This window comes from Ursus maritimus, unplaced genomic scaffold (assembly GCF_017311325.1).
Source record: "Ursus maritimus isolate PB19 unplaced genomic scaffold, ASM1731132v1 scaffold_9, whole genome shotgun sequence".
NCBI classification, from domain to species: domain Eukaryota; kingdom Metazoa; phylum Chordata; class Mammalia; order Carnivora; family Ursidae; genus Ursus; species Ursus maritimus.
Window position 1 is genome coordinate 29,419,384 of NW_024427107.1, and position 72,089 is coordinate 29,491,472.

The 72,089-nt window shown below is 40.0% G+C and overlaps 1 protein-coding gene and 1 long non-coding RNA gene across 2 annotated transcripts in view; both read right to left on the minus strand.

The window, feature by feature from the left end:
- Positions 1 to 13,052, minus strand: part of PAG1 (phosphoprotein membrane anchor with glycosphingolipid microdomains 1) — a 136,394-nt gene extending 123,342 nt beyond the window's left edge. Inside the window, exon 1 of the mRNA XM_008689086.2 lies at positions 12,922 to 13,052. The gene's annotated coding sequence lies outside the window, so the exon portion shown is untranslated. The remainder of the gene's footprint in view (positions 1 to 12,921) is intronic.
- A 34,021-nt stretch (positions 13,053 to 47,073) lies between these two features.
- On the minus strand, positions 47,074 to 53,290 carry LOC103661374. The gene is made up of 2 exons (XR_568053.2): positions 53,237 to 53,290; positions 47,074 to 47,592 (listed from the first exon to the last, which is right to left on the minus strand). It is a non-coding gene; the product is annotated as an uncharacterized LOC103661374 (long non-coding RNA).
- Between the last annotated feature and the right edge of the window lie 18,799 nt (positions 53,291 to 72,089).

Below are 72,089 nucleotides of genomic sequence, written 5' to 3' on the forward strand. Positions count from 1 at the left end.
TACCAAATGAATTTACTCCAAAACTGACCTGAACTGACATCAAATTATTTGGTCATCCTCTGTTCTCTTAAATGTGAATATTCATCCACTTTGCTACAGAAATTACGGTTTCCTGGGATCACAAGGAACTATTACATAACATACAGTACATAAACTATATTACCCTTCTAAATCTGAACTCTGAAAGACACATGGCCCCAAAGGGATTGCTGACCCCCTACACAACTCTCCAGATAGGTGAATTCTCTGGATTTAATCCTTTTGTAGTTTCCCCACATCATGCAGTATTCATCTGACCTCAGTCAGCTTATCAATGATTTCAATGACATTATTTTAGTAGACTGAATCACAGGGAACAAAACTGGGCAAAGCTGAAAAACAGGCATACCCCGGACTCTTTGATGTAGCACATACGCTGCATTTAACATACGTGCTTATCTTCTCCTTTGCCACGTTTCTCACCTGGTTAATCTGAGAATTCTGATAACAAAGTATACTCAAACCTGCACTGTAGCAGGGTGTGGCAACGGTAATAAGAAAAATATAAACATGATAACCTTCAAAAAGAAGTCAACAAACTACATTTTTCCTTGTAAAAATTAAGATCCCAAACGAAATGTCCAGAGATATCCTAAAAGGCAAATCTATAGAGACAGTGAGAAAAGAGAAAGAGACAGAAAGATCAGCACTGGTGGCCTGGGGTTGACCGTGGGAATACAGTGACCACAACAGGCACAAGGGATCTTTTTGGGGTGATGGAAAAGCCCTAAAATTGGAATGTGATGGTAGTTCCAAAGTTCTGTACATTTACTAAAGCCCAGTGACTTGTACACTTAAAACAGGAGACTTTCATGGCATGCAAATTATAACTCAAAGAAGATGTTAAAAAAGTTAAAAAGTTAAAAAGATGTCAATACCACCTCTTCTTTCCTGATATTTCAAATTAATATCAGTTGAAATGAAGAGAAAGGCAAAAAAGGGGACCTATTCCTCACTATCAAGGGAAAATGAGAAATTTTACCCACAAGTGACTGATTTTACATCTAGCCAGAGAACATAAATTTCTTCTGGATAGTCCCTTATATTTAGCAACTAAAATCAAAATTATTTTTTAATGTATCATATATTCCTCTAAGTACAGCGTACATCACACTGAATAATAGTATTTTATTTGCCAGTCATATTCAAACAGAGTATAAATTCCTGAGGGCTGGGACAATGTCACGGTTTGCCCTGTATTTTCAGGACCTTTAATGCTCAATAAATGATTATATTGATTGCAACGATTTCTTTCCAAGTACCGTCTATCACATTTCCATTTGCTTGAACAATAGAAAAAAAAAGTAAACAGACATTCCCTACTTTCTAGTTCAAGGTTTCTCAGCTTCAGCACTATTGACATTTTGGGTCAAAGACTTTTTCCCCGAAGCGGGCTGTTTTGTGCACTGCAGAATGTAGGATGGCGTCCCTGGTCTCTACCCGCTCATGCCAGTAGTGTCCCTCTCCCCAGTCATGACAACCAAAACTGTCTCCAGACATGGTCAAATGTCTCCTGCAGGACAAAGCCGCCCCCAGCTGAGAACCACAGCTCTCATTAGAAAGAGAGTAAGACAGATCAACCCAAACTAAACGCAGTCACATTTCAACAACACCTTTTGTGTTATCATTTTCTGCAGTTAGTGAGAACATCAAGAAAGAAAAAGCGTATGACTAGGAAATGATGATTTTCTGACCACAAGCCTTGGCATATTATAGGGAGAAGAAAAGGAGAACATTCTTTTTATTCTTCCTGTAACTGTGGAGATGAGAAAGGCTTATTCTAATCCAAGGCTGACAGTTTTCAGGATATGTGGAGCTGTGAAAATACATAAGAGAAGGGTCCAAATGCCAAATGGCCCGTGGCTATAAAACAGTATAAAAGAAGCATGTTCATTGCCAGCACTGGGCTGTTTATTATGAATTGTATCTAGGAGAACAATTTTGAGAATGCTATTGAATATTTATTAAAAGATCTATAATAATTCGGGTCCTGACATGCCACTATTAGCAAATCACTCAGCCAGTGGGAAAGGTTAAGAGCCTTGGTGGCAGAAGCCATTAAAGTAAGTGTAAGTTTAACACTTTGGTGTTTTATTTTATTTTTCTCAACAACCATAGTGTTTAGTAATCCTGTTCTAAATATCCCAGGACAAAACCTGAAAAGCTATTATCCATACTGTATGCTTTTTTTTTTTTTTTTTAAGATTTTATTTGAGAGAGGGAGAGAGGGCAACTGAAAGCGAGCAGGGGCACAGGGAGGGGCAGAAGAGAAAGCAGGCTCCCTGCTGAGCAGGGAGCCCCACATGGAGCTTGATCCTAGGACCCTGAGATCATGACCTGCGCCCAAGGCAGCCGCTTAACCGACTGAGCCACCCAGGTGCCCCCATACTGTATGCTTTTAATGAGACTCCAAAGTTTTGGCGGTCTTTTTGTTTTGTTTTTTAGTTTTAATCCTATTTTGGAGATACTGAGCATTTCACATTGATGTTAAAGTTTAAGACACACATTTTGGGCAAAGTGACTATTACATAATGAAGGAAAGGGAAAATATTCTTAACATCATCCGAATATGTTTAAACATTTATGAAGATTCTTAATACTTCACTTGAAAGCATCTTTATTTTTTACTGAGAAAAATAAAGGCATACGCTTCTGACATCAACACCAACAATCTGGGCACTACATACGACACTCTTCTAGTTTTCAACCACTCCTGCATTTATCAATCTCTTATATACAAGAAAAAGCTACAGTAGCCAGTTACCTGTCAATTCCTAACCTTTGAAAAGGAAGCATATCTTTTAAATTCTGTTTGTAATAATGTTTTTATTTTTCTCTGTGTGCCTATTGGTAAACATAAGCAGGTTTAGGACTTTGAATAGTAAACATATAATTCCTAAATCCATGAAGAGAAAGAATATACATGATATGCAAAAACACTCTATTCAATCAAGCCCTAACTATACACATAATTATGGTATTCAAATTAGATTACTAATTTAGACATGTTCTATCATGTCAAAGTGTACACTAGCATAAAAATGTCTGAACAAAATTCAGTAGGAAGTAAAAAGAGGTAAAGAAAATTCAATTATTCTTTTCAGCAAATGAAAACTCCTGGTACATAACATTAAAATATAGACTCATGGGAAGATTAGCAGGAAATGCAGCTTAATTATTTATCTTGGTAGTGGGTAATAAATACAGTAGTGTCAAATCACCTCAACAGAATACTAACATTGTGCCCTGGATTATCATATTTGCCTTTGGGTGAAATTGGGATACATGAGGCATGAAATGGCCAAATTAATTTTCATTTTCCTTCATCTGCATTTCCTCACATATTTTTATAAATATAAAATGCAATAAAATCTTATATAAAATACCATATCACTTTACATTATTATCTAAATTTTCATATGCCTCTTACATAGCTTCTCAACTACACTGCACTAAAGCCACGAGAATACACCAAGCGTAACGGTAATTACTAGAAATAAGAGGTGCCAAACATTTTCATAAAACTTTTTAAAATTTATAAATGTACGGTTATTTTTAAAAATCAGCACCATTAACAAAAGATTAACCCGCCAAATGTCACAAAAGCTTAAGCCCCCTTGGATTCTACTTTTCCTACTGAAGCTAAAACGTAAAATTGGCACCGTGAAGCTTGAAATTGAGATTTAAGGATAAGCACGGGTACCAGCATTTTGCTACTTGCTAGAAATTGCTTTCATCTGGAAACTGCCGGTTAGCAAGGTTCATAGATATTTTTTTGTGAAATAAAAAAAAATACAGCACCATAAACTTTTCAAACTGTCACAAAATTTCACGTTCTCATGATTCTACTGTTCCTGTATGTTAATTGCTACTATCCGATTTAAAGTAGCGAAATTAGGTAAATCATAATTTTAGAATATGAGGAGCCAAAACAGAAGTTGTAAAAGTAAAATAAACCCTTTAGATGTATCCTGCATCATTTTACACCGCTCAACTGTAAAATGCTCAAGACAAATGTTTTACTACTCTGGCATTAGACGGGTAACATCATAGCTGCTTTGGCAAGATTAAGCAAGCTACATCATTTAATGCATTTGGAATATACAAGAATAATATTATAAAAGGAAAACCAATAGCTTAAACTTAATTTGGGTTTTGTTTCACATGCACACACACGTACGCACAGAACACTTTCCACATACGACAACCATTGCGACAACTGAACTGAATTTGTTGCAACAACAAATTTGCATTGCACCACAAGTACCAGGTTTAACTATGATAATTTTGCAGTTTAAAATACTCAATCTTTTTATTTTATAACTTCTTTTATGCTTCTTTTTAAGCTTTTAAGATAATGAAAGAAAATGATGCTCATTTTGTGAAGAAAGATTTTCCCCCAGTCCACCTTAATTACATGCATTTGCATAAATAACCTCTGGCCCATCAAATACAGACCATAGCCAACGCAGTTTCTACTGTTGGTGCTTTGAGCAGATTAATAAAAACAATCTCTGAAATGTTCCACCCTCTAATTTTTCTTTAGTACCTATTCACGAAGACACAGGCAAGAACCTGGAATGTGAAGTCAGAACGCCTGGGTTTGGGTCCTAGGGGCTGTGCCATTTATTAGCTGTGTTACCGCCACCCATTATCTGAACCCTGCATCTCAGTTCTTTCATCTCTATAATTGGAGTAATTCTGCCTTTAGGTCAAAATTAAAGCCAAAACGGGTGAGGACTAACATGTATGATATAAACTAAAATACACGGTCATTGTTTCCATCATCCCCAAATACTCTAGTTTGTCTATAATATAACGAGGCCTGTTTTTATGACAAGTGAAAATTAGAGGAAACTATACTCAACATATCTCAAATACACCAATGAGCCAAAAGATTCATTTATAACTATAAAAGGATTGGTTCAAAGTCCAAACCCTCTTAAGATGTTATGACCACAATAAAAGCTTAGTTCTGTAAACTGCCGAATAATATGCCATTTATCACTTTTCCTCCCAGCGTGTTCATAGATACAACGAGACATGTCTGTTAGAAGAACCAAGCACTTCAGCTACCGAGAGAGTGACTCTTTCTTCCTTCCCACTTTCCCAAGTGCCCATGACCTGCTGTCAATGAAGGAGATAAATGAATGGAAAAGAAACATAAGAAAGGCAATTCTATGCCCTATGCAGCTTCAGATCCAGGATCATGTTTTTTCATGATTTTAAGTCTTCACCCTTATCTGTTGCACCCACTTTCCAGATGGTAGGCCCTCACGTTTATCGACAAAAGAGAAAGCTGTATGAGAAACAGCCACCATCATCTGCATAGATACAAGCAAGTGAACAGGCAGACCATTCCCTCTGCTCGCTGCTTTCTTCTATTTCATTCCTTTTGTTACACAGCCCCCATTCCATCACGCACCTCATTTTGCTTTGCCTCGGGCTTCTGCCACTTTGTGTCCAAGCACTTGTCGAAAACTTCCCTCACTGAATCTCACTAGCCCATCTTTTCTTCCACCTGCCACTTAGGCCCTCATTTGTTTTTGTTTTTTTTCTCCCCACTCCACGCGTTCTCCCAGGCAGATCACCACCACCTCAACAACAATGTGAAACACACAGAAGATGTGCAAGCTTTTATTTTCAGCTCGGCCTCTGTCTTGAATTCCAGAACCACAGGCCGGTACAATGGTCAATTAAATCTCGAGCCCTGAATGAGCCTCTGGCACCTCACATGACATAAACTCACCAATCAGTTCGTCAGCTTCCCCTGCAGTCTGCACCATCCTCTGTATTCCCGATCATGACCAATGGCACCTCTTTCCATTCAGTCACCCAAGCCAGAGACCTGGGGAGTCATCCTCCAAGTCACCATCCCCTCCCTGCTTCTCATCCCTCCACCTTTCCCCACTCTTATCGGTATGAGTTCAGACCTTAAACCTGCACTAGGATTCATTCAACATTTTGTTTTTGTTTTTGTTTTTTATGGGGCTTCTGTGTCTGCCCCCCACCCTACACTCCCCATTCTTTACAAAACACCCAGAGTAATCATTCTAAAAGAACCACCTAGGGTGTCCAAATTCATCTGGACCAAGCATGGTCCCCATGACCCTTCCTTAACTGGCCCTGGTCTCCACTCCCCATCTCTGGCCTCATCCACAGCCCTCGATGTGCACCAGCCACATGGCACATAGAACCAGCTGTGCTATAGACATGCCACCTGCTCTCTTTGGTACTTGCACTGCACTGTTCTCTCTGGGCCCTCCGTTCAGAACAATTTCTGTCAGCCCACCCCCATCCTCAGCTGCCTGTCCCCCTCTGACTTGCCTGCCAGACTCAGATTCAGCCCCTTGGAGTCAGGTATGCCTGACAGAGCCCAGCATCTTTTATGCTTCATACAGCTGCATCTTTTTCCCATCATTCTGCTGAGATTCTGGAGGGCAGTGCAAGGATTCTTCTGTTTGAGATTTCAACATCCAACAACACGCCTGGTATCCTGTCAATATATATCTGGTAAATGCATTAATGAGTAAATATCATTCCAACTCAGTCTGACTCAAACAAGGCCAAGCTGCTAGTGATTGATTATGTGTGAATTAGAGGTTCACAGCTCTCCTTAGAAGGTGTCAGGGAAAAAATAATAAGGCCACAGTGGTTGCAACTCCCCAGTGCTGAATGCAGAGGTTGCAGTATTCTTGTGTACAACTGTGTTACAGCTTGGCTTTTTTTAATTTAAAAAGAAATCATTGTGTTGTGTGGTTTTATTGCCTCTAACTTATAACATGAGTGGCCTCAACATTAAAGTTTCCCCATTGCTTCAGCATGTTCAACCCTAATGGGAATGACAAAGGAATGGGTACGGTCGGGGGTGAAGGGCCGGAGTGAGCAGAAGCAATATTAACAGTAATGATCGAGTCACAAATGCAGTGAGACTAGATGTCCAAAGACCTACCTGATTACCTTTCATTACTTAGAGAATAAATCCACAGAAAGACTTACATATGCAACACTGGGAGCCCTCTGAAGACTAGAATGACAGATGACAACAATGTTGACTTAGTCACACCTTCTGGGACTTTTACAAAATCAACTGAAGCTGATCACTTGCAAATGAATACGGGATAAGGTATGTAGATATTGGGTCCTATGAAATTGTAGAGAAAGGTATAAAGCTGCTGGTCAATTTCATTTTTTTTTTTTTTTTTACTTGCCTACTCCATAAGGTTCATAGGGCTTCCAGTGCTCTGTAATTTAAGTAAAGGCCCTCCAGTCAGGCCAAAATTCCCTATCCTTTGCAATAGTGTCTATATTTAGAAAACTGATTTTTCATAAGTTTTTAGTCACTCACAGGTTTAAAAATTGTACAATCCTATAAAATCAAGGAAGGGGGAGCAGATGAAACATCAACACAATATGTCAAAATGTTATAACAACAACAAAATAATAACTCAAAACCCAAGGAATATGAAGAACTTATTGAACAAATGCTGACTCCGATGTGAAATCAAGAAAAAATGGAGAAAGTAAGGTTCAGAGGAAGGGTTTTAAAAATACTACAAGTTGGTCATAAATTCTGTCTTTGTATTGTACATTTGGGCTGGAATTAGATTTTAATACAGGTATAGAAGATTTGATGCACTGTTCCTATTCTGAGACAACACACTTGATCCTTACTTGCTAGACACATGTATTCATTTAATTTACAAGCCATAGTCTCACTGTGAATAGCATATGACACTGTTGCAGTGATCGTCATTACTGATACTTTTTTATAAACTTTTTTTTTAATCACCAGAGAAAATCTCAGGTTTCTGTACTTCCCCTTTCTTTAATGAGAGTGACACAAGTATGTGACCCGAACACAAATAAAGTTAATGTGCCTCTCCACTGGGTCCCATCATCGGTGGAAGGCTTTACACTTCCTATTGCACAATGCTAACATGTGGTTTTCTTTTCTAAGCTTGTTGTATGAACTAAGCTTAAGTTCTTCCTCCACAAACACATGGAGAGGATACTACCTATGTAGTCAATGCCAGATGCTGGTTATGGGCAAGAAGGTGGGCAATGGGCCTTCCCACCATCTCTTTAGCTCTATCCCACGGTCATTGTGGGAACCAAGTGAGATAGTATGGGGTTATTTTGAGAAGCACAATATAGGACACCTATGCAGCACAGCTGAACGATCATGAAGGCTCCAAAATTAGATGCAGAATATACTGTATGGAACCCAGGCCTTGTCAGACAACCGAGGGTTCCATTCTTGGCTCCAAAACTCACTAATGCGACCCTGGGCAGATGCCCTGACCTTTCTACGCCTCAGTTTCCACTTCTGAAAAACAGTATAATAAAGTAACTACCATATAAGGTCACCATGAGGATTAAAGTAAATACTGCATGTAAACTTCTTAGCATGGCAGCTGGCACATGGGAAGTGACGTGTGTTAACTATTCACTCCAATTCTTATCCAGAAGGCATGACTAATAAGGACTAGAAATGTGGCAGATAAATCATTCTGAGAGCTGTCCCCCCCCATCTCTGCCCCTAGTCCTCAAATTCAGTAATGCCCCAGCCTTGAGGGGCTGTCTCAGCCATGTTGAATATGAACTGCTTGCTTGTATAACCAGAAACTTGTATAATTCCCTGACACATCTCTCATGGCTGTATGAAGCAAGGGCTCTAGAAACAGAATCAGCTCCCAACTCCCCAAGCCAGAAGTGAAGATAAGTCAAAACAGTAGATATGACTAGGGAGAGGAAATGATCTTCATTCACTTTATCCATATTAAAATTACCTTGTGTTTCCTGTACATATATATTCTGACAGCGGGAGAAAGCTGAAGTCAGAGAAGTTATTTGGAGATCTATAGGTGACTACAGATAAGCCAATAAATAGTTCACACAGATGAGAAATAAAACAGAGCTATATAAATTCTGAAGAATTAGTTAAAACTAAATTACGGACCCAGCTTAAGTCACGAAAGTGATCAAGGAAGACTTCAATTATAGAATAACCCAGAACAGAGGAGCATTTGAAATATAGATTCAGTAGAAGGGAATATCTGTACTCTGACAAGGAGGGTTAAAATTGAACGAGAAGGGGGCGCCTGGGTGGCTCAGTAAGTTGAGCATCTGCTTTCAGCTCAGGTCATGATCCCAGGGTCCTGGGATTGAGCCCCGCATCAGGCTCCTTACTCAGTAGGGAGCCTGTTTCTCCTTCTCCCTCTGCCTGCTGCTCCCCCTGCTTGTGCTTTCTTTCTGTCAAATAAGTAAATAAATATTTTAAAAAATGAAAAAAACTAAAGAAAAATAAAATTGAAGTAGAAGATATTTCAAAGATGTGAAGAGGCTGTTGATGGCAAGGGCTCTTTTTGGCACACTATATCTGTGGGATTGTGTCCCGAGGCATACTGAGGCACTCTCCTGAAAGCTCATTCTTAGAAAGTTTTGATTTTTTTTAAATTGACATATAACTGACATACATAATTACATTAGTTTCAGGTGTACAACTTAATGATTTGATATATGCATACTGCAAAATGATTTCAGTAAGTCTAGTTAGCATCTGTCACCACACAGTTATATCTTGTGATGAGAACTTTTGAGATCTACTCTCTTAGCAACTATCAAATATGCAATATGGTATTATTAACTATGGTCACCATGCTGTACAGAGTCTTGATTTTTAAAAAAAGAAAGCCAACTTAGAACATCTGTCCCAAAGTACTTTCAGCGGTAGAATACATTAGCTAAGAGGTTACATCGGTCTACAAGCAGTCTGTGCCTTATATAGCAATTAGGTCTTAACAACCAGAAAATAGAATAAATATTTACCAGAGCCAGAACACTATGTAGTATCTGGATGATAACCTAGGAAAGATACACACACACACACACACACACACACACACACACACACGGCATCTCAATCATTCCCAACCTCTGAAGTCAAGTGAGAAGTTCAACAGGCTCTGGACCAGACTTTTAACAAAGTACTGCTCACCAAGCACCCTGGAAACCACTTCCCGTGACACTGGCATTAAGGCCTTAGAAGAAGCATGCTTATTTAATGTAAAATATAAATGATTTCCATTTCTGAATATACAGTAAAATGTGCGGGAAAGTACAAGGCCTTTCTCTTTCTCTCTCTGCCCCACGGTTATTCTCCATCTGGGACTGAATTCATGCTCACGTATGATGCTCTTTGTGGACAGATGACAGCTGCCCATGCTGGTTTTCTAGGGTGTGTGTATCACTGCAACCACATCTGCAGGCAGAAACAAACCAGAGAGCACCATCCTCCGGTGTGAACTGTCACATACCATTTTCCCCCCAATGATTCTCTGAATATATGCATGGGGAAGTAAAAAGCAATGGACTCCGCTTGAAAGTGAAGGAGAAAACATACTTTACCAGCTGGCGCACCTACCCTGTGCTAGGCTAAGCAAGTTATTTAATAATAATTATGGTAATAATAATAACTCCCAGTCTTGGAGAACTATGTTGTGAGTGCTGTTAAGCACTTTGTATACTTTAATGCTTAACTTGCATTTCCTCATCTGTAAACTGAAGATAATAATGCACCTATTTTATTTTATTATTATGAGGATTAAAGGAGAATAGACAGAAAAAGCACTTTGCAAGTTGAGGCAGTAAGGTCAAGGGAACAGGATTTGAAAGAAACAGACATGGGTTAAAATCCCAACTCTGATTTGATCTCGCTGAGCTTCAGCTTCCTCATCTCCCAGGTGAAGAAGAAATGGCCCACCTCAGTGAGGAATTGAGGGAGACAGTAAATTAAACCCCAGCTGGTCTGTATCACTAGAAAGTGTTTAATAAATGTTTATATCCTCTCTCCTGTTACACATATGAGCTGCTTTCATTAGCCTCCATCAGCAGCCATTCAATGTCCCTGGTATTCAAAGATGGGTTTCCTTTCATTGCAATAATAATTTTACCATTTTAATAGCTCAAAGGCTTTCATCTATGAACTCATTTAATTCTCATCATAACCCTGTGAAGTGGGTCCTACTCTCATCCCCAGTTTACAGATGAAGGCACTGAGGCACAGAGTTTAGGTAACTTGCCCAGATCCAAACAGATGGTACGAGAGCCAGGAGCTCAGCTGCCTAGTCTATCCTCCTAACCACAATGCAACAGTGCTGATGGGGGGGTGAGTCTGTTTGAGGGCCCATGCTTGTATGTATTCTCTTCTAGACATAAGCAATGGATGCTCTCACAAACAACGTGTTGCCTAACTTTTCAACTTCTGAAATAACATTTTTGTATTTTCCTAGGATTCTTTAAAAACCTATGATATGCTTTTAAATGTGGTGCCTATAACTAGCTCGTCTTGTTCTATGTGTTGGAATACCATAAATAAAATCACTTCTCTTTCTAAAGGTTGCCTAGATAAATCTTACATTGAAACATACCCATGACTTTTGGTTTAAATATTTATTACAAGTCCAAATTTAAATATATATATATATATATGTGAATATGTGAGTGTATGTATGTGTGTGTATATATATATATATATACACATGAAGTCTTAATGCTGTTATGTTAAGCTAATGACTTTGATACCAAATAATCTGAAAATTCTCCTAGTTTCTTACACTCAGTCTTAACAGTCATAGCAGTACCATATGTATTTCAAAGTATTCCTTTTACAAATTTAATTGACTCAAATATTAAACATCAATGATGACAATCTATTGCTCTACTTAAAAGGAATCTCTAGGGGACAGATGAAAAAGAAAGGTTATAGAATCCTATCCTTCAAAGTAGGACAGGACAGCTACCTATATAAATCACGCTCTTTATTAAGATAATTAAGCCCATCAGTACACTTAACTTTCAGACTCAACAAATGTCTGGGATGAACAATTTCCACTTTTTCTAAAACAAAGGGGATGTGTTCAAAAAGGGTCCTCTGCAAGCTCTCTGCACAATGCATGCTATTTTAAAACATGATTTATGTGTCTAATTCCTGGAGCCGCCTTGAAAAATATACTGGGTTTTTCCTCACATGCTACCTATTAGGAGAAGACACTCCAATCTGAAGAGTGCACTCTGTTTCCAACTACAGGATGCTATATCATGTCAGCATTTTCATTAAATACTGTTCAAGCTGGACCTTAAACAAATGGAACGGAGAGCCACAGCTGCAGCCACTGCAGAGACTGTTATCCCGCCGGGAGGCTTATATAAGAGGCGCAGGACCGGCAGGGTGAAACCCAACTGTCATCATCTGAATCCTATTTCTTTGAGACTTGCCCACATTCTTGAAATGTATGAAATCACATACAATGAACGGATTTCTCATTTTATTTGCCTTATGGCACAAAACGCCGTATTGACTTCCAAGTTGTTTTCTCCCTAAAGGACTGGGCTCCAATTAGGGAAACGTTGGCAACTTCTGCCTAGGGGAAGAGTAGAGTGGGATGCGCGGGAAGCCGAAGGGCTGGGAAGGAATGACTTAGCTCCCATCCCCAAAGACCTGTCGCATCCAGGAATATGACAGGAGTCACTCGCCGGAGGACTTGGAATAGAGGTAACAAGACCCTGTATGCACCCTCCACTGTCAAACACACAGTCAAGGAGCTCCGAACGTGCAATCAGCAGCAGGCGAAATGCCCTCGGAGCACCTGTCCTCTCACAGCACATTTCCAACTGGCACGTTAGTCAGAGGCTGCTGCCAGCCCGCCCTGGAATGCCTCTCCCCGCGTGCCGTGTCCGCTTTTTCGCACCCTGAACTCGCCAAGACGGAGCCCGGTTCCCAACAAGAGGGGCCACCCCCAGCTTCCCACATGAAGATAATAAAAACGCACCTCCCCTCCCCATGGCTCCCTCCAACTTCAGAAACTACAGTCAACTTACCGGGACGCCGGAGACAGGGAGGCTTCCGAGGGGACCTCGCTCCGCGGCGCTCAACCCTGCCGGCCCCGCACTGCCCGGGCGGCGGCGGGGGCAAGGCTAGGCGCTGTCGCTCTGCACCAGCCGCCTTGCTCCGCCGTGCCGGGGGCCGGGCACTCGCCAGGGCGTACCGCCCGGCGGCGGCGGCTGCAGCGGCGACTGAGGCTGCACCCGGCCGCGCGGACCGAGAGCTGCAGATGCCACCGACCCCGGAGTGCGGCGCTCCTAACCCCTGGTGCGTGTCTCCGGCTCCAAGGGAATGGCGACTCAACGAGGACCGCGGCAAGGGAAAAACCGAGTCGCTGTTACCCGCAGAGCCTCCAGCCGGCTGCCGGGCGGTCGGTCACATCGCGGGCGCGCCGGCGGGGGAGCTAGCGGGCCGACACCGCAGTCCGCACTCGCCGCCGCGCCGCGGAGAATGACAAGCGCTGAGGCGGAGCAGCCGTGCGGGGCGCGGGGCGCGAGTGCGCATGATCCCGGCCCGCTGCGGCACGTCACGGGAGAGGGAGGGGCGGGGAGGGGGCGAGCTGGGCGGGGCCGGGGTGGGGGCCCCCGGGGCGGACTCGGGCGCTGCGCCCCGCTCCCTCGCGGGAAGGTACAGGAAGTCTCCCGCCTCTGGTTTTGTGAACCTAAAGCTGCGTGGTTGAATTTGTCTCCAGAGTCCATTGTCCCTTAAAAACGACTGTTTACTCTAAGCGGTCCTTAGGGTGCTGGGCAAGCCCAGAAAAGCCAGTTTAACTCAGGTTATAGCTTAATCGTAAAGGACTGCGATTTAGGGGACAATGGTCCTCTACCTGGCTGTACATTAAAATAACTTGGGAAGCTTGTAAGAGTCCTTTGACCTGACCGCACCCCGGAATCCCGACTCAGTACACGAGAAACCCTGGGCGAGGCGCAGGTATCGGTAGGTTTGTAAAGCTTTCCGGATGATACCGACGCACAGCAGAGGTTTTCAAACCTTTAACGTGTGTCAGAATCTTCTGAGGATTGTGTTAAAATGCAGGTTTCTGATTCAGTAGGCCTAGGCGCTAAGGGAAGACTCATCGTTTCTAACAAGATCCCAGACGATGCCAGTGCTGTAAGGACCAGACCATCCTATCCTTACTACTCAAAGTGTAATGTAGAATCAGGACCAGCGCTTCTGAAACCTTGGGCTGTGTGAGAATCACCTGAGTAGTGTTTTTTTGTTTTTGTTTTAATTACAGAGCACTTTCCCAGGCCCTACCCATGTGGTTCAGCCTCTGAGGCTCTGCTAATTCCACTGGTAAGGAGCACTCCAGATAAGTCTGATTATGGGTGTTGTTTGAACCAAACTTCACTGTATTAGACCAGCAACCTGGAGTTGGGCATGCACTTTTGCAGTGAGAAGGGCCAAAATAGGTCTAGAACCCAGAACATCTGAGTCCAAGCCCAAATGGTACTTTATCTAACTAGTCCAAATTTTCTACAATTACTATACATTGCTGTACTTAGTAGGAAATATATATAAATCACATGAAACGCACATGCACACAACACATTCTGTATTCCTTACACATATTAAAGTGGCTTAAAGTTGGCTGAGGGTAAAGGCTCATTAGGAGGGGAGGGGTAGAATAAGGGATGTTAGAATGGCTGTACCATAGTGCACTGCAGAGGAAAGGGTATGTAGGAAGAAACAAACCTTACCTTCACGCTAGAGCCTGGACTGGCATCTTGGAGAAGATCCAGGAATCAGGCTTGGCCTTTGGTCTCAGAGCACAGGTTGAAACTCAGGTGTTCAAGAGCTTATGAATATATGGCATGTCACATATATGACATCTCACAAAGTCTGGTAAGTTGGCTAAAAAAGATAAAAGGCCCGTTTTATAGATAAAAAAGGATGCTCTGGACATTAGTTGACTTGCACAACCAGTGGAACTTGAACTAGAGTACATATCTATATAGGCATGGCTTCTATAATTCTAAGGAAAACAGTGATTCATATCTTACAAAGAACATGGTTCTATAATTCTAAGGAAAACAGTGATTCATATCTTACAAAGAAAATGGTCTCTATGTTAATATAATATATAATATTAATATATTATATATTAATATAATAATATATTATTATCCACATCCTTTAAAGGTGGTTCCTAAATTTTGAGTTAGAAAGCATTTCATTTTTACAGAGAGGAAATGCACTTTATATCTTCACTCCACTTTTGCAGCTCTACAAATTGGAATGCAAAATGTTCGGAGAGCATCCCAGTCCCCGGACATTGCAGTTACATAATGCAGGCTTCATCAGTTCAAAGAGCAACACTTATATTTTCTGGTGACAAGTGTAATTACCATCCTCATTTTATCCATGCCCAAAGAAGCCAAGTGATTTAGACAAAATCCAGGCAATCTAGTCTCTGTTTTATTCTGCTTTCCTTTTACCAAATGACATACTAAAGATTATTTATCATTTCCAAATTTTTCATACTAAGATTTACCATCATTAAATTAGAACCAAATGTATTTCAAAGCCACTCCTTGATACAGAACCAGAAGTATGAGGAACAATTCTTAAGCTTCTGGTAAATGCTATAGACCATATTCTCAGTCTATGTAAAGTTTTGGAGGGAAGTATGTGATACTTGCACACAATCTCGCAACTCACAGGTTTGCTTTGGAATCCTACCCACCTTTATCTTTGCTTCTTTTTTTTTTTTTTAATAAGATTTTATTTATTCACTTGAGAGAGAGACAGAGAGAGCACAAGCAGGGGGAGAGGCAGAAGCAGACTCCCTGCTGAGTTGGGAGCCCGACATGGGGCTCGATCCCAGGACCTGGAAATCATGACCTGAGCTGAAGGCAGACACTCAACCATCTGAGCCACCCAGGTGCCCCTATCTTTGCTTTCAATGTAAATTTTCCTTAGAGCTATTCTTCCGAGTGTTTACAAAAAAAAAAAAAAAAAAAAAAAAAGAAGGAATGGCTGATTAAAAGAGAATTCTCTGTAAATTAAGGAGCTGGTTGTAGAATTTTGTTAGTTCAGTTTTTAATAAGAAACTATTTTAAATGAATTTTTTAAAAAACCTAGAAGTGGTATACTAGTCTTATTGGGACCTTTAGAAGAACCCAGAGTTGTCATCCTGTTTTCTTAGGTGTTAGAAACTCCAATAAAAATATTTATCTGTATAGTATATGAATTCATTTGTATATTGACTTTAAGAAATCCAGAATTCAATTATATAAAAAGTTAATTAGTATGTCTCATTGCCATTGCATTTTGAGACACTATTATTGGCATTAAACACATGAAATGTGTGATATTGTCTTAATATTGACTGTCTTAGTACTGCCCATGTCTGATTTAGGATTTGCTTCTCATTAGCTGGTGTTGTCTGGCAGAAATAGCAGCTTCATTTTTTTTTTTTTTTTTCCCTCTGAGGTCTACATTCCTTATGGGTCAGCAAAGCCTGCTCTTTGGGTGAGAATTTCTTCAATTAATGCCTCTAAAAGTCCCAACAACAGTCCCCAGACTACAGTTACAAAGATGCTAGCAACTCTATTGAACCTATTCTCTGCTCATTAGAGAAACTGAACCTAGAATAGATTTTTATTAAACTCTTTTGGCTAAGAATCACAAGCCAAGCTGATAAGTTTGGGCCCCCAAATTTGTTAATTACATTTCTTCGTTCATTTCACTCAAAGGGATTCTTTGACATGAAGATCTTCCAGCCTCTGCCCACTTCAAACTTGTAGTATAGATAAGAGAACTACGGGGAGTCCAAGGTGACTGGCAAAGCTGAGACAGAAGTGGGAACATAGAATTAGATTTCACTAGGCAAAAACTAAGGTTACCGTAAAAATTAATACAAGTTGTGCTTGATTTTTGGACATGGCTTATTATGGTTTGCTTTGTTTGAACACATGCAGCTGCTAGTAACTTCATTGGAAACCATAACTGAATCCCTGGTGGGGTGTTGGGGGGGAGGTAATGGGGATAGGGAGATTAGCATTCTGTCTTTTTCTCCTGGGAAACTTTGGAAAACTATTGGAAAGCCCAATTCCTCTTGCTCTAACCTAGGAAATTTACCAAGTGCCTGAATTTTTACTTCTAAATTGTTTGTTCTAAATAATTTGTTTAGAACTTAGAACAGTCAATGTAATAAAATGATCTAGATTTTCAGACTAGCTCCAAAATGTTCTCTAAACCCACAAGAAAGTATAGAGTTCATTGTAACCCCAACTCTGAAAGGAAATAAGCCCTGGGTGAGGATTCTGGCCTAACAGTAAGACTAGGGTTTGGGACTGGGGAAGATAGAATTTGGGGACTGAAGAGAAAGACTGCCTATGGCCTCTGGTGGCTGAAGAGCCGAGTCTGGGGAAGACTGGATATCTATCAGCAGTCTCTGAGACCAAGTTGGCAGAAGTATGGACTTGTGACCAAGAAGAGAAATAGTGTCGACACTGTACCTGGAACTCTGTGCTTTTGTCTCTACTTAAAGATCGTAGGGGTCTCATGTTTGACTTAATCTACAGGAAAGAATGATCAGAGATTAACAAATAGATTACAAACCCCTTATAAATAGATAAAAACAGGTAAATGCTTTAAAGAACTACTACATTCAATTTTAATCTCTAAGAATTATACCTACACCTCCCTCCCAACCAAGTTACCCACCGACAGAAGAAAGTGGCTGGTGGAGAAGCCACATGCATACTTGGAACCAACCACACAGATCGTCTGGCTCCAGCTCCGGTCATATCCTTCTGTCCGCTGAAATCACATGGCGCTGAAATCAAATTACCTAACATGGAGTGGTGATAGCTTCAAGCACATAGTAGGTTCTTAGTAAAAGCTATTTGTTTTCTCTCCTAGAGTTAAAATCTGCAGCTGGCTGTCTCCTAATGTCCATTTTATCATTTTAATGTAAGCAGTGATTAACTGTAGATTTTAATGGAGTGCTTTCCTTTTCTGACAGAAGACTTAAGACTGACTCCAGGGCTCTTCTGAGAACAGGGGAATCATGGAGAAAAGGCTTTCAGGAGAGATCAAGACAAAGCCTGCTAATGTTACTCTGCGGCCTTACGCTGTACTGAAGGGGAAAATGCAGGGCTTAGGACTTGACATGTGTAGATCTTTCTACTGGGAGAAAGAAATGATGGTGGGAAGAGAGAGAGTACTTAACAGAAGTGAAAACAGAGCGTGCCTTAAGGAAATGCCTTTACATTATAAATTAAAGAATGGATATTCCCATCATTTTCTGGCATCTTGACCTTACGCATTCCTTAGATTTCTATCCCAACATCTTCACTCAAGATTTACGGCTATAAAACTAATGTGGATACTCATAATGTTGGCAGAGATTTCTTAGGTTCACTTTTTAATTCTCCTGCCTTTACTATCTCCATAGAATGTAATTCTCACAAACTTATATTTTAACTAGGCATCAGAGGAAACTGTGTTTTGTTAGTGATAAATCGTTTGCCAGTCAACAAATAACAGTTCAAGATTGAGAAAGGAAGTTGTGTAAAATTAGCAAGAGTTTTAATTCTAAGAGAAGCTAGTTGCACAGTCTCCAAAGTCCGAAAGATGTAAAAGGCATTTAGTGGCAAAAGCATCTCTCTCATTTCTTGCCCTGTTGTACATTTTCTTCCTCCATTCCCACCCTCTCAACACTTTTTCAGCAAATAGATTTTTCTGCTCTCAGACCCTGGAGTAGAGGCCATCTCTTGTTACAGAGGATAAAAGATGACAGGGAGAGGAAATTCAGCATACTGTGGCTTTCTCCTTGAGCCAGAAGCCCATTTAGAAATGCAGGAATGTGCACTGTTTACATGGGTTTCTTCCTCAGTCTACATAAGGCTCCTTATCTTGAAAATGAGGATAATAGTAGTGGCTATTATTAATCTCTGAGTCAGCCATTTACCTATTCCTACTTCCCCATGTAAAATGGGCATCCAGTTTCTGCTAAACTCTCTTCCCTTCCCTACTCCCAAAGGGGGAAAAAAACCCTTCTAGAAGAAATGATGGTCAATACTAGTGAATGCTAGGGAAAGTGAGGGCTCCCCAAAGTTTCTACATGCTTGGCAGTGGTCAAACCTACTATTGTTCTGAACAGGCGACAAAAACTCCTGGAATTTGAGATGTTACTTGTGTGGTTGGTGGTCAAACCCTCCGTGAAGCCTCAAACATATTCTTTGGGGAAATGAATAAAAACACAATTGCGTAGCCTGATGGGAAAGCAAGGGACCTTGGAGATTTCACAGCAAGTCCTACAGAGAGAAGAATTGCAGAGGAAAAACTCATAAAGTAAGCCATCACTCCAAGATGTCTTGTAAAAACAGCAGTTGGTTTTAGAAATATTTAACCCCAGATTCCACTGACGTTCACATGGTATTTCCTGTTTCTGGAAACGTAGAAAAAAATTAAGCTCTGTGTGAAAGCAAGCGAGCAGAGCCAGATGTTGGTGTTGGTAATGATCCGCAGAGCTGAGCACTCGTGCGGCGGCAGTCAGGAAAATGCATGACAGCTGTCTGAAGCCATAGGAGCCTAATTTCTCTTGGCCAGAAAAGAAACAAAGTGCAGAGTCTCTTTTGTTTATATGTACAAGAGGACAGCTGAACCCAAGAGACATTATTTTGGTTTATAGAGCCAGTAACAGCAATTTAAAATATTATTTATATTCCTTTGACATACTTTGTCCAAATCACTTATTCAAGGAGTGTTCTGTATCAGCCAACTACAGTGCCATTCTAAAATTTGTTGCTGTCATTGTATTGGGTTGTTTTGTTTTGTTTTGTTTTCTAGAAAATACTAGACTATCAAATTTTAAAACGAAGTATAGGCAATCTGATAGTGGTTTGTTTTGTCCATATGAATAATTTGAGTTTTTTTCTGAAAATACATGACTGAACTTCTTGATTAAAAGATCCTTGAGTAGGGGCACCTGGGTGGTGCAGTCAGTTAAGCATCTGACTCTTGGTTTCAGTTCAGGTTATGATCTCAGGGTCATGAGATTGAGCCCCGAGTCAGGCTCCATGCTCAGCATGGAATCTGCTTGCGATTCTCTCTCCCTCTCCCTCTCCTCTTCCCGCTCCTGTCCTCTCTCTCTCTCTCTCAAATAAATAAATTAATTCAAAAAGAAAAAGAGCCTTGGGTATACAGAAGTGATTACAGCCTACTTTATCTTTCACTATACCCCACCCTAAATCTTCTATTTTGATCTAACTGGTTTGCTCTTCACTGTTTCACTATCCTGCGTACTTTCTTGCTTTTGTGTTTCACTGTTGTTTTTTCCTGAAGTTCTACAGCTGCATCTCTGTCCATCAAATCCTAGCCATGCTCTAATACCTAATTCATGTCTCCCCACATTCATGAAGTTGACCTTGATCGTTCTAGCTCCCCGGCTGGAGAGGTCTCTCCTCTTGGGAGCTTCTAGAAGGCAGCTATGCTTTCCACTATACCACCATTGCTCCTAGGAGCTTCTGAAACCCCTACTGTCTATATCATCCACATAGCACTCCTCTTAAACTGTCCTGGTTCCTGGCACAGACCTTCAAAAACCCTCGGAATTTCTTGAGTGAGAGGAGTGTGTTATGATATGCATAATGAACCCCCATGGACCGTACTTGAGTTTTTGCTAATGAAATGTGGAGGGACATCAACCAAGCGCTTAGAAGGTTGGAGCCTTTAGCCTCACCTCCTGACCTCTGGGGGTGGGGAGGGAAGTTGGAGATTGGATTTAATCACGTGGCCAATGACTTAATCCATCATGCCCATGTAATGAAATCCCAATAAGAAACTCAGTACACCAAGCCTTGGGGAGCTTCCAGGTTGGTGAACATGTTGATGCTCTGGGAGGATGATGCACCCCGACTCCACAGAGACAGAGGCTCCTACCCGCAGCACTCTTCCAGACCTTGTGCTATGTGTTCCCTCATCAGGCTGTTCATTTGTATCCCTTATTACAAAGCAGTAACCTTTAAGTATAGTGCTTTTCTGAGTTCTGGGAGTCATTCTATTGAATTATTAAATCTGAAGGAGGGTTGTGTGAAGCTCTGAATTTGTAGCTAAGTCCGACAGAAGTGCCGGAAGCCTGGGGACCCCACTTGAAGCTAGCATGTGATGTAAGGGCAATCTTACTGGGTACCCTGCCCTTTTACTTGTGGGATCTGATGCTAACTCCAGTTAGTTAGTTTCAGAATTTAATTGGGGGCGCCTGGGTGGCTCAGTCGTTAAGCATCTGCCTTTGCCTCAGGTCATGATCCCAGCATTCTGGGATCGAGCCCCGCATTGGGCTTCCTGCTCAGTGGGAAGCCTGCTTCTCCTTCTCCCACTCCCCCTGCTTGTGTTCCCTCTCTCGCTGCCTCTCTCTCTGTCAAATAAATAAATAAAATCTTAAAAAAAAAAGAATTTAATTGAATTGTGGGACACCATTTGGTGTCAGAACACAATATTACATAGCACATTTAAAAACACACCATGTTTTTACATGGCCTTATTTATAGTTTTGATTAGCATACAGCAGAAATGACATCACCACCTCAAGATGAAGAAGAGAACAATTATATCAAGTGCTTATGTCTGTATAAGTCAAACTGCAATGCTGATTTATAGTCAGGGAAGTAATCGACAAATTTTAGTAGGTGCATCCCGTTCCTTCAGCTGGACTGAGGGCTTCTGGGAATCAGGTCCACATTTTCAGCATCTATGTATTCAAACCATGCCTACTGCATTGTCTTTAAAGTCCTAAGTAATGACCTGCTTTATGGTTTATATGATGATGTATGAATAGGTATTTATTAATTATAATACCTTGCATTATATGACTATTTAACAGTCTTCTCTCTGTAGACATTGCTTTAATACTCTTTTTTCTCTCCTTATTTCATAAACAGGAAACGCTAAGCCATAGATAAGCATCTTTCCTAAGATCTCGGAGTAAGCCAGGACCAGAATTGAAATTAAAAGTCCATCTCCCCTAGATTTCCAAGCCTATTACTTAGTTTATCACACCCTCCTTAAGTAGTGAGAGCTACTGGTCATTTTCAGTTCCAACCACTATATGGATAACGATAGACAGTGACGGAGCCATTGAAATTCAGAATCAGGTTTATTATGCACGGTGTGTTGTCTTCATTTTAGAAGAGTTCGTTTACCCTTACGTTTATGCTAATAATTAAGTCCATTGTCTTCTTGCCAAATTAGGTCAACGAATCATTTATAATGATAGAAAAGTTTAGGAATCTAACTCAATTTAACATGTACACTCTTAAAAAGGATGAGAAATACACTTAAGTGTTAACAAAAACAGAAACAAACATTTAAAAAAGAAATCTCGAGGGTATAAAAATAATTGTATGGCTTATCTAGCAGGTTGAAGTTTAATTAGCCCTATCGAGTCATAGCCGGACTCACTCTTTTTGAGTCTTCTTCACGTTATAAACCATAATGGGAACAGTAACTGCAGCAGCCAGAGTTTTTAACGGCTATGGGGAATACCAGCCAACAATTTATTTCAGACTGGAGAACAGAGAGAAAAATCTCGTTGTATTTTATCTGATTTAATGTTACTCTTCAGAAGTAATTATTTGCTTTTCTAACACATCAAGCTTTTACTTTATTACTAACAGAATCTCTGAAAATGATGGCTACTGGAGTTAGGAACTGTCATTACTGTAACATTGGCTTTGACAACATGCAATCATGTCCATTAAGAGCTTGAAGTTCTCAAACGTGTGGTAGGAAACTTCAAAGTTTATTTAACCCAGTGCTGAGTACACAACAAGCTCAATAATAAGCATGTGGTGATAGGCTGTATTTCAAACCACTTCCCTAGGAGCTTGATCTAAACGGCAAACTTTGACAGAAATAATTGTTTTCCACAGTCTTAAGTTTAGACACTCTTTGTGACACTTTCTCAGAGACAAAGCGGATCATTTCGGTGATCATTTTGTAGTTAAAGGAAAGGTTCATGGTCCTTCCCTTCTAGAATACTCCTGGATAAATAGCGATATGCTCCTGACCTTGGAGTCTGTTCCATGCAAGCTTTTGTATGCATCTGCTCTTGAATGGGAGACACCTGCATGCTGGGACTTTTCAAGAAAAGGCCTCAGAGTTGGCCTGATTTAATTATTTCAGCAGTATTTAATTCCAGGGGGGTCCAGATCAGTTTTCTTTTAAGATCCATCATTTAAGGTAATTTCAAACATTCTGAATTTCAGAGCAATGTCTCAACTAATCTAGACTCTTCTGAATTAGGGACGGTGAGGTCCACTACAGCCCCACCCTCCTGGGACCACAAGAGAATCAATGGGGGCTTGGTTAGGAAAAAGTGACTTTGGTTAGAGGTTTGTATCTGCTACAGTAGGGACCCCAAAACAGTTTTTCTTTTCTGTAGGAGAGAACTGATCATGAGATTTGGCCCCCAGCACAGTGGTTAGCAGCATGGGCTCTGCAGGAAGGTAACCCAGGTTTGCAGGCCGTCACTGACAGGTGCAGAGTCCCAGTCCAATTGCTTATTCTCTCCATGCCTCGAGAAGCCTCCTTTATAAAATGGAGCAACAGATTTTCTTATTTAATATTTAATAACAAGATACCAAACAAAACTAATGGTTTTTAAACATTTGGCACAGTCTCTGGAACCTACAAAGTATTCAAATAATAACCAATAGTGCTTACTCTGTGCCTGGGGAAGTCTGTGCATTACGTATATATAAGTCCTTTAAATTTCACAGTGTGAGATACCACATTCCCATTGGACAGATGAGGACACTGAGGCACAGGCAGGCTAAGGAGCTTGTCCAAGATTAGCTAAGTAGCAGATTGCCTCTGCACATTTTAACTCTGTCATGTGACTCCGAGTCCATGCCTTTAGCCACTATTTTCTGCCGCTTCTCTGATCAGTAAGTGTGATGTTTCATTATTGTTGTTTTCCTTTCTCTAAGTCTTTCCAACTTCACAGCACAGACATGACCTTTGTTCCCTCAGGTTTGTGTTCCAAGAGAAGCAACAGCTGCCTCCTTCTATTGCTAAGCCACCCATAATTCATGACAAGCCACTTATTACTTGCACGATTCCCATTGTGAAGGGGAAATGGTAGCAGGAAGAGCCAAAAGGCCATAGAAGGAGTTATATTCTTGTTTGGATTTTGACACTCTCCTAGCCATGTGAACTTAAAGATCTTCTCTGGGCCTTAATCTCCTAAATTATAAAAAGACAGATTCAAACTGGAATATTTTTACATATCTTCCATATCTAGGATTTCACAATAGTCTACTTACCTAAACTTAAATATTTACTAAATACCTACTAAATGAGAACATTGTGTTCTTTGCTAGGATGAAAAAAAAATAGTAGAAATAAAAATGATAGAAAACAAATGAATAAATTGAAGCCATGATCTCAACTACAAGTAATTTTTATCTAACAGGTTAGTCACCTGCATAAGTAAACAGGAAAGAGAGACTTTGTGAGTTGGGAAGACCTGGGCTCAAATACAATTTTTCTTTCCTTTTTTTTTTTTTTTTTAAAGATTTTATTTAGGGGAGACTGGGTGGTTCAGTCATTAAGCGTCTGCCTTCAGCTCAGGGCGTGATCCCAGAGTCCTGGGATCGAGCCCCACATCAGGCTCCTCCACTAGGAGCCTGCTTCTTCCTCTCCCACTTCCCCTGCTTGTGTTTCCTCTCTCGCTGCCTGTCTCTCTTTCTGTCAAATAAATAAAATCTTTTTTTAAAAGATTTTTTAAAATCTTTTTTTAAAAAAAGATTTTATTTATTTGTTTATTTATATATTTATTTGAGAGAGAGAGCACGAGCAGGGAGGTGGGGCATAGGGAGAAGCAGGCTCCCCGCTGAGCAAGGAGCCCAATGCCCATGAGGCCGGACTCCATTCCAGGACCCTGGGATCATGACCTGAGCCAAAGGCAGCCCCTTAACCAACTGAGCCACCCAGGTGCCCCACAATTTTTCTTTCCTCTCTGTGCTTAATTTTAACCAAGTTATCTATCTGGACCTTAATTTTCTCATTCACAAAATGGGCTTCAAAATACTTTCCTTGAAAGAGTTGGATCATTGTTGGTACTCGTAAGTGTAATTAAAAGCATTCAACAAATGCTTTGACTTAATATGTTATTAAAAAGAAAGAACATAGGGATGTCAGCAGGAAAAATATATGCTGTGGAAAAAAATTTTTTTTTTTAAATTTTATTTATTTGACAGACAGAGACACAGCAAGAGAGGGAACACAAGCAGGGGGAGTGGGAGAAGTAGAAGAGAAGCAGGCTTCCTGATGAGCAGGGAGCCCAAGGCAGGGCTCGATCCCAGAACCCTGGGATCATGACCTGAGCCGAAGGCAGACGCCTAATAACTGAGCCACCCAGGCACCCTATATGCTGTGGAAATTTTAGAAGTACGTATGGAATCATGGACTCACTTGATTTCCATCCTCTGTTTTCAAAATAGACTAAAAAAGGGGTTATATGCCCAAATTCATTATAAACTGGTTAAGAATTTAAGTCTAGATACCAGCACAATTTTACAACTAGAGTCTCTTCCAGCTCATGATCTCCAGAAACGCCCTCACTGTCCGCTTTGGTGCATGTGTTTGTGCTCACTTGTGGAGGGTGGGGTGCGGGTAGGGGGGTGGTGATGGAGAAGTGGGCATGGGTGTGGTATCTTCTCATGGAGGTAGCCTGAGTGAAAGGCAAATCCCTGTGAAAGGCAGCAACATGTGTACAATCAAAAAAATTAGGAGGGAAAACTGAATGAGAAGAAATCAGAGAGCGAGACAAACCATGAGAGACTCTGGACTCCAGGAAACAAACTGAGGGTTACAGAAGGTAGGGGGTGGGGGATGGGGCAACCAGGTGGTGGGTATTAAGGAGGGCACGTGTGGTGGTGAGCACCGGGTGTTACATGCAACTGATGAATCATTGAACACTACATCAAACACTAATGATGTACTATGTGCTGGCTAACTGAACATAGTTGTAAAAAAAATAAAGACATATTTTGTTAAAAAAAAATTGTCTTTCAATAGTGAACAGTGAGGGGGAAGCTGTTCCTTCCTATCCTGATATTTTCTTCCACGTAAAAGGGGTTCCATTAGCCTAAACTGTCTGGACTCCTTTCTCCCTGTTACTAGTTCCCCATCCAGGGAGGGAGAATGACTTATCTAACTGGTGAGGTTGAGAGAAGAAACAGGGTGTGCATAGCCCACTCCCTCCTCTTCTCTTTTAGATATGAGTTGCCAGGAGGAAGTGAGTGCTTTGCTCTGCTCTGCTCCTTCTCTTCTTTTTGTGTTACAGAGACTGATCTGTTCCCAAAGTCCAGCACCCACTGCAGCAGAATGGTTGGGTCTGCCGTGCTGAGATCCCTGCTTGCCCATGGATGTATAAGTCACATCCTCCAATAACATCTTTATTGGTAATAAATGCTATATTGTGACCTCCATCTCCCTAACTCTCTATGTCTTAGTTTATTTGGAATTCAAGTGAGGAAAACAACAGCATGAATTATTGAGTACTCTTGATCTCTGGCATTCAAGAAGTCGTTGCCCCACCCCCGGGCACCTCTGGTTTTCCTGCTAAAATAGATGCTTACACTGAGTCCTTTGCATTGCCTTCCTCTGTCACCCCTTGATGGTGCCTTGTACTTTTCAGGGTGATTGTGGACTGATGGAATAATTTCTCACATAGATTTTGAACACTTGAAACCTGTGTCAATTAGTGGGATGAATTTAATTTAATAATCATTTCATCCTCTGCATGTGAAATGTGCTATAAAAAGATGTCAATGAATACTCTCATAATTACAAACATAATATTAATATATTATTTTAATGCTAAAGGAACATGTTATTGTCAGACACTTGATAAGAATAAAGTGCGTATCAAAATGGGATACATCTATGAAACATGAGAAGCATGTCATTTAACCAATTTTTAAATAAAACATGAAGTGGAAAGAAATGAGTTCAAAGATATACTGCCCAATGGTGACCAAGCTGGGTACCGATGATGGTTTTGTGAATGTCCTGATTAAGCCCTGACTCGGTGTCCTACCTAAACATCATAGTGCAGAACTTACATATTGACTTTTAAATTCAGGGCTCCCACAATATTGTTATCTGTTCAGTTCAATCCAGCAAATATTTTTTTGACTCAAATTTTCTATATGTGCAGTTTTATGTTCTATTTGGGCAAATGAACCCAACAAAATGTGGTCTATGCCCTCATGGAAAATAATGGAGAGAACCTAACTGTACTTATTAATTAAATTTGTAATTATTAGCAAAGAAATACTTTTTTAAATAAAAATGCCATATTTTCAATATATGTACCATGATTTTTATTGCTTGGTTTCTTATAACAGGAAAAAATAAGGAAAAATATCCTGAGTGTCTATCAATAGAAGATGCCTTCATAAGTTATTGTACTGCCATTTTATGGAATTTTATGTACTTGTTAGGTAGAATGAGGTAAATCTGTATGAAGGGATTTAGGACAGCATAATGATTCATTCTTAAGAAAAAAGTTGGTCATGTGCACGATTTCATTTTTTAAAACAACAATAGCAGCAATGATATTTATAAGTATATGTTAGTTTCACAAAGGAACAAGTAAGGAAGGTGCATACCAAATTTTTCACAGTGATTTCATTAATTGGGAAAATTTTTGAACTGTAACAGAGGGAAGTAGTATCTTTAATTAAAGGATTGGAATAAATGCTTTACTGGTAAAAAATAATAATGTTAAGTAGAAAAAAATAGACTACATCTCAACTAAGAAAAACAAACAGGAGTATAGTGGAGATGAAAATGTCAAAATGTTGACAATATTTGCCTCAAGGTAGTATAATGATGATTATAAGTTAACTCTTTCTCTCCCTCTGGACACTTGCATGTACTTTCTGTATTTTCTACAGAAGCATGCATTAGTGTGACAATCAGAAAGAAAGAAAACTTACAACCAAGATGTTTGTGCCCTTTGACTTGTAATTCTACATTGAAGTTTCTTTCTGAAAATAGAACATACCAGAAGAATCCAAATGAGAATAATTTCTTTTAAAGTAATTATAAGGGAGCATATGTTGTTATTCCAGAAATAATTATTTAAAATCACTTTTGGATTTTCCAGCATATTCAGCAGAATCATTGGATGTTACACCCACTTCAGTTAAGCAGAAGTTTATCTTTGAGTTCATCTCTACGAGCTAATTGTGTTCCAGTCATTCTGGGTAAGATGCACTCCACTCTAATCTGAGGTATCATGATGTCCATTGATAGGAAAAAAAACACACTTCTCAGAAATTACACAAGACTTTCCCCTCTAGCTGTTAGCTATTTAAAAAGAGTCATCCTCTAACACCATCCAAAAAGAACAAATAGTAAATAGGATGCTTCTTTAAAAAAAAAAAAGGATTTATTTATTTATTTATTTTAGAGAGTGAGGGAATTTGCTTGCAAGTGAGTGGGGATAGGGGCAGAGGGAGAGAACCTTCAAGCAGACTCCTGCCTGAATGCGGAGTCCCACCCACGACCCATGAGATCATGACCTGAGCCAAAACCAAGAGTCAGGTGCTCAACCGACTGAGCCACCCAGGCACCCCAAGGATGCTTCTTATGTAGAAATTTATATTCTCAAACCCGAGGTTCTTAAAGCTTGAATAATTGCTTTTTTGTTTGAACATGTGAGGGTACAGCAGACAATCCATTTGACCAACACTATTGATTGCCCACCCTGGGTCATCTTGTCATCTTTGGGAAATGTAATGGCAGACATGAATAGAAATTACACCAGGTGTGGTTGAGTGCTACCCAGACCACTTTGGAGGCACTGGTGCTGGCACCAGGGAGTGAAATGGAGAGAGGGGAAATGCACAGGGAAGTGGAGGCTTCGTTTGTCCCTCGAAAATTGAGGTTGTTAAAACCTGCAGGAAGACCTGAGGTGGAGTTCTGTCACTGCCAAGTTTTTTGAACTTGAACATGTCAGCTAGTGCCTGAGCAATGAATCTCTGATTTGATCTGTGCTGAATTGAAAAAAAGCTGTAAAAAATATGCGAGTACTTTGCAAAGTTATTGTGAAGATTAAAGGAGATAATATATGCAAAAATGTATTTTAAAAGTGTGAAGTTCAATACATAAATTTGATACGTTAACAATCAAGGCCTTATTTATTTCATTGGGGACACAGAATACAGTGTCTTGTACTTGGTCAATGCCCATTAAATATTTATTAAATTTATTTGGGGAGACAGGACATATATTGGTGATAAAGTGAGCCAAGATTCCCTAGGTAAGGTAAAATTTAAAAGATAGTTATCACACTTTACATGGGCACAGAATACTTAACATCATGCAATTTTAGAACTGATAGGGGTACCATGTGGTTGCTTGACTCACTTTTCTATTGGTGGCTGGTGTTTTCTCACGTATTCTACCCTGGAGCACCAATTCACTGATTCAGTATGACTCATGAATTCAATTACTCAGCCAGGAAATACTACTTGAGAACTGACCATGTTTCAGACACGCTATTAAGAACTATTGATACAATAGCGAGGAAAGGTGTTCACATTCCCTATCCTTATGGAGGTGATGGCATCGTGTGTGAGGCAGATAATTATCAGACAATGACACAAGCCATTGTAACCATGACAATTGGTGGCAGGGAGAAATATGTAATTCCAGGTGCCTGGGTGGCTCAGTTGGTTAAGCGTCTGCCATCGGTTCAAGTCATGATTCCAGGGTCCTGGGATCCAGCCCCACATTGGGCTCCCTGCTCAGCAGAGTCTGCTTCTCCCTCTACCCCTTTCTCCTGCTCGTGATTTCTCTCTCTCAAATAAATAAATCAAATCTTGTTTTAAAAAGAGAGATATGTAATTCCACAGGAACCTATCATTTCTATGTTTGACTTAGTCGGAAAGGTCAAGAAAGATGTCTAGCCGTACTCAGAAGATGAAGATGGGAGAGAAGAACATTCCCGACAGAAGGAAAGGCTTGCACAAAAGTCCTGAGGCAACAGGGAGGCCAGCAGTATGAGCTAACAAAAGAAAGCCAGAGTTGCTGAATGCACAATTAGAGGCAAGTGGAGAACATGAGGTTGGAGAGGCTCAGGGAAGCTGAAAACCATGAAAGACTTGACTGCTATATTAAGGAGTTTTCCATGTTTCCAAAGAGTAATAGAAAACTAATTAAGGTGGTAAACAGGTGTATCTTGACCAGATCTGTGTTTGCGGGGGAAGAAATCACTCACATTGTCTTTGGAAGAATAGACCAGAGATGCGCCAGGATTAATGTATTAGTTTTCTATTGCTGACAAAATAAATTATCACAAATTAAGCAATTTAAAACAATATCACATTTTCCATGGGTCAGAGGTCTGGGCACAGCATGGCTTAGCTGCGTTCTCTGTCTACGATCTCAGGAGGTGGAAAACAACACGTTGGCTGGGGCTGAGGTTTGCATCTTAAGCTCCTCCGCTATTGGCAGAATTCATTTCCTTCTCTGGCTTTCCTTGTAGCCCCTCCCATCTTCAAGCCAGTACCGCTCTCATGTTTCTGGTCTCTCCAGCTTCTCCTTCTGCTGCCTCTGTCTTATTTCCTCTTCTACCTTCTGGCGGCAGACAGCTCTGCTTCTAAGGGTTCATGTGATGACATCGGGCTCACCTTGAGTATCCAGGACAATCTCTCTATTTTAAAGTCAAACTTACCAGTAATCTTTATTACATTTGCAAAGGCTCTTTTGTCATTAACATAAGTTATTCATAGGTGCGACATCAGAGGCAAAGGTCATGGAGCCAAACTTCGGCCTGTGCACTTGATATAGGGACACCAGTTAGAAAGTTATTCTAATAGTTCAAGCAGGAGAGGTTGGTTCCCTGGACAAGAGCTGTGTTAGTAGAGATGGGAAAAAAGTGGATGTATTAGAGGAATCTTGGGAAATGAGGGCCAGAAAGGTGTAAAGGCACACTCCCAGATTTCTAGCCTGCACAACTGGATGAATGGGAAGCTCACTACCTCACAACTCAACTTGTTCCATTTTGGGACTATTTCATTCATAATTCTTCTTTCCTGAACCTCTGTTTTCCTGCCTCATTTCCAGCCTCTCTCTATCCTGCATTTCAAACTGTTTCTGCATTTCTTCATCTTTGCCTAGAGACAGCACTCCTGCGGATACTCCTGGCCTCCTACCATTATTGAAAGCATATACCAGGGAAGATCTGCTTCTTCAGTGATTTGTTTCTGATTGTGAATACCATATATGTATGGCTTGTAGAAATCCATTAATACCAATATTCAAGTCCAAGAGAATAAAAGCCCCCAACCTTAGAACTAACCACTGTTAATAAGTTAGAATATCCATCTTGATTTTTTCCAATGAATATAAATATTTTTTATAGAAAAGGAATAAAGATATGTTCTTCTACAACTGGATTATTTTTCTTAGTGATGTATCTTGGCAATCCTTACATGTCACCATATGTGGATTTTTCTGGTTCTTTTTAAGAACGGCATAGTATCTTTTTAAATAGCTATGCCATAATTTATATAACCTATCTCATATTAGTGGCCTGTTTTTAATTTTTGCTGCTATAAGCAATGTTTGCATCAATATCTAGGTGCAGATGTCTTTGGCCACTTGTATAATATATCTCTGGGATAACTTTCTAGAATTGGAATTGCTGAATCAAAAGTTACATATATTTAAAATTTTATTTTTTTTATAATAAGCGTCCTTCAAAAAAGCTGTTGCAGTATATGTCTTTCACCTAGCCTGGTGGAGGGAGAATATAAGTTCATTTAAAACCAAAGGACACCCTCTCAAGGAAAATCTGGGCTAAGACTAAGCTTATCTCTTCAAGTAGTCTAGGAAATGCAGTTTTAGCGAAGATTAACACATCTCAGTGTTTCTGGTACTGTGTTAGGTTCTGGAAATAGTGTCATGGTACTGGGGTGATTCAAAGAACGGGAATTGAGTCTTTTCCTCAAGGGTCCCTTAGGCTAGGAGGTAATTGTAAGGCTGGTGAAAAGCATTAAAGAAGCACGAAGGAAACTTGGGAGGTGATGAGTTGGGGAGAGTTTGGGCTGAGTCGTTTTGGTGAGCAGAATTTTGGAGGGAAAGTATTTTTGTGCCCATTACGAAATAGCCCCGTGGGTGTGCAGAATAGAAGTGGATTTTGTAACTTGAGGAATAGTACACATAATGCGGCTGGAAAAGCAAGCGAACTCAGTCTGTTTCAGTTAAGACTGCTTTTTATTGTAAGTGACAAGAAGGGAATAGCAATGGCTTAAACAAATACAGTTTTCGTTTTTGTTTTTTTCTCAAAGTCTAAATGCAGGAGGCTAAGGAATGGGTTTGGTGACTAAATGGTGTTGAGGCCAGTGACTCTGTAGTTCTCTTAGCCTTTGTCCCATGGTGCCAAAATGGCCGGCTCCGTTTCTGATCTATCTGCGTTCAGGCCCCGAGGAGGAAGGAAAGGGTGGCACCAGCACAGCTGTCCCCCACCTCAGGAAAGCAAAAGCTTCTTCAGAAGCCCCCACAACAGATTTCTGTTGCTGTTTTACTGGCTTCCACTCACTGTGAGAGACGCTGACAGCGTGGAGAACAGACTGTCTGAATTTGCTTAGGCCAACTATGACCGCTGCTAGGAAATGGGCACACAGACTCCCAAGCCAAACTTCAGGCCCAGAAGAAGAGGGATATAGATGTCGGGAGATAATGAAAGCTATCCTTGTGGGTTAGATTTTGAAGGCCCTGTGCGCTCTGCTGGAATGTGAACTTCATGGTATGCCAAAGGCAATCAACCATTCAATTTTCCATATGGATTGTAAAGGTTTCTCTCCTGACTGTTCTTTCCCAAACAATTCAGAGATTCTGAACTTGGTGGAAAATTATTTCAGAGTGATAGCTACTGATCAAATGAATAACTCCCTTTATTTACTTTACAATATGAAAGGACAAGATTGTACTATCTCTTTCATCGGCAAAGCTTTCCTGACTTCAAACAGAATATTGTAAACAAAACACTTCACAGGATGTTGAGATGAAAACAAGTTATGAAACCAGTTTACGTGGCACAGTTTAGGAAGAACCATAAGACATAAACAAACACCCCTTTTGGGTTAAAAAAAGTTCCATATGTACACACACACATACAGTTTTTATCAAGTTATTATGAATTTTGAAACATCTTTAATTAGGTGGTCAAACAGCTCAAATGTGCCATTGTTTTTATGGTTCCACATAGTTTTTCTTAAATATAAAATAATTTTTCTTCTCATCAAACCAGAGTAGCTGAGAAGAGTTACTGAACATTAGGTTATCTATAAATTCATATTCTTTCACTATGATTGTTGATATGCTTATATTTAGTAGAGGAAAAAATGGGAACACAGAGAATGAGAATAGGAAATCTACTATGAATCCTACGTAAGTTAAATATTTAAAGTAATCTGTTAAAAACTTAAAGAGAATGTTTAGAAATTATCGAATTGGTCTATGTATTATAATTACTATTCTCTTGTTAAACACAAGAAGTATTTTGGGATAAGAGAGGAGAATAATTTTCTTAAATAAATTGTTGCCTTTTTAAACTAAACACTATTATAAAACTATAATTTCTTATGTGAAAATATTAGTAGAAAGATTACATGTCTAACTGTATTCTCCATAGATACTCTTCACAGTTATGCCCACAGCATATGGATAAATGGTTGTAGTATTCTTTAATTAGAAAATTTTGATCATATGAATTGTTATTTCATGTTATTGATATCCAATAAAAGACATAAATGTTTCAAACTTTCAACAACAAACACTTATTTGACCTGAGTTACTAGGTCAACTCCACACTAAGTTACTATAAACACAACTAAGGGATCCAAAAGGGAAAAAAACCCAAAAAACAAAAAACACAGGCAAAGACTCAGCAGTGACAAAAAGATCAATATTTATCCACCACCCCCCATAGGTGAAAAATACGTTGATAATTGAAAGATTTCAGAGTAGTAAGCACAATGCCCTCTCCCAGAAGGATGCTGGAGAGGATCGGACAAAACCTGTTCTTTTTGTCATAGAAAGTGTTCCCTTCCCCTTCGCTTCCCATACACTTCGCCCTTTTGCCCTGCTGGTGCTGACCAGTCTGTGGGACTCTGGAGAACACCCCTAACATGGGTCAGGGCTGCTCATCCTTCTCTCTTTACTACCGTGTCAGTCCAAGTTCTCTGGGAGGCTGATGGCAAGTGTGCAAGAGGCTAGTTTGGGTCATTGTCTGTGGGGAACACGGGGAGAGGGGGCACAAGGGGAGGCTTCAGACTGCCCTATGGACCTGACACCTGTGAGAGGAGAGAGGAGGAAGGACTGAGCACACAGAACCCACCCAGGGTTGAGACAGTCTTAGCCAGGCTAATGGGAAATACTCAAGGCAACGTTTCCTGTTGAAGAGGTTGCCTGCTGGTCAGGAAGAGTGGTGTTGGGGTATTCACCATTGGGGCGAACCAAAGGACTGAGTGCTGGAGACCGTCAATCATCTCTACTCCCCAGGAGATTGTCTTGAAAGGCAATCTGTGTAGGGCACTCCTGGGGCCATCACGCCAGCATCATCTTTTTCATTCTGGATCAGCTCATGTGGCTGCCCTATCTGCAAGTCTGCACTAGCTCCCGGCTGGCTACCGAATAATGCATGGGAGGTTTCTGCAACCTTGACATCGGATTCATTTACACCAACTATTTCACTTTAAGTGTATCTCCTCCCGATTCTTGTTCTGCAGCCAGCCAATTTAACACCATTCCCCAGAGCTCCAGCGCAGTGTGATGCCTCTGAGCTTTTGCTCCAGCTGGTCCTGCATCTCCACACTCCCCTCTCAGCCTCTCAAAATACTACTCGCATTTCCATGTCCCTATAGGCTCCTTGTCCTCTGAGGCATCTTTCTGGAGCCATCTATTCAGGATGCAGCACCTTCTCTTTTGTGCTCAAACATTATATTGTGCAGATGTGTATTTGGCATGGATTTCATTTTACTTTGTCTTTTATCTTTTCTTCAAAGAGCTAGAGGCAGGGACTGTATCTCTAGGACTATTCCTGGGTCTTGTGCATAGGAGGGGTAATTTGACAAGTGTTTATTGAAAAGAAATTAATCCAAATGCAGGAAAAGGCATTTGTTTGTGAGCAGAGAGGACGGGGGAAGAAAGGTGGTGTTATCTAAGCAATCCTAAATACATTTCTGCACACACGCTGGCTAAATACTCTTAGCTTCTCATGGAGAGATAAAAGATCCCCTTTCCAGGACCCTGAAGCACATAGTGTCTAGAAAAGTTGAGAAATAAAGGGCAAGGAAGCAGATGGAGCTCCCTTTTTATGCAGCCCTTAGAGGACTCAGCTCTAAAGAAGAGATGCAGATCTTGTTTTCCTGTAGAACTCTTCCTTTTCTTTCTTACGTGTATCCATGTGGTCTAAGATTCTCCCTCCTACTTCTTATGTGAAGACCAGACAGTGGGCTTCTCATGCCTTCTCATGTTTCTCTTTGGGACCCTATCACCCGGCAGAGGACCTGCCGAGATTTTGTGCAGAATAAGCGACCACAGTGAGCTGCGTAAGTGGGGTGTGCAGTAAGCAAGAAAGCAGGCTCTCTTACAGAAGCAGAGATCTAATCGGCGCAGGGTGGTTGCCAAGAAATCACACAGAGAGAATTACAGAGACTACAACAGTAGCAGGAGGTGAAAGGACAGATGGCAGCATACAGAAAAGAAACAGGGGAGACACTTGGCTTTGCAACGGTCAGGTGGATTGAACTATTTCTGACCCCAATACAAATAAAAATATTAATTGGATTCAAGTTAATAAGTCTTTGTTATGTGCTCATTTTTGCAAAAGGCCATCCTCATTTCTGTAGTTCAGACTAAAAAAAGTAGGATATAATTAATTTCTGGGTGCTAAGTAATTATCATCTTGTTGGGAACACATACACAAACATATTTAATAGCTTAATCATGACATGGTAGAATACACATTTGAGTCTCTTTACTTCTCTATTCAATTTACCCGGAAGTCCTGAGGGCTTAATGTGTAAAATAGATCCCAAGTCTGTCAGCCTCTCTCCATCTTCCCCAGACAACCGTGGTCGAAACCTCACTGTGCCCTCTGACCGGCAACAACCTCCTATGCGGTCTCCCTTGCTCTGATTTGGGTTTCCCTCATGGTCCATTCTCTGCCCAGCAGACAAAGAGATCTTCCAAAAACTATAAACCATATCCTATCTTCTCCTGCCTAAAACCTTGCCATGGCTCCTGGATGTACTCGAAGTCAAAGCTGATCCTTACACGATCTAGCACTGGCTCTCAGATTCACCTCAACCCAGCTTCCCCCTGCTCACCACCTTTCTTTCCACACCACCCTCCTCTTTGTTCCTGGAAACTGTCATGCTTGGTCCCTCCTTAAAACGTTGGCAGGTGTGATTCATTCTGCCTGGGACACTTTGCACTCCTTCTTTGCAGGGCTGGCTCCTTATTTTCATCCAGATCTCATTTCAGATGTCATCTCAGGGAAGCGCTCCCTGACCCCCTGATCTAAGCTGTCCATCCCCCCTTCAGGCACTTTCCGATACCTCCCTGTTATAGATCTTCCTAACACTTAGCAGCATCCAAAGTGATCTATTTCGTTTGTGTTTATTGTCTGTCCTTCCCCCAGAGAACGTAAGCTTTCTGAGTGGAGCAATTTGGGTTTTTTTTTTTTTCATTTCGTTATCTCCGTGCCCAGAGTCCCTCCTGCGTAGTCAATTCTCATTAAGTAGTTGTTTAATGAATGGATGAAAAGTGTGAACTATTGAAAGACAAGAAAGGAGATTGTAGCTCAGAGTAGTTCTTGGAGGAAGAAAGATTATTTTAGCTGTGAAGAATGGTGTGGGGAGCAAACACTTAGAGGACGTGCATATGTTTGTCGAAGGGAGGATTCTGGCGTGGCTGGAGCAGAAGGTACACAGCGGCAAAGATGGGGCAGATACCACGTCAGGCAGTGGGATTTGGAGGGAATCAGAAGGCAAAGGAAAGTCATCACACAGTCAAATAGTATCTATGCATTTTGCCTCAGGTGGCAAAGCATTGGAATTCCACAGGGTACACGAGAGCTAAGATGTCTATTTATCACCTTATTTCCAATTGCAACAAATATGGAACAAATTACCGTCCCTGAATCATGAACATAATGAAAAAGATTTAGTAAGCCCCGTATATTTCATATTTATACTCGCAATGGTGATTTTATTTTCTTTTTTGGCTCCTCTGTTTCTCATGAAGTGGTTCACTATTTTGATAGAGCTGCTCCCTGAATTATTCAATCTAGGAATAGTTTTCATTTACTTGACATTTTATTTTCTCTCAGGAATGGCCCTTATAGAATATGCATTTCTTTTCCTTGAATGAAATAATCTATGTGAAAGTACTTTGCAAGCCATCAGGCACCACCGAAATAGAAGGTGGAATGATTATTAGCGCGAAAGGTCTTAAGGGACATAAACTACTGAAAGCATCAAGTCTCACTGCCCTGGTTTCCTTGCTTTTTATTGCAGTAATGGACTATTTCATTAGACCTGGGGATTACTTTTTGTTACACTCAGAAGACAAACATGTTTGTCTGTATATATCCCAGTTATTAACTCAAAGAAAATTAACAAAACCATGTATTTTTGAGAGAAATCTTGGATGAACAATCATATAGTATACTGTTACTCAGAAGAAAAAAGAATTAAAATTCTGCTGATTTCAAAGAGCACTCATTCCTCACATTCCCACTTGACTCCTTCTCTCATTAGCACCAAAAGTCTACATGCAGAGTCAAGAAGAACGGCAATTTCTGTGAGCACCTAACGTGGCAAGGGCCGACTCCAGAGATTGGGAGACTTTAGTTTTGTGCTCTAATTAACAGTGAAACTGTTCCAAAAACAGAAAAAAAAAAAAAGAAAGAAAGAAAGGGTGAAACCGTTCCATTAAAGAATTTAAGGAACGTACTTGAAATATGAAAATGTTTTCCAAAAATAGAACCATCTTGTCTTTGTCCACCATGATTAGCTCAGTCATGGTTCCTGAGCGTAATATTTTTGTGGTCACATTGATGCTTTCTGTGCAATATTTTAGAAGGCGATCCTTTTCTCATTTTATAGATAGCATAGGGGAAACAAGTTCTCTGAGACCCTGAGGGCTCCTGGGTCTTTCTCCAATAAAAAGCAAAACTCAGCTCTCAGTTAGGAAGCAAAGGTCAGTCAGAGATAACAAGGAGCAGAGTGGTTTGCGTTCGGACTTGGACAGAATTCCAATGAAAGCAGCTGCAATAGATGAGCAGAGGGTCGTGGGGCAGCTCTATCTGAAACAAATTTGGAAAATAGGGACCCAGAAAAGAGTTTTTCAGTGAAGAGGCAAGGTCAAAGAAAAGCATAGTTTTTTGGGTGGAGAAGTAAATGGAATCGAAGAGCAAATGCAAACTTCTAAGAGAACAAGGGGGACAAGGATCCTACCGGGTGTAAGAACAGACTGGGATTAAAATTTGTCTGATAGGACAGATAAACCTGGACTTTGAATGCAAAATAATAATAATAATGTTAATAATAATAATAACTAATATCTACTGAGCTTTCTTTTTATTACAGTATGCATTTTCATGAATCATTCTACATTATCTTACTAATCTTTCCTATTTCATAACATAAGAACTAAGCTTATTCTTATGTTATAGCCGAGGAAATAAAGATTTAGGAAATCTAAGATGCTTGAGTGATGGAGCCAGGACCAAGGCTATGCCTGCCTGACTCCAACACTCATGATCTATGTAGTTCTCGAAGACATAATATGGTTTGGGATATATACTCAATTTGAAAAACAGAGAAGCACATACAAAGAAGTCAAAATTCATGGTAATTTTACCATGTAAAAAAAAGTAACATAATTCTTCAGATAACCACTATTCCCAAAAGTAAGTGTTGTTAACACTTTAGTTTATATGGTGCCCATATATATATGTGTGTACACTTGTTTATGTAGTTCCCACATATATAAATATATATATATATATATATATATATATATATATATATATATATATACAGTTGTTTGTTTAGTGTATAGATTTCTTTTCTTAATGTAGATCAGCTTAGAAACCGTGTTCTGCAACTTTTTATATTAAAAATACATTAAAGCAGTCCTTTAAGAAAGTGATACCCTTCCCTATTTGTGCATCTTTTCCCCTGAGGAAAATAGTGTTACAAATATGTACATAACGTATGTGTACATATCTGTATATATGTATATAGATATGATATGTGTGTTAATGTGTACACATAGTACACAAATACTATTTTTTCATTGATACTGCCAATAGGGAGTGATACCAATTTATATTTTTACCATTATATGAAATAAGATCTCCTGTCTTACATCTTTGTGAAAACTAGTTGTTACTAATTTTTTAAAATTTTGCGATTCTAATAGTGGAGAAATATCTCATGTCTTTGCTTTTTAAAAATTTTTATTGAAGATGAACATTTTTCACACATTTAAAGACCTTAACATAAATAGGTTTCTTTTAAATATATTAATATAGATATATTTTTTCTCTTAACTACTAAACTGCTTTCTGTGTATCTGTAGGGCATAACATGTAATCTGGGAAGTAGGGATGGGTAGATTCGGGAAGGAATGAATACTGGTGTTGGGACAGTGGTAAAGGGGTGTTGAGACAGTACTTGACTATTTTATATAGCTATCCCAGAAATATTTGATGGAAGATAATAAAAGAATGTTTCAATGCACTGTTTCTGATCTTTGAATATTTTACTCTCTTATTATGATGGCTTTTCCACACCGAGATCTAATTTCTAATTTGTAAAATGGGGATAAAATTTTCTTTCTTTTTAAAAGGATATTTTGAGCATTGGAAAAGAAGACATGAAAACACTTTGAAATTGGTATTTGATAGCATGATAACTATCTTTATTTTCTTTTGTTTTATCAATGACATCCTCTCAAGTCTGATCTAACCCATTTCAAATCCACCCACACACTGTTTTTTATCCCTCTTTTAAAAACACTTACTTTAAAAATAGTGAAAATAACACATCTTTGCCATTTCCTTGGATTTCCATTCAATTGTCTTTCAGGCTTAAAGAAGAATGTCTTATTCTAAAGTCAAGATTGAGATATCTGAGTTGTCCTTTAGTTAAAGATGAGAGTAAGGGAGCTTTAAAAGAAACGTAAGGCTCTGGAATTTTGCTTTCTTTTGATTCAGAAAAAAAATCTAAACCTGTTGTCCTTTGGGGCATTACACAAAGCACATCTGTTAAATCAGGGTTTTCCTGATAAAAATGGACATGGGCTCTCTTGACGATTTGACCTATTTGTATTCTGTGGGGCTGTTACACATATGCCTGGAGGGTCCACCAAAGAGTGGGCAATATAAATTGAAATAAAAAAAATCCACTCGGCTCTATTAGAACCATGATCCATTAGAAATGATCCACCAAATGTTCATCTAATCAAATGCAGTTTTATTAACAGCTATCCATTTTTAATAGCCAGCTCACTCTATTCATTATAATTCAAAGTTGTGCTTCTGCTGCCATCGTAAACCACTTGTTATGCTCTCCTGCTTTATAATACTAGTGTAACCTTTTGCTATATCTTGCTGTCAAAACATTCCAAACTGATTTGATGCAATTTTATTCCACATGCATCCTTCTCTAACCTACAGGACAGCAGAAATAATTGAGCACATCTGAGAATTTTTTTTTCTCCAAATACCTACAATAATTAAAATTTTAAATAAATGGAAAATTCTTGACAATAGTGTTTATCATTAAGAACTTCTTTTCATAGGCAGAGCAAACAAGATGTGGACTGTGTACAGTAGCTAGTCAAAGACGGATGAATAACAGGAGCCTTATTTGCTGAGCATTCCAAAGGATCCCATTTATGAGACAGCTAGGACATGAGTCATTGGACCCATGAGTGGTTCCCACACCAGTGGCAGACTGGCAAGAAAGACCCCCATTTCCAGGCCTTATAATACGGTAGTCTTTATATTGCCTAAAGCAAAAATGGTTTCATACTACTTTCCATATAGATTGCAGACTTGCATTGGATTTTTCCCTACTTGTTTTGCCAGACATAGATCTTCTCCAGCTGCTTGGATCACACTTGCCAAATAGATGCTCAGTCCAGCGGGTGTCTGGCATTCAGCACCAGAAGCTGTTAGGGAGATATTCTGAGGGGCATAAAAACGGAATGTCTAATAGAGATTTAACTAGTGGTGTAGTCTTTTTTTCTCTTACCTCACACTTGAAACACAATACGATATATTTTTCGGTGAGAAGTGTGTTCTTCTTGTTTTCTATTTTTATATACGTACTATCAGAGAGGGGCACAGGAAATCTACGACAGCCCAGCCCAAGCTGTTCTGAGATGAGAGTAGAAATTACGTTTCTAGCAGGAAACCACATGTAGTTTGAAATCCGGTATAATATGCAACAAAATCATCTCTTCCTCTCTCTATCCTATAACAATAGTCATTATATTCTTTTACCGGAGAAATCGGCCCTTTGTTTCTTCTCTTGTCCGTAGGGGTACCTGAGGTATCTTTTAAAATGGCATGAACTGCTTGGCTGGTCCTAAAGTATGTATTCTCTCAATGTACTTTCCCACCATTCAAATTCTTTGAGAAAAACTTAATTTTCTTTTTAATATCCCTTCTATTAATATAGAATCAGATTTCATTATTTTCCTTATCTATAGTTTCCTTAGCCAGATCAAAGGTACTACCCGGGAACCAATTCTTTAAAAATAAAGAAGGGCTTAAAGTCTTTTCTTGTTTCTCGTATTGAAAAAGACACCAGAAGCACCGAAAAAGAAAGATGTGTTGCTTTTGCTTATCTAGGAAAGCAGTGTAATGTCATTGAAGGAAAGGACCTCAAATGCATCACAGTGTTTCTGCAGGAAAATTGGACTTAGCCCTGATGTGCGGCTGGGTGCCAAGGACGCAGATTAGAAATACCAAGTACATGATTTCTGGATCCATCATACAGAGTGAAGAGGGATGTTGCTTACCAGGGAGGCCAGAGAAGGCCTCCTAGAGGTGACGTCTGAAGCGATTGAGATCCTGAGAAGCAGGAAGCCATGTGGAGAAGATGCAGGGAAAGAGGACTGCAAAGGCAGGGAAGAGCAAGTCCCAGGCCCTGAGAAGGGAAGGAGCTTGGCATTTCTCAGGAGCCAGACAGGCCTGTGTGCCCAGAATGAACTGACAGAGCAAGAGGTGAGGGGGTGGGAGATGTCAACTCACACAGGACCTTGCAGGCCAAGGTAGGAAGTTGAGATTTCGTCATGGTCTCAAATGGAAGGCACCTGAACATTTTAAGCAGGGCAGTGACATGATCTGACGTGGGTTTTAGAAAGTTCATCTGCAGAGTTGTCTGTAGTCACTGGCAGGAGGCTCAGGGAGGCCTGGTCCAGGAGTCTGGTACAAAACATCGGAAGGATGTGATGGCAGCTAGGGCCAAATGGTAGCAGTGATGTCGGCAAGAAGAGCTTGATGCTGGGGTATGTGATGGAGGTGGGATGGGTGGGACAGGTCGAAGGATTTAAGAAGGAGATTGAACAACTGAGTCCGTGAGTGGACAGCAGAGGGTAACAAATAGGTGGGTTTTAGTTAAGTGGAAAATATAACCAGAGCATTATAGGAGATGAGGCTGGTGAGCTTCCTGATGTCTGCTCGTTGGAAGGTTGAGTCGATGAGCTAGGGAAGAGGACTATTCTGGAGGTCACACACCTAAAGGAGACTGGGATTTGATCGTGTGGCTGAGAAGGGCAGAGCAGGAAGGAGGAGGAGAAACTAGAACAAGAAGGTAGTAGCCTGCACCTGGGGTGCTAGAAAGTAGCAGTGGAGGACTAAAGGTGAGCAATGTTACAGGAAATCAGTGGCCCACCAGTGGTGCCAAACGCTTCCAAAACAGCTGCTCCATCTATCAGTGCAGAGAAAGATCATTTAACCTGGTGGGGCATCATACAGACAGCCAGCCAACAGATTGACTGCATTTCCCACACATTAGCTACTTGTTCTCGTACTACAGACACAAAACTTTTTAAAGGATTGCAAGGAATGGATGAAGCAGGGGGAAAAAATCTGAATTTGATTTCAAACTCTGAATTTGATTTCAAACTTGGTTTCGAGTTCGTGGGGACACAAATACAGCGCTGCCTTCTACGACCACGAAAAACTTGGGGGAGAAAAAGAAAAGTGGAAGGATGTCATTTCATCTAATAGTTGGTGAAAAAACTTTGCCTTTGGCTTAGAAAAGGTTTCTATGTTTGCATTTAAAGCCAAGAGGGTGTGCTTTTCTGGAAGTTCATTTAAATATAATAAATTAGTGGAAAGCAAACCAGACTCAGGGGATGCCGGGAAGCTACTTCATTTCTCAGCGTCAGTTCTGCAGTGAGAATAGATCGCCTCTCAGTTCTTCTGGAAAGGTGATCTTTCTTAAGCCTTCCCAGGAAGGTTATGGGAAGAAGTTATGTGTTGTGTGTGTTTTTTAAAGATTTTATTTATTTATTTGACACACAGAGAGAGAGATAGTGAGAGAGAGAGAGCACAAGCAGGGGTAGCTGCAGGCAGAGGGAGAGGGAGAAGCAGACTCCTTGCTGAGCAGAGAGCCCAACCCGTGACTCCATCCCAGGACCCTGGCATCATGACCTGAGCCGAAGGCAGACGCTTAACTGACTGAGCCACCCAGGTGCCCCATATGTGTTGTGTTTCATATGAAAAATGAGTTGAGAGGTCAACAAAGCTATAATGAAGCTCATTCATTCATTCATTTGACCCGTATGAATTACACTCAAATCCAAACGTATGTGATAATACTCAAACCTCTTTGAGGTCAGGAAGCATGCCTGATGCATCTTCGTATCTCTCACAGCACTTGGCACCAGTTACTGAATTAAATGCATTGGCCTGGCAAAAGGAAAGGTGACTGTGGTTGACATGTTTAGAGGAGGCTCATGGACAAAGTAGAATTTTAACTTGTCCTTTAGCAGAGGGAGAGCCTACCTAGAAATTAAAAGAGGTAAGGAGTTACAGAAACTAATAAATCTGGACAGAAGATGTGTCTCCTAATACAAATGTGAGTGACTGACTTAAAATCATTCATTTATTCATTCATTCATTCATTCAGCAATTCATTTAGTACCCACTATGTTTTAGGCATTGTGCTACGTCCTTAGCATGCACTATAAAATAAAATATTCACAGTCTCTGCCCTAATGAAACTTTGAGTCTGGTGGGGGGAGATAGATAAGAAACAAATTAGTAACTGAACTGAAAAACAAAAACAAACAAACAAGCAAAAGAAATCTCATTTTTTCCTTGTGATGAAAACTTTTAAGATCTACTCTCTGCAACTTTCAAATATACAATACAGTGGTAATAACTATAGTCACCATGCTATACATTGCATCCCCAGGACTTCTTACTTTAATAACTGGAAGTTAGTACCTGTTGTTACAAAAATTTATAACTATATGGGATGATGAATGTTAACGAGACTTACTGTGGTTATCATTTCACAATATACAGAAATACTGAATCATTATGCTGTGCATCTGAAATTAATACATTATATGAAAAAAGAAAAGAAAATCTATATGGTTCTGGTAGAAAATAATGAGGGATTGGTTGATTGGGGTGATGAGGGCAGTACTTTCCGGGGAATGACACTGCATTTGGATGAGAAGCAGCCAGAAATCCTAATAGCCAAGAATGTGGTGGGAGAAGGAGGGAGTTGAGGTGGTTGGTGTTCCAGACAGGGATCACCATGCAAAAGCTGTGAGATAGGCTATATCTTGGCTCTTTTAGGAACTGACAGAAGGATTTGTAGCTCAATTTTTGAGGCTTGGTTTTGAATAAAAATGGGATATCAAAGTGGAGATCTCCTAGAATAAGGAGGAAATTAATGGCCTAAAAGGCGATGAAATGTCCCTGGTAATAGTCACTCATTTCATAAATACACTCTGAGTCAGTCTGGGCATTGGGGAGATAGCAGCAAGAAGCTTGCACTCTAGAAGGGGATGACAAATCAGAGAACAAGTAACTCAATAAACAATTTCATTTCAGATCATGATAAGGTGTCGTGAAGATGACAGCATGTCATGGGGGTGATAACAACTGCTTTAAGTAGAGAAGTTAGAGAGGCTTTGAAGGAGAAGGCACCGGCTGCCTAGACTGGAGTGAGAGCATTTCAACAGCACATGCGCAAAGGTCCTGAGATATGCAGTTCTGTGAAGCTTTCTCCAGCGTCACAAAGGCCAGGCATGGTCCCATAGCCTGTGGGTGTGTCCTCACTCCATTGTGTCCGGAGGCAGCCCAGCACCTCAGGGAGGCCAAGGTTGTCCCGGTGTGCTGCACCTCCTTTCTCTCCTTGACCTTTGTCTCTCTTTCTGTCACCCTTTGCAGCTACACTGCCAGCAACACCTTCTCCTTCTCGAAGTGGGCCAGTGAAGTGCCGTGGGCTCTAAGCTGGAAGGAGCCCCACACAGGCAAGAGCAAGAACCCCGTGTGACCAGGGAGGCTGGATCGGGAAATAAGCGGTATAAATGTAATCATGGGCAGAGCTCACTGACAAACCCGAGATTCACTTCAACAACATGTCACCGAGTTCCTGCCGTGGGGGCTTGTGCTTCGTCTTCCTAACATATGCGTGCACGTCTGGCTGAGAACGTGAGGTCTAAGTGTGGAAGCAGATGCTTTGGTATCTATGTATAAGATAAGAGTGAAGTAGGAAATTATGTTCTCAAAGACATACCGAGACTTCATTAAGCTGCAGTTAAAGATGAGCTGAGATGTTATCAAGAGGCTATTTAACAAGAAGCTATATGAAATAGACAAATATATTTTCTTGATAGAATTAAGTCACATGAGAGTCAGACTCAACAAATATTAATTGAGCACCTATTATATACCAAGTACTCTGCTTAGAAAACGGGCTTGATTCTGTCCTTTGCAATAAGTCTAATTCCCCCATTTTATCAACCAGCAGCGAGGGGACAGCCTGACACACTGGTCATGTACCAAAAAGAGGCCGAACATCCTGTGAGCATCTTTCGATGTCAGATCCTGGGGTCGTCTTATGAGGTATCAACTGCCTGGTCGGCATAATGACAGCAGGTTGGGAGGGAGCCTGGGGAGTAGTCGAGAGCAATGATGGGTATGCCTGAATTAGGACATGAGTTAGAGTCCGTGTTACTTCTTTCTAGTTATGTAAGACTGGGCCAGTGAGTTTGCCTTCCTAAGCCTCGGTCTCCTGAATGCTAACGTGGGAATAATGATAAAACCTATCTTGCAGGGTTGTTTAAGGATTAAATGAGCTTCTTATATCAAATATCCAGCATCATGCCTGGCGCATTTGGCACTCAATAAATGGCAGTTACCTATCATATCAGAGGAGAGAATTTAGCACTTAGGGTGCTCTTTTTAAGCTCAATGACATCCACTAGCTCATTGTGTCCTACCAGATTGGAGAGGGTGGCTCAAATGGAGCCAGCTGATGGAGGGAAGGGACTCTAACAAATACTGTCCCTAAGATAGGTGTTCCTTGCTCTCCAGCTGTCTTCATGGAGGGTGAGCAGCCCAGTTGCCCTCATGAAAGCACACACTTCCCACCACCCAGTCTCAGGGGGACAGAGATGTCAGGGGGCATGAATGGCAGGCAGCAGTGATACCCAGGATCTCAGGGCATATCTACAACCTGAAGTCTCTTGTCAAAGAACATTGAGGTTTCCAACAACTGAAAGGCCTCATGTTTGAATCCCAGTGCTGCTTTTCTAACATAATCATGGCTCCCCTGTACCTTCTAGATGTCTGAGAAGGATGATTTACATAAACATCCCATATACCGTGTCAGAACATTTGAATGTGTGTTTTGAATCAGGCTCTTATGAAGAAGAAATTCATTGCTAATTTAACTTAATTTTTTTTGCGTGTTAACCCCATCAAATTGTCTGCCTAATAAATTATGTAATAAAAAGTTAAAAATAAGCCAGTCACATGACATTTGCAGTTAGAAAATAAATCAGAGGAGGAAAAAAAGGGAAGTGAATTGTTCTAAGTATACCAGAAAGGCCTCATGTATTCAGAAACTCATTTACTTTTCTCCAAATCAATATGCAGTGCTCAGCACAGAGACTATCAGAGAACTACAGAATAGAAAGCACACAGATAACAGCAGTGATTACAACATGCAATTGTGCAGCTGTGATACTAGCCCCTCCCCCTCGGCACGGTCCGCTCCATCAGATTGGTTGCTATGTTAATATTTTAGGCTTAAAGGGCCAGAATTAATGCATTCAGTTTTATCTCTGATGTGTTGGTTTTCTGTCAAAAATTCCTGACCGAATTAACAGCTAATGAATCAGGATAATTAGATGGAGTGATGTCACCCATCATGAAGTCCCTGGAATCACTGGGCACGCCATCATCTCCTGCCTGGTCATGGAGCGTTGGCACAAGACGATAGCCCCTCCCCATTTCTCTACAGGGCAACAATTTTCGGCTATAAATAGGCTACCATTTTTTTTCTCCAAATAATGAACATGGAGGATGATCTTCCTCTGTTTTGATGAACGACAGCAACTACAAAATCAGATGAAATCTGGGGAGGAAAAGGGAAGAGGTGTTACAAAGTCCCTAACACTGACAAAGTTTAAATTAAGGAGAGTATACATAGTTTAAATTAAGGAGAGCATGTAAAAAGCCTGATGATTTTACCGCCATTTTTTAAAATGATGATGAAGTAGTTGTCTATTAAGAGAGAGCCTGTGAAATAGGCAAAGATCCTCCAGAGAATGCTACAGTTCATTCAGCCTGACATTTAAAAATAGGGAAGTTTCTAGGAGAAGACCACAGAAACACAGGAAGCTGACAGGGGCAGACAATGTGAAACTAGCATTTTCACCCAGAAGGCCGGCCTCCGCCCCTCCCCACCCTGTCTCCTCCTTTTCTCTGGCGCCTTCGCTCTTGAACAGGAGTGTGGAGGAAGAAAGAAGGAGAAAGAATTATATAAGTGTCTGGTGGCCAATAAAATGAACACCCATTTTATGGTCAGAAATGATTAATCTTTATGACCTTTCTTTTCTCCGTTTACTCAAGAACAATTGAGAATTTGGATTTCTGCTGTTGTCAGTGGCTAAAATCTTCCTAATCCAGACCTACTTTTGGTTTCTAATTTCCAGTTGGTTGCTCCAATCTAGATTTCTTTACTTGCCTCTGTGAAATTTTCTCAAATCCTGAAAAGACTTTCAGAGGGAGAAAAGGCTACCACAGATCATTGTGTGTCTGAGCTTGCGACCGCTGTGGAGAGGAAGGTGTTTCTGAAGCTGGGTAGGGGAAGGTCAAATCCCAGTGGCTCTGACCGGTACCTCCAAGCGCATTGGGCTTTGCCAGGGGCAGTCTGATGAGGTCAGCTGCAGAAGTCAGCAGTGAGGTGCCAGCAGCAAGCTGTCTTCGAAAAGGAAGTGAGCTGGGGGAGCAGGAAGGTAAGGCGTAGGTGAAACTGAAGAACAGAGAGAGCTCTCTTGATTGTCTCTTCTTAAATCGGCAGAGATGGGTGAGCAACAAGGGAGGGAGATGCTTGGTGTGTTAGAAACGAAGTTGGTGTAATAAATTAGAAAAATAAGCTGTGGCAAAAGTCTGATGAAATATATCGTCCACCCTTAGAAAGATGGTTTCCCTTCCCCCTGGGATGTTGCTTACGATAAGAGGTTGGGTAATATCTATGCTTTAAAGTGACCCATTATAGATTTCCAAATGCCTGGTTGCTGTCCCAAAACACCAGGCCGTATCTACTCTGATTTACAGCCCTACGAGCAGCAACAGACCTCAATAATTAAATAAATTAACCCACGTAAATCTTTTCTCCAATCCCTCATCTAAAATTTTCACTTTCCTAAAGAGTGGAGAAGATTAATTTTTAATGTTATTAAATTAGTTAGAATAAAACCTAAGAATAGGCACATTTGAACATTTGATATAATGTACTTTCTTCCTGTCATTATGAAAGTAGCATCTAAGGCCCCATCCTCCTTCAGCTGTGGCTAAAACCTGAAAGCGAAAAGAATCGATTCAATAGAAGGGGCTAAGCATTGGAAAGTATCAACTGAATTGTCCTTTAATATGACCAAATAAACTTAATCAGAAATACAGTCAAAAATAGAATACACCTCCAACTTGTGTAATCCACAGAAAGCAAAGCAAAGCTCATATGTGAATCACACTGTAATGACTGATTCTAAAAGCTTTCATTTGATTTTTAAATATATTTATATAAATTTTCATTGCAGGAGTAGAGAGTACATTGTTGGACCATGTTTGGGGTTGAGTCATATGTGACTGGAGGATCTCGTTTCAATCTTTTATACTTCCCAAGATTACTCTTAATTGTAGGACCAACAAACTACTACAGGCTCTTAGACTCTAGAAAAAAGTCATGGATGGGGTGTGTGTGTGTGTGTGTGTGTGTGTGTGTGTGTGTGTGTATGAGATCACTCAGAATCACTTTGAAATATAATTTTCCCCATACCATTTCCTATTGTGGTAGCAGTATAACATCTATGTATTTAAACATTTTTGAATGAATTTATTTTATTAAGTATGATTCAAAGTATTTTAAATGACAACAACAACAACAGCAGAAAGGTAAGAGGTTTCCAATTCTGGTCATTCTTAATTCCCATCTTAAGGAGTATTTTGGGAACAGTAGCACCAGTATCAATACACTGGTGAGTCCTTTGATCTTTTTGTTTGTTTAAAAAATCTAAAAGAAAGTGAAACTGATAAGAATGAAAACAGATATTCCCAAGTATACCTTACTAAAGTAATATTGTGACCCAAATTTCTGAATAAAGAAATTTAACTGTATAAAAATAGACCTCTCATTTTATAAAATACTTAATTCTACAAAGTTTTTGTCAGGAGAATTTGATTAACCCACTAAATTTCATTCAAATTGAATTTGACTAGATACTAGGAGGAAAAACTGCTCTCTACTGAGACAAAATTGCTGCAAACTGCATCATAATGTGTTCAAAGTATAGAATCTCCCAGATGGGACTCAGGGTAGCAACATAGGCATCTAAAAGCAATTTACGAAGTGATGAAAGCCCAAGGACACAGTGAAAACAATAACAAATAATGAAGCAATGGCTGAATGGGATGTGTTATTCTTAAGTCCATCAAAGGTAATTATAAAAAATAGCCTAGATATGGAGTTAATTATCTCTCCTTAAGATCAAATCCTTTCATTAAAACGTCTTTAAATTACCTATTTTTAAATAAATGTTTTAATATGGATCAACTGGGGACATGCTCATTTTTTAAAAACTGATGGGAGACACAAAATATTTGGAGACAAATTTTCCAAAAGAATTTAATATTAAAATTATTTAATCCAAAAAGACATTTAAAAGCACACTTTTTCTTCTCAGAGCAGCAAACTCTGAAAGAAAAATAATCAATTCCTAAAGATCAAATAAGAACATTAAAGCAAAAAAATATCATTGACAATTTGGTTTAAAATGTCATTCGCTACAGTCTTATGACTCCTGGAGACTATTTTTAAAACGCATGAGCATTTTTGTACTTTATTTTTAAAATTTATATCAGCTTTACGTATCATTTTTAAACTATAAGGCCTGGAAGAAAAAGATTAAGTCTACGGGGAAAAAGTTATGTTGCAGGTCATTTTGCTGACTACAACACAATCATTTCATTTTATATCCCAAGTCTGACTCAAAGGAAGTCCTGTGCATTCTTTTCAAGGTCCCAGAATAGAATTCTGAATAAGCAAGGGGACCCACGCTACAGTTTTAACGACTGGTATTCAAAAGTTCACAGTGATCATGATCTGCTTTCCTTTCACTATTATTTTTCCTGTTCTGTGTTTTCTATGGTAAACTGCTTTAACGCAGATAGACTAATCCCATCTTCCTTTGGCTCAAACAGTTCCAGAGGTGATACATCTCAGTAGTCTCTGTGAAATCCAATCCCAGCAGGGAGAGATCTAGTTTCAGGAAAGAAATCTAGTCGCAGAAAATGGATAAGCTTCCAATAATTAAAAAGGAAAATCAGGTTAAAAGATTTAATGAGGCTTTGTTCTCGACATTAGTCACATTGTTTTATTAAAAGAAAAAAAAAACCTCCGATGAGCCTTCTCTACCATAATAACTCAGATTTGCATGCTGTGTTGCAGTTTACAAAGCTTTTTCACAGATTATTTTATTTTCGTTTATATGGTGCCTGATTATTTTCCTATCAGATTTTAGATCTCTGCTGTGATCAGTCATAATCTGGAGTTCGTTAGCGGTTGAGCTGTCTTGGGTAAAATATAACACAGACAGATAATGGGAACCCCAGAAGGCACTCATTCATATACCATTCCATCTCGAACATGATCTCAGAGCCAGGACTTTAGAGATAACATCATCGTGAGACTCTACTGTACTTAATTTGATTTTTTATGATTCAGAATCATTTCCTGGGAGACCATATTCTTACTTACGTTAAGTTTTTACAAGCATTTCGTCTTCACCACTATCTCTTTTAAGCTTTCCGGATTGACTTCTTACAGGAAAGCCTCTTTGCAGTCAACATCGAGAGAGATGCTTTTGAAATATTAATACGTGCAGGTAAAGTCAAATGCTTCACGTTGTGAAAATAGCTACCATTCATATTTGTAAAATTCAAATGAGCATTTCCTAATCACTTGCGTAGATCCAGTTTCGAGTCATAATTTCCAGACTGCCACCTGGATGCATTCAAGCCATTCTGTGACACAGTTGCGCTAATTCTGAAGGTTCCTCCTTTGTCTCTGGGCTCCTTCTCTTTTATCCCCCTAGGACTCTCTGCCTCAAATTATTTTATCTGAAGCTATGTCTGAACATGAATAGACAAATGGAGAACCGAGGCAATTATACTATTAATTCAAGCAGAAAAAGGAACACACTTTGCCTGAGTTATCTGGAAATTCCTGGCAAATGTCTTTTTCTGTTTCATTGATCTGGAAGATTGCCTAACTTCTTTTTTTTGGGGGGGGGGGAGTGTTGATCTGGTCTATGTCACATGGCTCGAGCATTCAGTGTCTACACATGATTGCCTCATTTCCTGCTGCCTCAGACTATATCTATTCTAGGAAGGCTAAGCCATGATAGAAAGGTTCAGTGGTTCTGAGGTACAGTTCTCATGAAGATATCCCTGTGAACACTTAGACTGATAAGTTAAGTTCTTAACTGATCTTAGAGTCTGTTACACCAGTCATGGTGAACTGGACCAACTGACATTTTTATTCATTCATTCACTCCTTCATCATTTATGAGCACTCTGTGCCAGGTCCTGCGGATACAAAAATGATGATGTCTTGCCACAAGCACTTGAAATGGTTCAAAGACACATTAAAAAGGAGGTATGATACAATGTAATAAACTTGAACAATGAGTTTACTATGGGTGAAAGCACACACCCTTTGAAAGTTGCAAAGAGACAGAAGCAGAAGCCACAAAAGCAATTTCCCATGGGTATACTTTTCATGCTTATCTTGTTTTATTTTTCTCCTACATTCCCTTAAGAATGAGATAATTCGGTCTCACTGGAGAATCATTTGCTACTTCTCAATATTCAGTCTCCAAGAGTTCTGGGGTAGACATCTCAACACACGAGGGCTTGGCAGAGGTTTGCCAAGTATGTCTGCCAAGGGCTCTCCCTGGCAGATGGCAACAGCTGTTTGTGATCGAGTCGAAGAAAGTACAGGAGGAACCCCTGCAAAATGTCCTTTTTATTACATTAATGACTTTTTCCCTGAGAGTGGTTTTTCATTGTATCAGTGCATAATTGTTTTTGCTAATGCATTTGCTCCGATCACACAAAAATCTAATAACTCTGTGTAATGAATCATTAACAATTTCCTTAAATTCATTTCAGTGTTTGCATGCTGGTATTCAGTTTATGCTAATAAACCTAAAATATGCATGCCTTTAAGTCTGAGATTGCAGACTGTGTTAAAAAATTTGTTTTAGTAAATGTACATTTTAAATCTGCGTTTGGTAGAATAATGAAGTGTAAACTCTGCAGGATTATTCTTGAATACAATATTCTAATTTTCTATTCGCTTTTTAAGCTGAGTTCTTTTATTTCCTTCACACCCCGTGATCACTTAGCTACAACAAAATGACACATGGTCATGTTTAACTTAGGAGCATTAATTGGTGTTTGGTAATGGAAGAAGATCAAAAGTGATTGATGCTGACCTTTTTCACTTTGATTTATTCACATTGAGATGCAGCCTCTGACTCATTTTCTGAAACAGATATTAGAGATAAGTACCTTATTATTATTTTTAATCAAAGAAGGGGAAAATAAACTTTGAATTCTGGTCATAAAAAGACACCACTCTGAAGTACAGAGGTTTTCTACATTATTATTATTCCACATAAACTATGTGCCAGGTACTTTGCTCAGTGCTTAGGCTCCCCATCTCATTTCATCGTCCCCCAAAGCCCATGAGGCCGGTACCATATTAGCCTCACCGTACAGATAAGAGAACGAGATTTAGAGAAGTGAAGCAACTTGCCGGAGTTCGCAGTGTTGCATCGTGGTTCTCAACTGAAGACGATGTTGCCTTCCTGGGGACATTTGGCAATGTCCGTAGATGTTTGTTACTGTCCCAGCTGGGCAGGGGGGCCCTGGCACTTCATGAGAAGAAGCCAGGGATACCACACAGCATTCTACGGTGGGCAACGAACGAGTGTCTGGTCCGCAGTGTCAGCGGGGCTGTGGCCGGGAAAGCCCGGCTGGCAGCTGCGCGCGATGCCCACGTCACAGCTCCGTGAGCCGCTGACTTCAACAGCTGTGCCGGACAGCTGCGGTGGACGCTGGGCTCCAAGTCAGCGTCTCCGCACCCCGGGAAGCCGTGGCTCTTCGCTTTTCTGCCTCGGGGCTTTCTCGGAAACACCTGTGCAGGCGCTGCCGGCGATTGTTCAGGCATTAACACCTGGAGGCAGCTCTCCATCAGTGCGCAACGTCCCTGCTCAGCGGGACAGTTCTGGGGGCCTTCTGTACAGTTCCTCTGCATGTCCCCAGACGGACTCGGTCTTCGTTGCCTACACTGGTAACCCCCTGGTGCAGCAGGCACTTACTGACCTAGTGCCATCTCCCGCTGATTGCGGGTTGCCGGAGGGTTGTCAATTCCTCTGCCAATTCCGGGCTGTGTCTGTTGCTGGACTTCAGAGAAAGCAAAGACACTACCACCCGAGCTTGAGGTGGAATGCTGGTAAGTCTGCTAAACTGTTTGCTGTAGCCGGCTGAAATCAGGAACATACACATTATGGGTTTTATCACTCACCTATCTCACTTCCCATACTCTTCTCCCTACACTTGCCCCCCAAATACACTACCTATACCCCAAGCCTTTATTTTAAGCTCTACTTTCAAGGGAACTCAAACTAAGACACAAAGCTAGCAGGTCTGCTATGTTATATTGCAGATGGAATTAAAACAGAACCAAAAGTTGGCTGTGTCCCCTGATAAGCAAGGGAATCAGTCCATTAGACCCCCTTGGCTTACAAGTCCCTCTCCACTTTAAATTTCTTAGTCAACTGCTTAATATTGCTTAACTAGGACTCTAAATTCTGTCCGTACTTTATCTTCTCCTAAACCCAATAACACATCCCCAATGATGGATCAGCCTTTTTGTTGTTGTTGTCTGTGCAGAAGTCATATTAGCTTGTGGGAGGAAAGCCAATTGACCTGATCTATTGAAGATTTGTGCTAAGAACTTGAAATGGGCCTTTGCTGCTCTTTGGAAATCTTTCATGAATCTTTTAATAACTCTGTTACAGACTTCTCATTCCTTTTTAGCCCCAACCTGACTTTGTTAGCTCTTTTCTCCATGATCTCCTTGTACCATTTGACACCTTCTTCATGACATTTTTTTCAACTGCCATTATTATACTATGTTTACTACTCCTTTGATCTCTCTGACAGCTCTTTTTTTTTTTTTTTTAATCCACTGGGTTGTCTTTTTACTCCTTCCTCCAACCTGGCATAAGATTTATTATCTGCCTTTTTCTACACTCATTCTCCAGAAGAGCTCATTCACTTCTATATGGGTGACATCTGAATATCTGTTTCCAGCTCTGATATTTCCCCTAGGTCCCAGGGTCATTTCTCACTGCCCATTCGATTAACCTGTCAGCTAATCTTCTCCTAGGTAGCCCATATGGCTCAGAAGAAGTTAATCCTCTCCCAAGTCCAGGAATATACCAGAATGTTCTAAGGAGAATCTCCTCCTCTTGCCCAATTTGTTCAGCAACTGTCATGCAAACCAGTTCAGTTCCCTGAGATTCAAGGAAAGACTTATTGGGGGTTCTGGGGGGAATTCTTCTTTTATCTTCTGAGAAAGCTTTTAGAAGCAATTCTTTTTCCCTTGCTTTTTCTCAGGATATATTCCTGTGTGGATGTGACATCTGGAAGGCAGGTCATTATATTAATACCACCTTGGGGATGAAGCCAAAAAATGGAGGAGTGCTGAGTCAAATAAATCTCAAGAAAATGGAGCTCGGAAAACCAGATGAAGTCTGTCCCAATGGGTGCACTACTTTTGGATATCCAGCAACAAGAGTCAATATTTTTCCTAGTTGTTTAAGTCAGTTTCTGTTACTTGAAGCCAGAGGCTCTTAGTGAGAAAATATTCTGCCATGTTCTCTTTAGAATTACCCTCAACTCTGTCCATTCTTCCCCATTGTAATTGTCATCTCTTCAATGTCCCAGTGAATCTACATGCTTTTTCATTCTCTCCTCTTTCTGATTCATCTTTCATACTGCTGCCAGGCCAGTTTTCCTAAAAACCAATTTTTACCATGTTACTTCATTCTGTAAATTCCTGTAATGGTTTCTTTTTGCTTTCAGCTTTTAGTCCAAACTCCCAAGATTTGTTTTTAAGACTTTCCATAATCAAATTTTTTTATATACTCAATATGGTTTCTCTGTGTTCCCCATTATTCAATGACAATCTTTTTTCCTAATATTCTCTCAAATGAGAAGTGTTTCCCCAGTGAAATTCAATGTGTACTTTCAGTCTCTATTCAAGTTTTAGATTCTTGATAAACTCCTCTTGAATAGAGACAGCCTCCATTTATTCGAACAGTCTTTATTAGGTACACACTCTATGTTCTAGGTACTCAACAAGGCAGTAGAGCCATAAAGTCAAATGTCTGAAAAATCTTTCTAGGGGAACAACAGTGAAAAAGAAAGTTGAGAAGCACTGTTCTGGATACTGGGTAAATAGCAGTGAACAAAAAGGAAAAGAAACCCCTGTTCTTATGAGGCTTATATACGGAAGGAGGACCCACAGGAAACAACATAAATAAGTAAAATGCATAATGTGGCACAAAAAAAAATCAATAAGTAACAAGGAAAAAAGTAAAGTAAGGAGATAGAAAATAGATGTATGGAAGGAAAAGACATTGACACATGAACTAAGGTGCCAAGAACATTTGAATCAAGGCCTTCTTGAGTGAGGGAGTTAGTGAGAATGTCCCTCCACACATGGAACAGATCGTGCAAAGGCCCCGAGGCATGAACAAACCTGGCATCTCGGAGGAGGGGCAAACCAGTGTCGTTGAAGAGAGGTTGGGAAAGGATATTAAAAAGCCATTTCAAAGTGTTCAAAGGGCCCATGTCATGAAGGGTCAAGTAAGGACCTTGTTTTTAACTCTAATGACAAAAGAAGTCATTAGAGTGCTCTAAGGAGGAAATGATATAACCGGTTGATTTACACTTTTACTGGGCTCACTGTCATTGCTTTGAACAAGGAAAACATGGCACCAGGGAGATTAGTTGGGAGGTCTATCAGCCTGCTAGGGCTGCCGAAACAAAATACCACACGCTGAGTGGCTTCAACAGCAGAAATTTATTCCTCACAGTTCTGGAGATTGGAAGTCCAAAATCAAAGTGCTGGCAAGGTTTTTATTCTGAGGCCACTTCTCATGGCATGTAGGCGGCCGCCATCTTGCTGTGTGCTCACATGGCCTTCCCTCAGTGTGTGCACACTGACAGAAAGAGGACAGGCTCTTCCTTGCATCTTCTTATAAGGGCACGGATCATCCCAGGGTTCCACCCTCATGACCTTATCTAATCCTATTCACTCCCCAAAGGCCCCATCACCAAATATCAACACAACGGGGTTAGGGATTCAAAATATGAATTTTGGGGGGACACTCAGTCCCTAACAGGAGATTACTATGGTAACTCAGGTGAGAGATGGTGGGGAGCTCGTATGACATAGTGTAGTAGTGAAGGATAGAAAGAATATAGTTTTAAAGGTAGAGCAGACACAATGTGTTGATTGATCTCATGTGGGAGGTGAGAGAAAGAGAGGAGTCAAAGATGCCTAAGGGTTTTGGAAATTCATGATACTATTTCGTACTGAAGTTTTCAATATTGATAAGTTGAGTGACACAAACCAAAGCAACTAAGATTCTTTGGAACACTGGAATTTGAAAATATTTGGTCTAATGAATCTCGATTTGTAAGTAAATGTGTGGGGACATTCTAAACGAAATTAACTCAAATTAAATTTTGTTTGACACAATAGTTGGGTAAAACCGTCATTTAGAAGACAGGGGCTGGGGATTTAAACCATTTTGCAATGCCTGAGGCAGTCCTGTACAGCTGAAGAAATATTCTGCCACGAATTCCAGCACTGCTGTTAAGAAACACTTGTGCAGTTTCTTTTCTGTGTTTGTTTATTAATTTTTAAAACCTCTCATCGCACTTCAAGGCAACCGAAAATAGAGGATTTTACTGCCAGTTACTCAGGTCCGTTCCCTCCCCTCCCCCACTCAGCGAGGTTCTCAGTGCCTTGAGGGCAGAGGTGATCTCATGTTTTCCTGCCGCATCGTCCTAGAGAGAATGGCATAAAGTGCCTTTATTTTGGTGTCTCTCTGTCTCTTCCCTTCTTCCTCTGTCTCTCTGTCTCTGTCATTCTCTCTCTCTCCCCATATGCAGTATATACTCTCATTTTATCCATTTCTTACTGGAGTGCAAGGAATGATCTATGCCAAGCTGATCCTAACCATGGTTAAGGACTGACTTTCGCTTTAAGGACTTAGCATACAGGAGACGATAAATAAATATTAGCTGTTATGAATGATAATAACAGGAGGCATCTATGATGTCTTGACAGAAGCAACACATGCCTTAGTTAAAAGGTCTTCTAGCCGCCATCACCTCACCTATTCTCTCAAACTCATACCTTCACATTAGGATTTAACAATTACTATCAAATTAATGAAGCTTATTTTCTTGATCTCAACTCTTTAATATTTATTTCTTCATATTCTCTCACAAATTTTGTCCACGTGCTGATTTTTTATTAGAAATAATAGTATTGAACATGTATCATTCACTGAGAATCATTTTGTAAATGCACGTCAATGTTTCTCCCTGATTATCACAGTTACCGTATTAACAGCTGCCTTATAGCCCATCACATTCACTGATAGTTCCTCCCTTTTGTGTCGGATCATTTGTTTCTCATCTTTAATGAGTTTTAGCTGACGTTTCTGCCTAGTCATTCTGTCATCGATTTTTCTTATCCTCCGTTACATACAACCCCCCCTCCATGGATTATTGTCTATTGGCTTGGTTTCTGACTGTTGTGATTTATTCATGTGTGCAAGCATCAATTCACCTATGTGCTTTAGTTCTGATCAATGATAGTTGCTTGATCCTTCGAGCTTTTCTTCGATATTTATATCCCTGGCTCCCAAAAGCTGGTGCTTCAGATCTCTGGCTCAGGAAGGATTTGTCATAGCTTCAGGCATGTGTAGGAAATCAGTCGGATGTTTCATGGCAGAAGAGAACACATATCCCAGAATAATTGAAACTTTTTAAAGACAAAAGCCACACCTTTTTTCTTTCAATACTATAAAATATATCTTTACTAAACATTTACGTATTTATTAAATTATAGCAAATATGCTCTCAGGGTACCCGTGGATTACTTGATGATAATAAAAAAATAACAGCTAAATGTTGTTTTCAATATTGAAGAAAAGTAAACAAATCCATAGCTATCACAACATTGCATCATATGCCTAAATTAGGATGGAGTAATGCTTTCATAGAAGATGTGATCTGGGTTCAAATAACACTTATCAAATGCAAAGGATTTACTTTTGACTTCAAGGCACATTAAATCCATCAAAGTTAAGATTCAGTATAGACACAGGTCAGATTCCATGACAAAAACCCGAAGAAACCAATCAAAGTAAGGTAACTTAGTAAGGCTGTAAATAAGCGGTCTACAGAAGTCAATTTTATATTTATGATAAAAAGGAGGGAAAAAAACGATTCAACAAGCAAGATGAAATGTTTAGAAATAAGTGTGAGATCTATATAAGGGTCTGCATAAAGAATATTTTAAAATGCTACTGAAATACACAAAAGAAGATGAATATACAGAAAGGTATCACACCTCTTTAATAGAAAAAAATCCACATCATAAAGATGTGATTCAATAAAAACAGCAGCAGCATTTGAGAACTTTGGAATCAGACAAGCTGATGCTAAAGGTCAAATGGAAAAATGAAAAACAAGAACAGTCAGGAAAAATCTGGAGCAGTCGTGAGGAAGACTAGCTCTTCCTTATATTCAAACATATTTTAAATCTTCAATAATAAAAACAGTGCCGTACCTGAATAGAATGACAGATAATTGAATAGAAAAAAAAAAAGGAGAATTTAGCATATAAAAAAGGCGGCACCCCAGATCAGTAGGATGAAGGTAGATTTTTCAGTGAATAATGTTGGGTCAATTGGTGAGGTCTTCAGCAATGTATAACTTGATAGCACATCTTTATATGGCTCCTCCCTCCTGCTTGTCTTCTCCCACCCCTCACTCATCCTCTAGACACACTCTCCAATAACATCCTTGCGCGAAGGTCTTTGTTGCAAGTTCCGCTTTCCAGGGAACAGAGGCGAAGGCACTTATTTTGTCCACCTTCCTTCTGTCCAGCTTTACTCTTTTCTCATATCTTTGATAACTTCTCAGCGGTTATAATGTTTCCCACTCATCACTCTATTGTCCGTAACTATTTTAGTCTTGGTCTTACAGTTATTTAGATGCAATGCCCACTGTCGGTAGTTGGCCAAAGTTTTTCCTCAAGCTGATTCCTTAGGAAGTGTTTCTGGGAACAATATACCCTGAATTCTTGAATGTTCTAAAACAATTTGTCTATTGTCCTTACACCTGAAAAGCAGTTAGACTGGGCATAAAATGATTAAGTCACAATTTTTCTTTGAAGATTGTGTAGGTGTTTCTTTATTGTGTTTTGATGTTGGAAGGATTAGAAAAGTCTGAAAGCAATCTAAAATCTTTTTTCCTGAGCGCCTGAAGAGTTCTCTCTCTTTTAAAAGCCTACTAATTTTTTTAGTGTATTTCTCAGTAAAATACATTCTGGGTCATTCTGGGTCAATTTACTCTGGAAAATGGTACCTTCTCAGTATGTATAAAGTTATTTATTTCAGAAAAAAATTGTTTGAATTAGCATTTTATTTTCATTTTACTTATTTTTAAAATTTTTATCTCTGTGTCTACCACGGGACTTTCAGCCACGATTACTTCCCTCAACATCCCTCCAAATTTCACCTTTATTTCTGTTGTGAGATATTTTTCTATTTCATTCCTAAACTCCATTGGCTCGTATTTCACCCCTTTCTATTATCTTGCTATCTTTTTTTCTAAGTTATTGTATTTATTTTTTTTTAAAGATTTATTTATTCATTTGAGACAGAGAGAGAGAAGAGAGGCAGAAGGAAAGGGAGACACTAACTCAAGCAGACTCCCGGCTGAGAGCAGAGCCCCATGCTGGGCTCCACAGGACTTGATCCCACGACCCTGAGATCATGACCTGAGCCAAAACCAAGAGTCCAATGCTCAACCGACTGAGCCACCCAGGTGCCCCTAAGTTATTGCACTTCTGTCTTACGCCCTTGTTACTAGAGGTGATGGCTTCATTGGACTTCTCCCCTCCTCTTTAATTCATTGCAAAATATTTGGTCATATTTTTTTTTTCTGCTCTACGGCAACTACTTTCTGGTGAGATTTTCATCTTTCATCTGTTTTCCTGTTTCTCTTCTTATTTTTTTCTCCTCAGAAGACTTTTTGGTGGGTGCCTGGGTGGCTCAGTCAGTTAAGCGTCTGCCTTCAGCTCAGGTTATGATCCCAGGGTCCGAGGATTGAGCCAGGCATTGGGTTCCCTGCTTATCAGGGAGCCTGCTTCTCCCTCTGCCCCTTGCCCTGCTTGTGCTCTCTCTCTCTCAAAAACAAATAAATAAAATCTTAAAAAAAAACCAAACCCTCCTTAAAAAAAGACTTTTTGCTGTGGTTCCTGTTTTAGTGCCATTTTAATTCCTCATCAATAAAATATGCAAATTTTCCTCAGATAAGTTATTTGTAAGAGGCTCATGGTATGGTTGAGTAAAGTGTGTGTATCTGGCTAGCTTGAATTTTTCTTGTGATCTAATGCAATGAGGCCTTATTTCTCCCCAGCTTGTGGAGATAAGCAACAATGGCATTTTTTTCTTTCTTTCTTCTTTCTTTCTTTCTTTCTTTCTTTCTTTCTTTCTTTCTTTCTTTTTCTTTCTTTTTTTCCTTCTTTTTCTTTCTTTCATCATGAAAGATCTTTCTTTTCTTCCACTGCCAAAGAAACGGACTGCTTCCTGCAAATATGGCTAGTGTGTATGATTCCCCACTTAATCTCATGTTCTCTGCCTTTTGGATCCAAGATAGGTCCAGGAACCTCGTGCTGCCATTTGGTTGCCCCTATTCCCATTACACCAAAAGATTTACATTTAGTATCTCCTTCAGTACCTCCCCACCTTCAGGACATTTATTTTGCTGGCTCCCTGCGAGACCTGCTGCTACTGTGCTCCTTCTGCCTCGTATTCTAAATCTGCTGCTTCCTCCAGAGTCTACTGCTTTGGGCGATCTTCCCACTTTTATGGAGCCTGGAGTTTTAGCTTCTCTCCTAGTTTTACTAAAAATGGCACCAGAAATAGAATTTGAGGTGCTTTGCTTTCCTTCTTGTATTTCTTGTTGCTTTTTGGATAATTTTCAAAAAGAGAAGAGGTAAATGCTGACTTAATGTCACTACATTCAAACAGGACACCCTATGTTTCTCTAGAAGCAATGGTGAATTTCCTCATTAATGCCATCAACAAATGTTTGATTCTACCTAAACAAAAATAGGCTTTGTTCAAGTATGAAAGGAGTTTCCTGATCAAGACTCCATTATGACACTCTTTTATGTCCACGTGCTTGATACATGAGTACAATGTGCATAGACTATATGATCCACTCACGGCACATTAACTCAGGTGATCCACTCACGTACCGCAGCCTATGGTCTCTCCTGTTCTTTCACTTCCTATTCCAATTACAAGTATTCTGGCATCTACCTGATATTCTTTTCCCTTCAGACTTAATTTTCTTCCAATTTATCACCATGCTCTTGGCTCACTTTCCTTCTATATCCAACCTAGGCCCGCATATGATGTTCCTAACAATTTCTTGGTACTACATGATTTCCATAACCATCTACTATATCTGCCCAAGAAAAGCCCTATCCCGGATTGATCTAAATGTCTATCTTCTCTTCTCCAATACTGCTGATAGAAAACCAATATCACACAAGCAGTGGGATGTGTTACTAGCACAGATAAATGGTTCCTAATCTCAGCGAAGCAGTAGTTATGATGATAATGATAATCACTAACATTAATTCGTTAGTTTATTTAAAGCTTCCTTAAAGGAAGGAGAGACTTTGGTGTCATTTTGCTTGTACTTAATATCCGGCTCCCTTACTTACTAGCTATATGACTCAAGGTATTCAACCTCTTGATCTCGGTTTTCTGTTTTTCTAAGAGTACCTACCTGTTAGTGCCATTGGGAGGGTAGAGCGAGATAATATGATTGAGGAATAAGACTGGTGTCACACACATTGTTCGCGCCCACTAAGTGGTAGCCCGTGTCAGTATAAGTGCTGCATATTTTTAAGACAGACAGACAGCTAAGTCACAGAATATGTTCCAAGGACCATAAATTCTGTAAAGGCAGTGTCTTTGTCTTTTCGGGCTGCTACAACAAATACCACAGACCAGGTGGCTCAAAAACAATAGAAATATATTTCTCATAGTTCTGGAGGCTGGAAGTCCAAAAAATGGTGCCAGAGGGACAAAATTCTGATGAAGGACCTCTTCTGGGTGATAGACTGTTGACTTCTCATTGTGCCCTCACATGGCAGAAGGGCTTGGGGAGCTCTGTGGGGTTTCTTTCATAACGGCACTAATTCCACCCATGAGGGTTCCATCTTCATGACCTACGCATCCCCCCAAAGCCCTACCTCCTAATACTATCACACTGGGTGTTGGGATTTCAGCATATGAATTTGAGGCAGGGCGGGGGGGACACAAACATTCAAACCATAGCAGGCAGTGGCTATATTGCTACCTTTTGTCTTTCACGGCTGAATATGTCATATTTTGCATAAGACCTAGCACACGTGGAGTCTGTTATTCAACAGAGAGATGCTAAACGAAAGAAGGAATGAATGAGCAGATACACTCTCCATGGGTCACACAGCAAATAAGTGGCGGAGCCAGTATTTGAACTCAGATATCCTAGACTTGTCGGTCACATTCACTTCAGCCACAACCTGTTGCTCGAAGCAAGTAATAAGACCAACTGGATTTCAAGGGTTGGGGAAACAGACTCCAGTTCTTGCTAAGAAGAACTACAAAGATTGTGTGGCCATAAGTAAACAAGCACGGATTTCTCTCCCATTCCCTACTCAAATCTTTATCACTCTCCTTGAATCTCCTATCTCTTCATATATGTCCAATTTGGGAAGGTAAATGATCTCTAACTTTACAGAGAATGCGGAGAAGCTTAGGCAGAAATTGTTTCTGTTTCCTGCTTCTACCTGGCACTTCATTCATTGTAGATTGTGCCTCCCCTACTCCTTATCTCCCCTACCCCCCCATCTCCCTTATCTCCCCTATCCTTGGCCCCATTCCCAGGAATTAGTTGTTCTGATACTTATCTTTTTATTCTTAATTCCAGGGTCAGAGATATTCAGGTCTTCTTCCTGAAAAAGGCTGGTCTCTTTACCATTAGGCCTGTTCCCTCCTCTACTTTTTCCTCAAGGGACTTCCAACATCACTAAAATCTTTAAATAATTTAAACATCTGTTTTAAGTTTCATGCCATTTTATAACCATGCAGGTATCTTTACCATCTTTCGGAAAAAAAACTACTCCAACTTTACCTTATCTTTTGCTTTTAGTCACATGAATATATTAACACCGAGATATCTCCACTTACCATCTCTTTTTCTTTACTTTTTCTATCAGAGAGATATCTCCACTTACCACCTCTTTTTCTGTACTTTCCATTACCAAGCTTTTACGCCAACATGCCAAAAAACACAAATTGTTTCCATCAAGGCTACCCATGACTTCCACGATCTAATGGCTTTGCTTAAATAATTACTGGATGATTCTTTACAATTTTTTCACTAACTTCTTTTCTCTACTCATGTATTAAATGTTGGTTTAAATTAACACCTTTAACACCTTTGCCCATGACTGAAACAATATGACCTCATGCTGGATGATCTCATACAGTCCTTGGTATTGACCATCATCATAATGGTTATAATCTCTCTCCCGTGAGTTCTTAGACTCTTATCCAACTCCCAAATGGACATTTTCCCCTGGATATTCCACTAGCAATAGATTAGTTCTCCATTGCTTTATAATAAACCATTCTAAAATATGCTATCTTTAAAAAACAACAATTTCTTCTCTCATAATTCTGTAATTTGGTGCTCAGATGGGTGGTTCTTCTGCTGGCCTGGCCTGGGGTCGCATAGGTGGCTGCAGTTAGCTAATGGGTTGGCTGGGGATTGGCTGGTCCCGAATGGCCCCATTCATGTATTTGGGGCCTCAGCTCAAAATGCTGGAATGGCTGGAACTCTCTTGCTCCGTGTTCTCTCTAGTCCTCAGAAGCTAGTTTCTTCACAAGGTGATGGCAACATTCCAAAAAGGTGAGAACAGAAACTGTCAGACCGCTTGTTGCTGAGACTTGCCAGTCACATGTTACTTCTGCCACGTTCTCTTGGTCAAAGCAAATCATATGACCAACTCTATTTCAAGAAGTGGGAAAATGGACTCCATGTTTTCCTAAGAAAACCTGCAAAGCATTTATAACCATATTTAAACTATAACATACACCTTAGACCTAACATTCCCCTGGTATTTGTCATCTTCCTTAAATGTTCTGATACTCCTAAATTTTCTGTTTTAATTCACGTGGGCCCCCAGGCCAGAAATCTAAGAGCAATTATTGACAACCCTCCTTTGTTTAGCAAGTGTACTCGGTCTCCGGGTTCTGCCAAGTTTATCATGTCACTTTCTCTCAAATCCAATATTTCCTTCCTTATCGCCTTAGCTTCAAACTGTATACGCGTCTTTGAACTGAAAGTCCAGTTTTGCCTCTGTAATCTATTCTCAGTATTCCTGCTAGGACAATTTATCTGAAATGCAAAATGATCATAATGCATCAAAGCAGATGTATATCCTTTTTAAAAAAAGATTTTATTTATTTATTTTACAGAGTGAGAGAGCACAAGCAGAGAAAGCGGCAGGTAGAAGGAGAGGGAGAAGCTGGTGCCCCACTGAGCAAGGAGCCCGTTGTGGGGCTCGATCCCAGGACCCTGGGATCATGACCTGAGCTGAAGGCAGACGCCTAACCAACCGAGCCACCCAGGTGCCCAATGTATAGCCTTTTTAAATAAAGCTTTTTTTTTTTTTTCGATAAATCTTTATTAAGCCTCTAACATGTGAAGATGCAGCAGAGTACAAAACTGATAAAGTTTTGTCTTCATAGAGCTTAAACCACTCGGGGCGGGGGGGACAGTGAGACAAACTGATATGTGAACCATAAGACAGTGCTAGGGAAGACAACAAAGCAGGTTAGGCGGGGAAGAAGGTTACTATTTTATTTTATTTTTTTTAATGTTTTTTTATTATATTATGTTAGTCACCATACAGTACATCCCTGGTTTCTGATGTAAAGATTTTTTGTCTGGCATCTGAATCTCATTCCTATGCTTGGTTTGTTTTACCTCTCAATATTGAAGCTGGAAAGAATGATCACTGTTTCCCCAGCCTCTGGCTGCTGGGGTGCGTAACCATCATGTGGGCTAGCCCAATCACACATGCCTGCTGCAGACTTTGAATCCAAAGCAAAGAGTGGCAGGAACGTCCAGTCTTCCAGGCAACAGTGCCAGGGTGTGGGGCCGAGGCAGCAATGGTGGTCATTCCAAGGTCCAGTCATCACATGTCCAAACAGCTTTATGTCATGGCCCTGCTGTCTTTTGTTCTTGCCTAGTTTCTGAGCCTGGTTCTCCAGGCTTCTACGTAAGTCTGTGTGCTACCCAATGGCTTTTCAATATATTGTGTGTGTGTTTTTTCTCTCATAAAATTGGCCAGGGTTGATTTCTATTGCCTACAAATCAGACCTTTGTATGCTTCTTAGTTTTTGCTTCACATCTTTCAATGAGTCATTCAAGAACTAATTTTGAGTAAACATTTATTGATGAATTATTGAACCTGGTTTCTGACAACCAGGGGCAAGCTATCTATGGGAGAGAGAAAAGACTCAAGAGAATGAAAAAGTTCCATGATATTGTGGTCAGTATTTGGGACTTGGACAAATCATCAATGACTTTATGCAGTGCTCTCTAGGCTTTGGTAGATGTTCTATGTTGGAGCTGTTAGAGAAAGCCCATTACATGGGCTTGGCCCTTAAGACTAGCATTTAAGAAATTTTAAGGACATATAAAATGACTTTAATTTTAAGAGGAAGAGAGCGGTGCTCTCTTTTATTAATAAAGTATTGTGTAGAAAGTATAATTTAATCAATTAAGCATTACACAATTGCACAACAGCCAGAAAAACAAACAACTGCACATAGAGTCACCTTCTTTCTGTTTTAAATTGTAACAAATTTACTCTGACCTGATCATCTTGGCACAATCTGGTTAGAATCAATTAATTAATGACCAACATTCATTAATAATTCTAGATGGCATTATGGAATGTCCAGAGGTTTGAAGTAATCTCCTTCTATTTCAGCTGATTCCTGCTGAGCTAAATCTTCATTGGTAGAAAATACAAGGATACATGTTGTTTGTTGCTAAATAAATGACAAGTAGCAAATATATAGTAGTTCAGAGAACTTTCATAAATAGTGTCATTCCCTTTTCATTCCAGGCTAATATTGCCTTTCTATTCATTGTGCTTTTGAATATATATGCTGGTAACATTTTATGAACCGGAGAGATCAGAGAAAATCTATTAGCAATTCAAGACTTGAGCTGGGTTGTGACACATTACAAAGATTTAGATATGGATATGCAGAGAGACAAAGGAGGTCGTTAGTGAGTGGGGAATGGACTGGGCAAGATATATGGAGGAGAAACTGCATTGGCAAGTTAGAGTGGAAATAAAATCCCATACCGGTTGAGGAGTATTAAAATAATGCAGTAATGAGAGAAGGCAGTGGGGGAGGTAAAATTAAGGGTAAGGAATTGCCACTGACAAATTGTAAGTAGAGAAGGAATAGATGGAGTGTCTAGAAAGATTAATTTGACAGTCCTGTGCGTGATGGCTGGAAGTGAAGAGATACTGGAGGAGTCAAAAGAGTAGGTAAGGTGGTTAGTGCAGTTATTACCTCAGAGGGTTATTGTAATTATCAGCTCACAAAAACCTGGCAGTGAGTCAGGTAATAGGAACGAAAAAAAGCAGGGAATTTTAAAGATGTTATGAAGCATACATTTACAGAATTTAAAGATAGAACATGGAAGTCAAGAGACCAATGAAGAATTAGAGAATTAGTAGTTTGACGGTTTCTCAAGGTCGAGAAACATGGCCCCACTAACGCAGGTGAGGTCAGAAGAAGATAATTTTAAAGAAAAAAAAGACACATCTGGTTGCAGATACATTAACTTTGAACATCTAAGTGGAAATGTTCAAGTTCCATTTGTATATTGTAGGCTAAAAGAGGCACTCAAAGCTATAAACGATCCTCATAATGAAGACGGTTTGGTATGGGATGAATGAACTAATGAGAAAAGTAGATCTCTGGGTAAAGGTCATGCAGTGGAGATAGGCAGAGAAAGAAGAAAGCAAAGAGGACTGAGAACGAGCTATCTGCAAACAAAAACAAAACAACAAAGAAAAAACCAATGTAAAAGTAAAAATGGGATCTGGATTTGGAGGATTAAGCAAGAATGGATACGTTAATAGCGTCAAATCCTATTCCAGCATTTCCTAAATATCCTTGAATGTATCACATTTGCACCTGTATTAATTATCTATTGCTATATAACAATATTTCTTAAAGCAAAAATAAACATTTGCTGTATCAAAAAACTTTTGTGGGTTAGGAATTTAGGAGTAGCTTAGATGCAATATTTTGGTTTGGGGACTCTCGTGAGGTTGCATTCCAGATGGCAGCCAAGGTTGTAGTTATCTGAAAGCCTGACGGGCTGGGATGGCTCACTCACATGAGTAGAAAGTTGGCATTGGCTGTTGGCAAGAGATCTCAGTTCTTCTCCACCTGGATCTTTCCACAGGGTACTTAACTGTCCCTGAAGTGTGGCAGCGGCCTCTTCTAGAGTAAGTGATCCAGAAGACAAAGCAGGAGGAAAACCACAATGTTACTTATGACCTAGGCCCGGACGTCCCAGTCCATCATTTTTTGCAATATCCTACTGATTAGACATGTCAGCTCTATTCAACATCGGAGAGGACTAGACAAAAATATGAATAGCAGGAGGTGAGGATCATTGAGGGTACCTTAGAGGTTCACTACCACAACATGCCTCATCTTGTCACCAGTCAGAAACTTAGAAGTATTTAGTCTTTTCTAACAAATCAAGTTGATGGAAAAGTTCCTAAAATAATGAGAACACCATATCTTTTTGTAATTAATTCATTTCTTCTTTCTGGTCCATTAAATTTCATTGTCAATATATGCTCTGAACTTGTAACTTGGAATGCAGTATTATGAAATAATTGGTGAAATCCATGGGGTCAGTAACCATACACGAACATTATCCTCCTTAATGAGACATTTAATGTAAAGCACACGGATTAGTGATGTTTCCTGGCTCATTTGTTGATTATTAATGATTGCTTTCCTTGTCTTCCCAAAGCATGTCATCTGCATTAAAGACACATTGATTTTTTAAATTCTATTGTAATTTTATGTTTATCTTTTTATCATTTTTTTAAAAGATTTTATTTATTTATTTGACAGAGAGAGGCAGCCAGCAAGAGAGGGAACACAAGCAGGGGGAGTGGGAGAGGAAGAAGCAGGCTCATAGCGGAGGAGCCTGATGTGGGGCTCGATCCTATAATGCCGGGATCACGCCCTGAGCCGAAGGCAGATGCTTAACGACTGCGCCACCCAGGCGCCCCAATCCTTTTATCATTTTTAAATGCTCTTCCAGTTTGATAAATAAGCAAGGTCGACATTAATGAATTAATCAATTAAATTAATATTTTGTGAAAACACAGATGGCATTTTCAAAATAGGCCATTCTTTTCAAATTTGAATGTGTAGAATAATCCCCAAGAAGCTTGTTTACAGGTGGAGTTTTCAGGGCCCTACCAACAAAAATTAACTCATTAGGTCTGGAATAGGGCCCTGGAAAGAGAATTTTATATGAGTAGCCAAGATGATTCTGAAATTGGTACAACCGTAGGATGAGAAGGACCTGTATTCTTATGAAAAACTTTCATTAGCTCCTAACATTTATAGCCAGCATGTGGTAGAATAAATTGGAGAGAATAAGAGGCTTCTGAGAAAAGTAGCTACCAAACATCAGTTCTTAAGATTCGGCCAAAAAATAAGGGAGGAACAGAACATTCTATAGTGACTAGCAAAGGCCTGAAGAAAGAGGTACTGTGCAAAGCAGCAAGGTGTGAAGCCAATACCAGTGTTTCTCACCGAGGGTAATTGTAAGGATTAAATGATTTAACGTGAAGTGCTTAGAACAGTAACTGTCACACAGCAAAATGTTCATAAAACGTACTTGATGATGACGGTACTACAAATTCTGTCTTTCAGACTGGACCAGAACATATATTATTCTCTAGAAAGAGTGGTTAAAGATGACCACCCATTAATCAATGAGTAGGAACTAAATATTGATATCAGACCCTACTGTGAATATATTCTTCATAGTTTGCAATATATAGATATGAAGAGTGAAGCGTATACAGTTCTTATCTCCATGAGTTCAGACATCTTGAAAAATACCTAGCTGCTTCAAGTTAAAAAACACAAACAATAAAAACCAGCAAACGAACCTCATATTAGTTTCCCAGGGCAGCTGAAACGAAGTACCACAGACAGGATGGTCGAAAGAACAGAAATGTACCGCCTCACATTTCTAGAGCCTACAAGTCTGAAATCTGGGTGTTGGTAGTGTTTGTTCTTTCTGAGGGCCACGAGGAAAGGATCTGTTCTAGGTCTTTCTCCTTGGCATGTAGATGGCCATCTTCTCCCTGTATGTATCTGTGTTCAAATATCCTGTTCATATAGAGCATCGGTCATAGAGATTAGGGTCCACCCTAGTGATCTTCTTTTAACTTGGTTACCTCAGTAAAAGAACCAGGGATTAGGACTTCAACATACGAATTTTGGGAGGGACACAATTCAACCCATAACAACCTCTCTTCACTCTCCTTGCAAGGTCTTGTTTTATTTACAAACTTTCAGATTGGGATTGAGGGTCCCTAATGAGCAGGCTTAGAATAGAAGACACACACACACACACACACACACACACACACGACAAAGATGGTCAAAACCTGCTTCTTCCACAGATTGCTTTAGTAATAAAGCTTTTGTTTGTTTGTTTTTTGAGTGTGTGGGAGAGGTGAAATTGGCACTGTGAGCAATATAAAGGAGTAAATTATCTTGTCCTTACCCTAGAAGGGCTTACACTCACAGGACACATAGGAATAAATGTGTGGGGAAAAAAATGAAATAGCAGCACAGAAAGGTCCACTAGCTGAGTTGAATTCAGCTGAGAGTGTGACCCAATTTAATGAGTAATGTTTTGGGTATAGCACAGAGGAGGTGCTCAATAAATCATGCTCATTACTACCTCACTGCTACTAACCTGGCGTGCTTCCAGAAAGACTTCATATGAAATAAGTGAGAATGGGCCATAAGCAGAAAGAATGGCCAGTACAATAAACCTAGTAGGGCAGATTTGTCTGGAGTCAGTTCTTTTGTTTATAATCTTAAATAATAGGTACAAAGTGGTCAATCATCTTCACTTTTATTAAGTCTTCCTTTTTGTTATTCTTATTCTCCTTGGCTCTGACTTTTTGTGCCTTTAATATTGTCATATTACTATACATCATTTTGTAAGTTCTTTCAAATAGCGTTTGGAACAAGATGACATATAAATACAATAAAATGCTCTGAAGGAATTGTCTTGCTGTATTTTGTTCGCCATAAGGAAAATACTTTTATAAGTCAAGCCAGCTTTCAAAAGCTTGGAACTATAAACAAGAAATATGAGCTAAGGAAAGGTCAAATAATGGATAAAACCAAATCATGTAATTTGGATAAGATGTGTGTGTGTGTGTGTGTGTGTGTGTGTGCGCGCGCGCGCTTATGAGAAAGTAGAATGTGTCAATTTAGTTGATCGTAGGTTTAACAGGAGAAAAGGTCGCAGACCCATGGCGGCATGCACTTCATGTAATAAACTAAGAAACAGAAGTGAATAATAGTGATATATGGAATTCCTCTTGATTCTGACATCTCATTATTTTTATACAGAAAGAGCACTTCTGGTGCATGGTTCTGGCATGATGTTTCCTCATCTTGCTCTGAAATACTATATGTGCTGCAATGAGCCATCTCATTTTATAGTTTTCTGATTTCTATCAGGAAAATAGTGTACTATTTTCAGTTGTGTTTCTGAAAGTATGGAAAGGAGTGGCATAAATAT